The sequence below is a fragment of the Vitis riparia genome, unplaced genomic scaffold (assembly GCF_004353265.1).
Source record: "Vitis riparia cultivar Riparia Gloire de Montpellier isolate 1030 unplaced genomic scaffold, EGFV_Vit.rip_1.0 scaffold525_pilon_pilon, whole genome shotgun sequence".
Lineage (NCBI taxonomy): Eukaryota > Viridiplantae > Streptophyta > Magnoliopsida > Vitales > Vitaceae > Vitis > Vitis riparia.
In genome coordinates, this window is record NW_023269695.1 from 25609 (window position 1) to 97697 (window position 72089).

Below are 72089 nucleotides of genomic sequence, written 5' to 3' on the forward strand. Positions count from 1 at the left end.
ATGATAGAGTATGTATATTTTACGATATCATCTCCTATTGGATAAAACATGTATATCCTAATATATTATTTCTTATGATATATATATATATATATAATAGTTTAGTAAAATATTCCTATATAATTGTAATTAATCAAATAAATTATTTCAATATAATATGCAATTATTATTATATTGCAATTTTCATTCTTGTTTTGATTTTTTACTATATTTTTATTTTAAAATGGTTTAGTAAAATTTATGTCATACTTATAATTATTCTAATATAAAAATTTATCCAATTTAACAAATAAACAAAATATCATACTATGGACCCTGCATTTTTGGCACAAATGCGTTCCCACTCGATGGTGAAACTCACTTCTTATTTATTTGACGAAAAATATGATTTTTTTTTAAAATACTAGGAGTCTCCACTTATTTTAGTTTTATTTTTAAGGAAAAAAAAAAAAGAAAGAAAACCCTAAGTGTCACTCCTAAAGGAAAAAACAGGTCTGTGAAAAACTAAAGTTGGGTACGGGGGTTAGGTTACCTATTGGGAAGCTACGGTAAAAGACCATAGTACCCCTCTAAGTCCCTACAAAATGGGTCTCTACTAAATAAGGTGAGGCAAGTGTGGCAATTGACAAGGAAATCAATGGATACCAATAAAATGATCAGATAATAAAACAAATCATACATGAGAATAAGCTAAGTGGTAATGAGATCGTACCTTAGCAGCAAGTAAAAATGCGTTATCAATGAAACGGGGTTAGTGCATAATGATAGGTGCAAAATATCTCACACAAAACCAATCAAAATCAAACAATGTTAATCATGCAATTCACTTGAATCACTTTCAAAGGAAATGTTATGAATGTTGGGCCCTTACCAAAGCCCAATTTATTTTGCATGAATTAATCCCACAAATTCCATTACTTTGAAATAATGAAAATTGCCTTCATGCTTATTAAAAATCAAGGAAAACAAAAAATTATTTTAAAATCAAAGAAAATTTGTGACATTGCTTACCTGAAAGGAAATGTAGCAAGTTTATTAAAAACAGAATTCTTAGTGACTCTAAACCCTACTGAAGGAAGAAGAAAATGAAGGACTTAAAACTATTTGAAAACTAGGGTGGAATTAAAATTATTTGAAAAACTGAAATTTGAAAATTAGAGTTTTGAAAATTATTTGAAAATTAGAGTTTTGAAAATTATTTGAAAATTGAAGTTTTGAAAATTAGAATTTTGAAAATTATTTGAGAATTGAAGTTTTGAACATTGGAGCTTTGAAAATTATTTAAAAATTGGAATTTTGAAAATTATTTGAGAATTGAAGTTTTGAAAATTATTTGAAAATTGGAGTTTTGAAAATTATTTGAAAATTGGAGTTTTGAAAATTATTTGAAAATTAGAGTTTTGAAAATTGGAGTTGTGAAAATTATTTGAAAATTGGAGTTTTTTTTAAAAAAAAAAATTTGAAAATTGGATTTTTGGAAAATTATTTGAAAATTAGAGTTTTGAAAATTGAAGTTTTGAAAATTATTTGAAAATTAGAGTTTCAAAAATTGTTTGAAAATTGGAGTTTTGAAAATTATTTGAAAATTGGAGTTTTTAAAAAAAAAAAAGAAATTTGAAAATTGGATTTTTGGAAAATTATTTGAAAATTAGAGTTTTGAAAATTGAAGTTTTGAAAATTATTTGAAAATTAGAGTTTCAAAAATTGTTTGAAAATTGGAGTTTTGAAAATTATTTGAGAATGAAATTAAAAAAAAAATAACATTAAAAAATGAATCAAAATGACCGACACTTGGCCTTTTGGGGTAGTTCACTAAGGATGGGCATGCATGGCCATGTAGGGGTGGGCCCATGTAGTTGAGGAACCATCTTCGTGTATCCATTATAGCTTCCTTAGCATCCTTCATGCATCTACTCTAGACTTGTTCCTTCGTGTATCCATTATGGCTTCCTTAGCATCCTCCATGCATCTACTCCAGACTTGTTCCTTCCTGACTACTCAATTAGAATATCAAAGACCTTTTCTCACAGCCCACCAACCTTTGGCACAATACCTTATGCAAACCCCCATAGCTGTTAGATATTTCATGCACATGAACTTCATTTTTAGGATTAGCATGTTCATCAAAATCTCCACAGTTTCAATAAGATCAAAACATGCAACCCAAGGTGTAGGTTTCTGCACGAACCTATCTTCAAAAACTAGTATACTTCTCATGTAGATGGACAAAATTTCAAGCATTCCCATGGTTCCAAACCACATAGTCCGTCCCAGACGCGAGAAACGTACTCGTGTTAATTAACAATCCGTCTTCAAGTTTTGAAACGCAGCATTTTTGCCTATGGGCGTGAGCAATGGACTAAAGAATTCAAACACAATAGATATTGAATTGTTGATACCAAGGTGAGACACCATATTTATTATTGATCATGTCGAATGAGGGTACGTGAATGGGTGAGATCACCCCAAAGGCTATTTTGGTTGATTGATGGTCGTTATCCAAAGAGCATGTCATGGGGAGAAAGGAAAATGAGGATCTTGGAGGAAGTATGATGGATTATAAGCTGGAGAGGGGGCGTGAGAAGGGATTAGTGAGTATGGAAATGGGGAACAAACTGATGGTGGTGAGCATGGTGATGGGTATGGTGGGTATCAAGGTTGAGGTGATTAGTTGAATGTAGTGGGTTTGGCGTGGGGTAAGGTGTGAAGAAACAAAAATGGGGCTTGAGAGACTAGGGCCAGGTGAGGTGTTCATGGACTGCTTGAAAGCTTCCAACCAGCAGTACCTTCCGTCTCATTACTACCATTTAAATTCTTTTGCCTAGAAAATTGTGAAGTTTCATCTGATGACATCAATGGTAAACTAGTGCATGACTTAGATGTTAGTTAACCTATGTTTCAACTCTCTTTGATCCCATGTGAATGTTGAACAAGTTTCTTCTTCATTCAAATAATTACTAAAAATTCCTAGCATTTGTTTGCATGACTTAACAGAATACCAGCTTTGTATATTTGAGCTGAAGAGATATCTTTCTATTCATTATGAATGGTATATATAATATATAAAGGATAACAATATAACTAACAACCAAACTAATCAGCTTAACAACCAACTAATAACAGAAACTGGTACAACTAGTTTTGTTGTTCAACATCTACCCACAAGCTGAATGATGGATAGGAAAGTGAAAGTTTGGAACATAGAAATTGAAATTGAGAAAGAAACAAAGACTTAATAAACAAGTCTGCTGGTTATTCTTGAGAGGGTATATAACGAACTTCAAGAACACGGTGGAGAATCTTTTCTCGGATGAAATGGACATCCACCTCAATATGTTTAGTGCGTGAATGATAAATAGGATTGTGGGTAAGAGCATGCGCACCTAGGTTATCACACCAAGTTATGGGATGATGTTGTAATGGAAGTTAAAGTTCATCCAGTAAAGATTTTATCCAAATTAATTCCATAGTAACACTAGCCAGCGCCCAATACTTGGATTCAGTCCTAGACCTTGCAACAACTTGTTGTTTGCGAGAACTCCGAGTTACTAAATTGCCACCAAGAAAAACACAATAGCCGGTTGTAGATCTTCTGTCATCAACATTACACGCTCAATCCGCATCCGAGAAGCCTTCAAGTGTAAATCGAGTAGTAGGTCAGAAAGATAAACCAAGAGTGGGGGTACCACTAACATAGCGCAAGAGACATTTACAAGCACTCCAATGATGTTGTGTAGGAGCCTTAAGAAATTGGCTTAACTTATTAACCGAGAAAGATATGTCAGGCCGAGTTAAAGTTAAGTATTGGAGAGCACCGATGGTGCTGTGATACAAGGTGACATCAGGAAAAGGAGCACTGTCTTCAAGAGCAAGTTTCTGACCAAGAGCCATTGGTGTAGAGGATGATTTAGCATGAACCATGTTTTTCTTGACAAGTAAATCAGAAATATATTTGGCCTGATTGAGATAGAGATCGGAGTTATCTCTAAATGCTTCAAATCTAAGAAAGTAACTAATAGAACCAAGAGTCTTCAAAGCAAACCGAGAAGTGAGAGCCTGAATCATAGAATGAATGAGTGCATAACTGTCACTAGTTATTAGGATATCATCAACATATACTAATACCAAAACCAAATGACCATTCTTCTAAGAGCGAAATAAGAAATTATCATAAATAGAAGGCTAAAATCCCCATGAGACTAGAGCACTGCGAAGTTGAACAAACCAAGCTCAAGGAGCTTGTTTAAGCCCATAGAGTGACTTAATCAGCTTGCAGACTTGAGTAGGATGAGTAGAACTAACAAACCCTTCAGGTTGACACATATAGACATCTTCATGAAGAATGCCATTTAGAAAGGCATTATTGATATCGACATGCTGTATGTTTAAATTATAAGCGATAACAAGAGTAAAAATTATCTGAATAGTAGGAGCTTTGACAATTGGACTAAATGTGTCTGAGAAATCTACACTAGCATGTTGTTGAAATCCCTTAGCAACCAATTTGGCTTTGAATTTATCCAAAGAACCATCAGTCTTCAACTTGGTTTTAAAGATCCATTTATTTTGGACAATATGCATTCCTTCAGTTTTAAGAACCAACTGCCAAGTACCATTGCGAACAAGGGTAGAATATTTAGTCTCCATTGCTATTTTCCAGTGAGGTAATTGTAAAGCTTGTCGAACACTAGAGGGCTCTTGGAAGTGATCTAGCAAAGCAACAACAACTGTGTAAACCTTAGGTTTGTAAATGCCACTTTTAGACATTGTTTGCATAGAATGAATATTGGTAGAAGTGTGGAGGAGAGGTTGAGACATAGTAGCAATAATAGGTTGAACAACATGAGTGCAAGTTGTGGAAACTATGTTGTCAACAATAGGAACTATAGTGCTAGTAGCAGGACAGGAGGGCAATGAAGCAGAACTTGTCATAGAATTAGAAAAACTAGAGCATGCATTGTTAGATAAAGCATTAGAGATAGGCAGGGTAAGAGCCATTGGAGTATCGGTAACAACTGCAGTAAAAGTATTAGACATATTGGCAAAAGAAGAAATATGGAGTTGAGAAGATGAAGTAGGTAAATGAGTAGAAGGTGGAGAAACCGGAGGATAATAAGGTAACACATACGATGGACAACTAAACTTATGGATAAAAGACTGATGTGGAGTATTGGGTTGAGTAAACAACGTAGAGTAAGGAAAGTCATTTTCATTGAATGTGACTGACTTAGCAACATAAATTCGACCAGAAGGACTCATGCATCTATACCCTTTATGAGTAGGGCTATAACCAAGAAAAAAGACACTTGGTGGATCTGAAAGAAAACTTGTGAGAATTGTAAGGACGTAAGTAAGGATAACAACAACAGCTAAAAACTTTCAAAAATGAGTAATCAGGTTTAGAACCAAAAAAAGTTTCAAAAGGAGATTGGAAATTTGCTAGAACTTTTGTAGATAATCGGTTGATGATGAAAATAGAAGACACACAGGCATCCCACCAGAATGTCAAGGGCATAATAGCTTGGGCAAGAAGTGTGAGGCTAAGATCAATGACATGACGATGCTTTCGCTCAACTCTTCCTTGTTGTTGATGGGTTTAGGGACAAAAGTGTCGAAAAAGAATACCAGATTTTTCAAGAATAGGTTGATTACTACTCAAAAAGTGCTATTTCATAGCTTGTAATTAACTCTTTTAAACACTTTTGAGTAGTATTTATTGCCTTTTAACCCAATTAACATGTTAAGGACCCTTGCAATCAATTCTAATCAAATTGTGTTAAGTTTTGGTGTTTTGATAGCTTTTTGATCACCAAAGCAATCCGAGATTGAGGAGAGTTATTTGGAATCCATGGCAAAGCAATGGAAAGCTCATAAACATGAAGAATCGAAGCTTTGAAGTCCTTTGCCATAAGCAAATCCGGAATGCAAGGAGGGGAAGCAAAGAGAAATCTGGCATGAAGCATTCTTGATGACAGTCATGTCAGCTACTTTTAGAGCACTTTCTGAAGTCCAATTTATGTATGCTATATGTCATTTTAAAGCTTAGGAAGTAAAAAATCCAATGCTTCAAACGGTGTGCAATTTGGAGTAGAAATGAAGGAGTTACAGCCATTAGAATCCGATCACTCCAAGTTAAAGGAAGGATTTTGCACAGCATTGCGAAATCACCCTTTTGTTGCGGAATTATTTCACAGCCTTTTTGCACAGTGCTATGGATTTCCCCTGAAGTTTCACGATGCGATGGAAGCCAAACACCGCAAGATGAAAGCCAACTTTGCAGCGCTGCGAAATCAGCTGGTTGCTGCGAAGTGATTTCGCAGCCCTTTTTGTTCATTTGCGAAATTTCGCAGACCTCATTTTCACCTGCGAAATGGTCCTTAGCGCTTCCCGATATTTGTAACCGACACTTGGAGATATTTTTCTTCATATTTTTGTTGTCTAAATCCCCAAATTCTCCTTGTAACCCACCAATTATAGGATTCCTTAGTTATTAAGTTTGGAAAAGGGGTGAATAACCTCAGATATTTTGTTTTGTAATTTTCTTTATATATATCTCTCGAGAGCTTGTTCTTGAAGAGGGTGGTTACGAAGCATCCTTTGTACAGTTTTGGGAAGGAAGTAAAATACAGAGCACTTGCTCTGCTTTTCATATATATTTTTGTTTTCTCATTCTTTTTCTTTCTAGCCAATCAAACTCTGAGGATTTTTCCTCAGAGGATGAGAGGCTAGGCTCTTCGTCTCTTGGAGCTAAGGTAACCGGGTAAGTTTCCACATGCATAAATTGGAAGTTTTGTTGTTTTAGTTTTTAATGAAAAGAAAGTGTGTCCCGTGAATGGTTTCTATATTTTTAGTTAACTTAAAACGCCTTGGAGTCACCTGGGCCAACACTTGGTAAGGCAAGTGATCTCTATCCATGGAGATGCACTAGTTTACCCTTGCGAGCCTCTGGGAGGTGACTTGAAGGTAGGATTTTCTAGAATAGCCAACACTTGGTAAGCTTTTGGACTCCAAGGAGACATCCATTAGTTATCTCTTGCGAGCTTGTGAAGGGAAATCCAAGGTTAAAGATCACCTTGAATGGCAAGTGCTAGGTGAGAGGTATGAGCCATTGCAAGATGCATCAGTGAGAGGGATTTAGTGTTTGAACCCATTAAAGGGAAGCATCTGTACAACACCGGTTAGAGAATTAACTATATGTTAATTCTCTAATGCGAGGAAAAGAAACAAGTGATTGGAACTCCCTTTTTGTACAAGGAATCTGAGCCTAGTGATCTGAAACTCCAAGAAACACTTTTCTTTATAAGTAAAATCAGTTACTATTTTTGGTTAGTTTAAAACCAAACCTTTTTCATTCAAACATCTTTATGTTTTCTTTTAAAGCTAACCTTGAAATGAAAAGGCACCAATTCAACTTTGAATTAATATCATTTGTGAAGTGAAAACCCATCCCAGTGAACGATCCTAGAGCCACTATGCTATAGTAGCTTTGTCTTTGCTACCCTAGTATATGGTGTAATAGGTTATAAATTTTGTTGATTACTCCCTCAATCAAGGAGCACCAGCTGGACACGAATCAGCTGAGACACCAATTAGGCATGAATCATAGGTAATAAGAGCCGAAATTCCCCTCCCCAATCTGTTTGCAAGGCTAAAATCTTAGAAGAAAGTTGTTTTTCAACAAAAACTTGGAATTTAAGAAATATAGAAGGTACCTTAGACTTGTGTTTCATAGGATATATCAAACAAAAATGACTAAAATCATCTATAAACAGTAAGTAAAATCGATAACCTTCAATGGAAATATTAGGAGAAGGACCCCACACATTTGAGTGTATCAATTGAAGAGGTTTATTAGTTTTGATGGCAATAGAAGGAAAAGATTCTTGATGAATTTTGCCTAGTTTACAAGCATCACAAAACATCTGATGAGAAGATAGTAAGATTGACATAGAATAAGCTCATCATCATATATTGGTGATCCAAACAACAATTCTTGGTTTCTAGACGGTGGAGCTACACATCATATTACAACTGACAGCTCTAATTTGGCCAGCAAGAATAATTACAATGACAAAGAGAAATTAGTTATCAGTAATGGTTCTAAACTTCATATTAGTCATAGATTCTTCCTACAGTTTGAGTGTATGGTCTTGAAGGATTTTTAACTGGTGATCGTGTCCGTCCACCTGCCATGGTAGCTGATGCAAAGGATCCTTAAGTGTTTGTTGAAAATCCTGATTTCCTCTATTGGACTCGTTAGGATCAATTTCTTGTTAGCTGTTTAATTGGATCCATTTCTGAGGCAATGCTTGGACATGTTATACGGTGTACTTCCACAACAGAGATTTGGAGCACACTTCATGAGGTATTTGGAATTCAATCTAAGGCAAGAATTCTTCAGTTGCGTCAACAATTACAACTTAAGAAAGGTGTTACACCTGTTGATGAATATGCCTTAAAAAAACGTACATTAGCAGATTGTTTAATTGCTGCTGGTAAACCAATATCTGATGATGAGGTTATTCTTTACATTTTATCTGGTCTTGGTCTAGAATATGAGTCTGTTGTGGTGAATATAACCTCTAAAGATCATATAACACTTCAACGTGTTATGTTCATGTTACAAAATCATGAACAAAGAATTTAAAGTTGTGAATCTACTACACATGTGGATGTTAATGGCGCTAGTGCTCACTATGCTGCCAAGGAGAACTCCTTCAACTCTGGTTATAATAGAGGCAATGGCAATTACCGTGGACAGCCTCATGGTTCACGAGGTGGAGGAGGAGAAGGAAATCAGTCCAAGAACAAACCGATCTATCAGGTCTGCAGGAAACCTGGACACATAACATTAACATGCTATCATTGGTTTGACCTTAGTTATCAAGGTCAAGAAGCTGCTGCCAATGCTAATTCAGCTTTGATACCAACTTAACAGAATAACAACTTTGTATATTTGAGCTGAAGAGATATCTTTCTATTCATTATGAATGGTATATATAATATACAAAGGATAACAATATAACTAACAACCAAACTAATCAGCTTAACAACCAGCTAATAACAGAAGCTAGTACAACTAGTTTTGTTGTTCAACGACATGATATTTGGTAGTCAATCCCATCAATAAGCATAAACGTGACATAGTCTCCTACATAATACTCAGAGTGTTCAGGAGCATGGAGAGATTTAGCAACCCAAGCATTGCATTCATCATGTTGGGACCTTCTAAAAATTTTAGATTTGATGCCAAACCAGATTCTAAGGAGCATTAGGCTTCTCTAGTTCCAAGATTCAGTGTTTGTGTTAGCATGCTTCATAGTGACAAAGATTGAACTGGGTTTTAGGGGGGGGGGAGGGGCACAATCCTCTACTCTGAGGGTATCCGAAAATTTTCTTCTCTATGAAGAATGGTGTATATGGGATTCTCCTAGAAACATCACAACCAAGATGGCCAACCCAGTTGAAATACTCATCACCCCAAACACGCCAAAAAAAATATAGAAATAGAGAGGATAGCAAAGACCAAAACAGAGCATAAATAACTAAACCAAAGACCATTTAACCTTGCTCCACCTTATGGTTTGTCAATGAGCTAGCAAACTGATCGGGGGTAGCCAAAATGGACTCTAAATATAAATAAAAAACATGGTTATAGACTGTTAGCCCAAGGATTCTCCTAATCGAGTTTTGATGATAACAAACCACGGTTAAGTAACTAATTGGTTTAATGTTTAAGAATCTTAGGTATAAACTTGAAAATTCATCAAAGGACCAAATGGATACAAGATCGAGATGCTTGGACGACTTGAGATCATAGGAAACTAATGTAAGATGAATGCATGAATGCACTTAGGATTTTCATACGTTTTCATGAATCTTAGAAAACTCGGTTTATTCTTTAAAATGTTGATTTCATTAAAACCCGAGTTTTTACTAATTTACCTTAGGCAAAATATTTCATAATTGACTTAATAATTTACCTAAAGACCTTGCCTAAGTGTTAGAAAAGAAAGGAATAAAAAAATAGGTTTTTCAGGGCCAAAAAAGCTCAACCGGTCGAGGCTATGGCCAAGCGGTCAACCGGTTGAGGAATCGGTCGACCGGTTGAGGTCGTCCGGCCGAGGACCGGTCAAGGAAGGTTAAAAACCTTCTCTCTCTCCCAATAGCCTTCTTTTCCCTATCGAGGTGATTCCTTTATCGGTCGAAGTCCGGTCAAGTACCGGTCGAGGTCCGATTGAGGCAATGGTAAACTGTCATGCATTAAATGCTCCAACGGCTAGTGAACCGGTCAACCCCTAGCTCGACCGGACGAGGTTGCCTTTTGCTGATTTTGACTCCCGAGCTTAGAAACCTATAAATTGAGAGCTCCACTTCATTTATTGACAAGAGAACAATTGCATTCAAAGCCTACCTACCTGTTCTTGATCAAAAAGCTCTCATTTTCTTTCATTGTGCATTAAATCACCACTTGCATATCCTTTAGTGCACTCTTGTTTATCATCCTAGCCTTGTCTTGTATTTGAGCCATCTTTAAGCTAGGTTGAGTGATTATATCTTGTAACAATCCGAGTGTTAAAGCCTTCAAGAGGGTCGAATCTTGAAGAGGTTGTGTAAGAGCCCATTGGAGCCGGAATCCAAGTGTAAGAAGATTGGAAGCTTGGTTGAAGCTTCAAGTTAGTGGAACCCTCACTCGGTTAGGAGGTTGAGGAGAGTGGACGTAGGCAAGGAAGTGCCGAACCACTATAAACCCGAGTTTGAATTCTCTCAACTCTGTCTCTTTACTTTGCTTATCTTTTGTTTAATTTTGTTATGATTGGAAAGATTTTAAAAACCCAATTCACCCCCCATTTTGGGTGTTTTTCTTAACTAAACATAGCCTTTGTTTTCTCAATTGGTATCAGAGCTAGACCTCTTCTTTTAAGACTTAATCGTCTAAGAGGAAATGACTATTCGATCAAGCTCATCCCAAGCTGAAATTTTTTCAAAACATAGAGCTCCATTCTTTATGGGAACCAACTATCCCTATTGGAAAACTAGAATGACTTGGTATTTGCAATCTACTGATTTAGATGTATGGGATGTCATTGAAGATGGCCCAACTTTTCCCACTAAACTAGTGGATGGTGTTTTGGTTTTAAAACCGAAACAAGAATGGAATGAGCTTGATAGAAGAAACTTTTAATTAAATGCTAAAGCCGTTTTTACTTTGCAATGTGCTATGGATAGAAATGAATATAATAGAATATGTCAATGCAAATCGGCTAAAGAAATTTGGAGGTTGCTTGAAATAACTCATGAAAGAACTAATCAAGTGAAAGAGTCAAAAATCAATTTACTTGTTCATAATTATGAATTGTTTTCAATGAAAGAAACTGAGACTATTTTTGAGATGATTACTAGGTTCACCGACATTGTCAATGGTCTTGAAGCTTTGGGAAAAACCTACAAGGAATCTGAGGAGGTGATGAAGATATTGAGGTCTCTCCCATCAAAGTGGCATACCAAGGTCACCGCAATTCAAGAAGCAAAAGACTTGACTAAGCTACCTATAGAAGAGCTCATAGGGTCATTAATGACATATGATATCAATTTGACAAAGAAGCTATAAGAGGGTGAAGACAAAAAGAAGAAGAGCATAGCCCTTAAAGCTACAACCAAGGAAGAAGAAGATGTTGAAGAAGAAAAGCCAAGTGATGAAGATGATGATCTAGCCCTCATCACAAGAAAGCTCAATAAATTCATGAGAGGTGAAAGGTTTAGAGGAAGGAAATTCACCTCTAGAAGGGATCCTTCTAAAAAGGAATCTTCATCCCATGGTGACAAGGAGAAATGGGAAGAGAAAAGAGAATTGACATGCTTCAAGTGAAAAAAACCGAGACACATCAAATATGATTGTCCTCTCTACAAGAGTGAAGCCAAGAGAAGAATGAAGAAGGCAATGATGGCCACTTAGAGTGAAAGTGAAGAATCCTCCGAAGAAGAAAATGAGAAGGAAGTGGCAAACATGTGCTTCATGGCAATAGATGATCTTGATGAGGTAAACTCTAACTTTAGTGATGAAGATATGCATGATGTTTTTGAAGAATTATATGAAGATTTTGAAAAACTTAGTTTGAAAAATAATTCTCTTAAAAAGAAAATTCAAGATCTTGAAAAGGAACTTGAAGAAGTGAAAGAAAAGTTTTCAATTGATGAATTATCTAAAACTCATCTTGAAAAGGAAAATGAGATTTTGAGGAGTGAAAATGAGATTTTGAAAAAGAAAAATGAATGGTTAACCTCCTCTCTTTCAATTTTCTCTTGTGGACAAAAATCTTTTGAAATGATCTTAGCTAGCCAAAAATGTGTCTTTGACAAACAAGGGCTAGGATTCAAATCATCAAAAAATCAAAAGTATTTTAAAAACTACTTTATAAAAGAATCCGAAAGTGCAAGTCCTTCCACCACTTGCAATTTTTGTGGAAGAGGATGGCACATGAGTAGTACATGTCCCTTAAGAAATGGTACTCAAAAGATTTCTAATGCTAAAGCTAAAAAGGTTTGGGTTGAGAAATCCAAGGTCACTAACCCTCAAGGACCCAAAAAGATATGGGTACCTAAATCAACTTGAATTTTATTTTGTAGGGATCAATGAAGGATAAGTGGTTCTTGGATAGTGGATGCTCAAGGCACATGACCGGGGATGAATCCAAGTTTGCTTTCCTTACAAAAAGAAAGGGAGGATACGTTACCTTTGGAGACAATTCAAAAGGAAGGATCATTGGTCAAGGCAACATTGGTAATGGCACATCCTCTCTTATTGAAAGTGTTTTATTAATTGATGGTTTAAAACATAATCTTTTGAGCATAAGTCAACTTTGTGACAAAGGTTTTAAAGTGATTTTTGAAGCATCTCATTGCATCATCAAAGATATTAAAAATGATAAAACCATCTTCATGGGCCATAGATGTGATAATGTTTATGCAATAAATATTTCAAAATATGATGACCATGATAGATGCTTTTCAAGCATGCATGATCAAAGTTGGTTGTGGCATAGGAGGTTGGGACATGCTAACATGGACCTCATTTCCCAACTCAACAAAGATGAACTCGTTAGAGGCCTTCCCAAAATAAATTTTCAAAAAGACAAAGTTTGTGAAGCTTGTCAAATGGGAAAGCAAATCAAAAACTCTTTTAAAAACAAAAATTTCATTTCAACAACTAGACCTCTTGAATTGTTGCATATGGATTTATTTGGTCCCTCTAGGACACCAAGCCTTGGAGAAAAATCTTATGTTTTTGTTATTGTGGATGACTTCTCTAAATACATTTGGGTCTTATTTTTAAGTCAAAAGAATGAAGCCTTTTATGAGTTTTCAAAGTTTTGCAACAAGGTTCAAAATGAAAAAGGTTTTACAATTACTTGTATAAGAAGTGATCATGGGAGAGAATTTGAAAATATTGATTTCGAAGACTATTGCAATGAGCATGGTATTAACCACAACTTTTCGGCTTCTAGAACTCCTCAACAAAATGGGGTAGTTGAAAGAAAAAATAGAACTCTTCAAGAAATGGCTAGAACCATGCTAAATGAAAACAATTTACCAAAATACTTTTGGGCCGAAGCCGTTAACACTTCTTGTTATGTTTTAAATAGAATTTTATTAAGGCCCATTCTTAAGAAAACTCCCTATGAGCTTTGGAAAAACAAGAAACCCAACATTAGCTATTTCAAAGTCTTTAGGTGCAAATGCTTTATATTAAACACCAAAGACAATCTTGGAAAATTTGATGCGAAATCGGATGTTGGAATTTTTCTTGGTTACTCAACTTCAAGTAAAGCTTTTAGAGTTTTTAACAAAAGTACCATGGTAGTTGAGGAGTCCATCCATGTTATTTTTTATGAAACTAACAATTCTCTCCAAGAAAGAGAGAGCTTTGATGATGATTTAGGCTTGGAGACCTCCATGGGAAAATTACAAATTGAAGGTAGAAGGCAACAAGAAGAAGTTGTAGAGGATTCCAAGAAAGAGGAATCACCTTTGGCACTACCTCATCCTCAACAAGTGTAAGGTGAATCAAGCCAAGACCTCCCTAAAGATTGGAAGTTTGTCATCAACCACCCACAAGATCAAATTATAGGTAATCCATCTAGTGGGGTAAGAACTAGATCATCCCTTAGAAATATTTGCAATAATCTTGCTTTTATCTCTCAAATTGAACCTAAAAATATAAAAGATGCTCTAGTTGATGAAAATTGGATGATTGCCATGCAAGAAGAGTTAAACCAATTTGAATGAAGTGAAGTATGGGAATTAGTGCCAAGACCTCAAAATCAAAGTGTTATTGGAACTAGATGGGTCTCTAGAAAAGAGACATGCAAGTTTTAAGCTTCTAATAATTTCTTCTTCTTGGTTATGTGCTTCATATATATAAGCAAATTTGTCTAGAAACCCCTCCCTTATCCAAAGTTCTATAAGATTTCCATTCCAAATTTCATGGTCTTCAGGGAATAGAGAACAATATAAGAAACATGATTTGACGGTATCATTGTCTAAGTGATCGTAACTGAATTTCAAAATTAGAAAGACCTGATCTCCCATACCTGAAAACTTCGCTGGATAACTCTTCAACACTTGTATTGCTTGCTCCCATTCTCAAGGAGTTTTCCTGCTAGCCATTGATAGCCCGATGATGATGAGGGCAAGTGGCAATCCTTTGCATTCTTCAACAACAATCTTAGCAAGTCTTTTTATATTTGGATGTGAATTCAGGACATTCTCACCAACCTTGTTACGGAACAGAGAAAATGCTTCATCCTCTTATGAGCTTCCATTTCATTGCATACTTGTTCAGATCGGGTAGTGAGTACTACTTTGGACTTAGTTTGATCATTCAAATCAGGGATCCCCACCTCAAAGAGATTGAGTCGCTCCCACATATCATCAAGCAATATCCCAAAGTTTTTGGCCTTCAACAACTTGAATATTTCTGCAGCCTTCTCCTCCTTGCTATCATAGAAAAAGGATGAGTTGGAAGACAAGTGACGAACTGAAAAGAGAAGAGATGGTGAGTTGTCGTAATGGATCTGATGAATAGCAGTTGTTTCAACAACACGCCAAAAAGAGAAGAAGCAGAAAAACAAAAAAAACAAAAAACAAAATGTGAGGGCCACTTGAAAGACCTTTTTTGTAACATTTGGCAATTGTGGACAATACAGCCTATAATATTAGGGGTCTTACAGTTTGCCTTCATAATTGAAGCGCCTATTTTCAATTCTCATTCTGACCTAATGGCTAATGCTCAGCTCATGTAGGTGGTCTCTGAATACAAATGGGTTTTATATTATGAGGATCGATATTTCTTTTAAACGAATGATGAATATTAAAATTCATATATTTTTCTTTGTGTATCTTAATGACTAATATGTTTTTTGATACATTATCCTGCAAGAGACCATTAAACCTAACACTCCTGATAATCTTAAGTCCTTAGTCATAATCTAAACGACCCTCCCAAATCCAATATTTCAAGAGATTTTTATTTTCAATATCATAATCCAATATTGAAATAGATGATATCAATAGGATTAAAATGTTAAAAAATATTTATTTTGAAATTGTTAAAAATAAAAAGCTTTTTATTTTCACTACAAGGAAAAAGATATATGGTAACATTTATAATGAGTCACTATAAATATAGGGTGTCGCTACAACATAGTGTCACCTTATCCACTAACACCATAGGAGGGTACCAATTGGTGACGTATTTGGAAGCGACACCAAAGTAGATAAATGGTGACACATTCAGAAGCGACACTATATATTTTTAGTGATGCTTAATTTGATATAGAGTTGTATGAGATATATAAGGTGTCATATTAAAGGCATCACCTTTGAGTTATGGTGTCACGTTAAATGAATCACCTTTGAATTATGATGTCACCTCATTGTAAATTATTATGGAAGATATGGTTGTTTTTGGTTGATTAGCCTGTAGATTTTTGTAATGCTTATTAATAAATAAGATCAACTTGTACATATTTTGTCCATAAATATAATAATCATATCACATTTAACTTATATTTTGTAATGTTTATGGATTAACCTATAATACATTAAATCATCCAGTAATATTTGTATATCAAATGTTCACAAAACGATAGTACATCAAACCCACCAAAACTAAAAAAGAAAAGTGAATGCACATTAAAACATGATTTATAATAATCATATGCATAAAAGTGGTATGTTTTAAAAGAAAGAGTTATTTTTACAAGAAAACAATAAAGGCATTTTCTTCAGTGAGGTAAGAAAAATGATGAAAGGTTGAATTTTCAAAATTGGGTTTTCAATTATCCTTTTAATCAAATAACATGTAGAAAAATTGAAAAAAAAAAAAGCAAGGTAAACCATAAATGGTTGCACCATCGTTAAATACCAAAGTGAGAAAAATAAAAATAAAAAAGTAACTTTTTTTAATAAAAATAAAAAGGTAACATGTAAAAAAAATTATTTTTCTTAGTATTGTTTCCTATATTATTAATGAAGTATAATAAAATATAAAAATTAATTAGGATGTCAAAACACATAAACAAATTGAGAAAATAAAGACTAATCTTAATAGAGAAAACACACTCTCCAATTCCTTATAGGTTTTTTCCAAAGCTTCAAGGTCATTGATAATGTCGGTGAACCTAGTAATCATCTTAACAATAGTTTCATTATTTTTCAAAAAAAAAAATTCATAACTATGAACAAGTAAATTGATTTTTGACTATTTAACTTGATTTGTTCCTTCATGAGTACAAGTAATTTCCAAATTTCTTTTGCCTATTTGCATTGACAAATTCTATTATATTCATTTTTATCCATAACACATTGCAAAGTATAAACGACCTTAGCATTTAATTGAAATTTTTTTCTATCACACTTATCCCATTCTTGTTTAGGTTTTGGAATCATGACTTCATCAATTAGTTTTGAAGGAAAAGTTGGGCTATCTTCAATGACATCCCATAAGTCTAAGTTGATTGATTGTAAAAACCAAGTCATTTTAGTTTTCCAACAGGGATAATTAGTTCCCATAAAAAATTGAGGTTTATTGGTTGTAAAACTTTCAATGTGAGATGAGTTAAATGGATTAGTTATTTCCTCTTAGATGGTTAAATCTTAAACAAGAGGCCTATGTCACGGACTTAGTTGTTTCCTAAGCTCATGCGGCACTTAGACAAGTCCAAACACTTGATCTTGCTAAGTTAGTTTGACTCCCAATGATTAGCTTGTTAAGGTAAGATGTTCATGACTCGGAAGCTTTAGAGGGCATAGTAGACGACTCTTAAAGAATAGAAGCTTTATTGCTTTCAAAGGAAGCTATACAATGCTTGGAAGCTCACTTGCTTGGTTGGTTAGGTTCTTGGATGGTGTCTTGGCCAAATGAGGCTCTTACCTATTTATAGGCACCAATGGAACACTCTGGAACCTTGGAGGGTTCCTTACAAATCAAGAAGATTCTAGAACACCTTACATAATTCTATGTACAAAAATATTCGAGAGATTTCTAGAATTCTCTAGAAAGCCTTTGACTCCTCTAATGCCTTCCACCATAGTGTAGAGATGTGTGGACATCTCTAGGTATCTCTAGAACATTCCACACTCTTCCCACCAATGACTTAGTGTAGATGACTTTAGGAGTCTCCAGAAGCTTCCTGGGCTCTATATAAACCCAGGAGAGGCTCATTTGAAGCATTTTGTGACACCTAGCTCTAATACCACTTGTAAGACCTCAGGAGCTACCAACTCTCTTAAAAGTAATTGTTATTAGGAAAGACATATACTCTAACCTTATAGTGCATTCACCTAAATGTCCACGATATTCGAATCTCAAGAGTGTCGCGGGGGTGGGGGAATTAGGAGAGTTGATAGCACGATCCTACACAAATTAATGTCAATCATATAGGAAAAACAAAAAATAAACAAATGCACAAGGATAATGCCTTGTTTGGCAACGTTTTTTAAAACAAGTTTTTGTTTTCCAAAACAAAAAAAAACCTGAAAATCGTTCGACAATAAAAAACTATTTTATGTTTTCTATTAAAACAAAGTATTTTTCATTTTCTGTTAACAGAAAACATGGTATTTTCAAATAACATTTTTTAATTATTTTATATGTTGTTTTTACTTGTTTTCTAAGGGTTGTTTTAAAAGTAATTATACCAACATTTAGAATGATTAAAAATAAAATACTACACATAACAATTATTTTTAAAACAAGTTAAAAGTATTAAAAATAGATTAAAAATATTTTAGGTTTCAAACAAACAGACTTTTATTTTATAAAATAGTTTTAAAAAATTATTCTCAAAAATTGTTTTAAAAAATAATTACCAAAAAAGTCTAAGTTTTTATCAATAATAAAAAATGAAAACAAAAATAAAGATAAGTGCATTAGAAAAATAATAATAAATAGTAAAAAATCATATTAAAAAACAAATTATTAATATTTTTATTCAAAAAACGATTCTAATAAATTATTTCTATTTAATCTTGACTTAAAAGAAAAAGGGTAGTCTTACCTTATGAAACTATTTAATTTTATTATATTTCATGAAAATTAACTAACTTTAATTAATAAAAATATTTTCTCCTACCTATGGACAAGGACAAAAAAATGGGGCCAGGTCAGTAGAAAATATGATGAGAAATGTTGAATATCTCGAGGATTTTTTCGTCCGTATCTTCTGAATTTTCTGTTTCTCCACGCCTAGCACTGCCCTTCACGCGGTTTCCAACCCACGGTCCACACTCCATTGTGGCCATGCTCCACACGTTTTGACCAGGACGTCAACTGGTCTTTTTTTGAAAATTAGAGAATGTGGGGGGCCGGCTGTTGGGTTTGATCCCAGGCACATGCATTTGAGTTTGGAACGACGGACATGGGCAGTGGCACTTGGGCAATGCAATCTAAAAGGCAAAAATGTACTTTTATACACACATTTAAATAAAAAAAAGAAAAAAAGAAACTAAAAGTCTTTAAAAATAATTTCAATTTAGTGTACATCCAAGTCAAAGTAATATTTGTGATTATAAAAAAAATAACCTTTGATGGAAAAGTAGGTAAAATCTTAATTATTATTAAATAATATATATTATATTTGGATTTTTGGGATTCTTATTTGAAATATTTGATTAAAAGAAATGAAATAATTTCTAAATTGTGAATTTAACTATTCTCATGTTTTCTCTGATGTCCTACACAAATTAATATCAATCATATAGGAAAAATAAAAAAATAAGCAAATGCACAAGGATAATGGCCTATGTTGGTAATGCTTTTTAAAACAATTTTCTATTCTTCAAAACAAAAAAACCTAGAAAACTCGTTCGACAATCAAAAACTATTTTTTGTTTTCTATTAAAACATAGTATTTTTTATTTTTTGTTAATAGAAAACATGGTATTTTCAGAGAACATATTTTAACTGTTTTATATGTTGTTTTTACTTGTTGTTTTCTAAGGATTGTTTTAAAAATAATTATATCAACATTTAGAATTATTAAAAATAAAACTCTACACATAATAATTATTTTTAAAATAGGTTAAAAGTATTAAAAACAGATCAAAAATATTTTAAATTTCCAAACAAACAGACTTTTATTTTACATAATATTATAATATAATTTTTAAAAATTATTCTCAAAAACCGTTTTAAAAAACAATTACCAAACAAGCCTAAGTTTTTATCAATAATAAAAAAAAATGAAAACAAAAAAAAGGATAAGTGCATTAGAAAAATAATAATAAAATAGTAAAAATTCATATTAAAACACAAATTATTAATATTTTTTATTCAAAAAACGTTTCTAATGAACTATTTCCATTTAATCTTGACTTAAAAAAAAAGGTAGTCTTACCTTATGAAACTATTTAATTTTATTATATTTCATGAAAATAAATTTACTTTAATTAATAAAAATATTTTCTCCTACCCTATGGCAAGGACAAAAAATGGGGCAAGGTCAGTAGAAAATATGATGAGAAATGTTGAATATCTCGAGGATTTTTTCGTTCGTAATTTCTGAATTTTCTGTTTATCCTCGTATCAGCACGCTCCACGCCTGGCACTGCCCTTCACGCGGCTTCCAACCCACGCTCCACGCTCCATTGTGGCCATGCTCCACACGTTTTGACCAGGACGTCAACCGGCCTTTATTTGACAATCAAAGGATATGAGGCCGGCTGTTAGCTTTGATCCCAAGCACATGCATTTGAGTTTGGAACGATGGACATGGGCAGTGGCACTTGGGCAATGCAACCTATGATTTAAATTTCAGTATATAATTTTCATATAATAATATTATGCTTATGTACAAAATAAAGTATAAAAAGAAAATTTTAGTAAATTAATTATTTTCTTTTTATAATCTATTTAACGATGGAAAAAATCTAAAAGGGAAAAATGTACTTTTATACACACATTTAAAAAATTAAAAAAAAAAAAAACTAGAAGTCTTTAAAAATAATTTCAATTTAGTGTACATCCAAGTCAAAGTAATAGTTGTGATTATAAAAAAATTACTTTTGATGGAAAAGTAGGTAAAATCTTTATTATTATTAAATAATATATATTTTATTTGGATTTTTGGGGCTCTAATTTGAAATATTTGATTAAAATAAATAAAATAGTTTCTAAATTGTGAATCTAATCCTTCAAATTTTTTTTTAAAAGTAACCTATTTTTGACATAAATCTTTTCTACCATTTCAAATATGTACATATAGGTTTTAAAAGAGTGTTATTTTTACAAAAATACTAATAATAATAATGACATTTTTGTTCAAATGAGGCCAAAAAAAGGGGTGGGTGGTCAAATTTCAAAAATTGAGATTTCAAAAACTCTTTTAATCAAATAACTCATCTTATTTTATGGTTTTTTTTTTTTTTTTTTTTCCAAATGTGTATGAAAACACACTTTTCCTAATATAAAAATTGTCATGATATTATATATATATATATTGATTAAAAATAAGAGAAATATAAAGTTTAAAATATTTTTAAATAAAAAATCATATTTTTCTTTATTTTATTTTATTAAAAAATCATATAAAGTTTTTGAGTTTTGTTTATTACAACTGAAACATCACAAATTATGTCCTTCATATATTTATTATAAAAAACAAATTTAAGGTGTATTATTTCTTATTTTATAATTTTTAAAGTTTTTTTTAATATTTATATGAGTTTTGATCAATTTTCTTTTTACTTAACCGATATATCATGATATATCCATAAAATCCAATTATTTATATTTCCTTAAAAACTAATATTTTTATCCTTGCATATGAACTCTTATCCAATATATGCTCAATTTTTGAAAAAATTGAAAGAAAATGAAAAAAAAAAAAAAAAAAAGATGAAAGGAAAATGAAAAGTAGATCTAAAATTAATAAATGATTTTTATATGCTTTTTGGACTCACTTCACTCTTTTTTCCTTTTTTATATAAAATTTAAATAATTTAAAATTTTATAAAATTTAATTTTTTTTTAATTATATGTACTTGATCATAACAAACCAAGCATAAGAAAAAAAAAAATTAAAGCACATTTTATTTAACAGAAAAATCCAAAAATTAAAATTGTCATTAATTGAATAAATGAGATTAAAGACTTGACTCACAACTTCTTTGGAAAAAATCAAAATTAATGAAAAGAATAAATAAAAAAAAATGCAAGAAAATGGTATTCGCACACTTGTAAAAGGATGGGCTCTGGTTGTTGAATGGCAGATGAAGGAAAATAAAAGAAAATTGAGACGGAAAGAAGTTGCAAGTGTCATATATTGTTGGTGCGAGCTGTTGACTCCTGTGAACCACTCAATCTAGGGGAGTTTGAGGATATGGACAGCAGTGGCAGCCCCACAATTGGAAAAGGATATTCTAAGGGAACCTTCATTCTTCCTTCTAGCCTTCAACCCAAAAAAGGTTCCTTGCCAAGGAGAACAACGTACAACCAATTGGCATCCACAGACCCTTTCTTTTCTTTGGAAGCCTTCTTGTAACTTGTCCAGAATTAGTCCAGAAATGGCTTCTATCAGCACCCTAGAAGCATCATTTCCTACTTCTTCTAACTTCTGTAAAAACTATTATCTATTTTGCTTTGTCTTTAAAACTATTTCTACAAAATAACAATCAAACAATGTTATAATTTTTTGTTTTGGAAATAGGAAATTATTTTAAATCATAGGGCCAAACAGTCTATGATTTTTAATATTTTGTAAAAATAAGGGTGTTTGAAAAGTTTTTTTAAACAACTTTTCAAAAAATAAAAAACCAAAAACTTTTTTGGGTAAATTCTTTTCAAGGATAATTTTTTAATTTTGATTTTATAAAAAAATTATAAATTTAATTTATATAATATTAGTTAAATTTCATTCAAGTCTTAACCATGGTAACTCCAAGAGAGAAAAGAATTGATTTTTAAAAAAAAAAAGAAAAAAGAAAAACCTTCCAAATTTTCCAAATATTCCAAAATTCAAGTGTTGTGATCCTGAAATAAGGAAAGATTTTAGAAGTTATTGACAATTTCAAACTTTCAATTAGACTTGCAATAAAACTTCTCTTTATCAAAAAATGTCTTCAACATTTTAGTGCATTCACATATTCCTTTCAACTAATTGAATGCTATTGTCTACCTAATAATAACGACTTAGATTTTAATGTATTCATGTATTCTTTTTAACTTGACCTCCATTGTCTACTTAATAATAGAGGTCATTTTCTAAAAGTTTTCTAACTTCTTTTCTTACAATTTTGAAATTTTTACACTAGTTATAATTTTTTTAAACAAATAATGACTTTGTAATCATGTATAAGTACATTAATTTCAATAATTAAAGGAAGAAGAAAGGGTTTGTGGGTGGGGGTATGTTGGTTGGGTGGAGCTTACCTATAAGAAAGTATTAAATACATCTATACTACCACATTAGTATGTTAATATAATATAACATCCATTCATATTTATCAAATGAAAACCTAAATAAGGAAGGAAAGAAAGTTATTTGGATTCGAAGATAATTACTAAAAGCTTTAAATTATTAGAAAAATGAATTATAAAAATTATTTTTTAATAAAATAACTTAATTATCATTTTATTTATTTTCAATTAATTAATTCTCAATAAGATCCAAAATATTAATAAATTATTATACCACATTAATAAGCATTATAATACCACATGCTTAGAACAACAAATGCATTGTCAAGTAATTTTCAATTTCACAATTTTATCAATCTTTTTCTTTTTTTTTTTCTTTTTTAAAAAAGGAAGGAAAACAGAACTTAGCTTTGTCAAGGGGCCCATGTGCGTCCCATCATCCTCGACTCGGTGCCCATCGCCTTTTTCCTGGTTCTCCTCATCAATTTCCCAATATCTGCAAACAAAAGGCATTCCTTTTCTGCTTTGAATTTGTCATTCCTCTTTCTTACCTTCTCCTTGAGTTTTTCATACATCAATGGGAAACGTGTTCTCAGTCTCAATCTCTACCAATGACATCGCTGGTTGTTGTGATTGCTCTGCTGCTCGAGCAAATTACATATGCAAGCTTGCAGAAAATCGGGTTACTTTGAGAACAGAGCTTCAAAAATTAAGGGAGCTGAAGAACGATGTGAATAGGAAGGTGGATGTGGCTGAGAGACAACAAATGAAGCGTTTGGATCAAGTACAAGGCTGGCTTTTGATTCATGCCTAATTGGTGTCTCAGCTGATTCGTGTCCAGCTGGTGCTCATTGATTGAGGGATTAATCAACAAAATTTATAACCTATTACACCATATACTAGGGTAGCAAAGACAAAGCTACTATAGCATAGTGGCTTTAGGATCGTTCACTGGGATGAGTTTTCACTTCATAAATGATATTAATTCAAAGCTGAATTGGTGCCTTTTCATTTCAAGGTTAGCTTTAAAAGAAAACATAAAGACGTTTGAATGAAAAAGGTTTGGTTTTAAGCTAACCAAAAGTAGTAGTAACTGATTTTACTTAGAAAAGTGTTTCTTGGAGTTTAGATCACTAGGCTCAGATTCCTCATACAAAAAGGGAGTTCCGGTCACTTGTTCCTTTTCCTCGCATTAGAGAATTAACATATAGTTCCTTCTCTAACCGGTGTTATACAGATGCTTCCCATTAATGGGTTCAAACACTAAATCCCTCTCACTGATGCAACTTGCAATGGCTCGTGCCTCTCACCTAGCACTTGCCATTCAAGGTGATCTTTAACCTTGGATTACCCGTCAAAAGCTCGCAAGAGGTAACTAATGGATGTCTCCTAAGAGTCCAAAAGCTTACCAAGTGTTGGCAATTCTAGAAAATCCTACCTTCAAGTCACCTCCCAGAGGCTCGCAAGGGGTAAACTAGTGAATCTCCATGGATGGAGATCACTTGCCTTACCAAGTGTTGGCCCAGGTGATTTAAAGGTGTTTTAAGTTAACTAAAAAGATAAAAACCATCAACGGGTCACACTTTCTCTTCATTAAAAACTAAAACAACAAAACTTCCAATTCATGCATGTGGAAACTTACCCGGTTACCTTAGCTCCAAGAGACAAAGAGCCTAGCCTCTCATCCTCTGAGAAAACATCTCAGAGAATGTTTGGCTAGCAAGAAAATGAAAATGAAAGAGAAAATAAGAATATAAAGAAGAAACAGAGTAAGTGCTCTGTATTTTTCTTCCTTCCCAAAACTGTACAAAGGATTCAACACCTCTAACCCCCTCAGAACAGGCTCCTCGGGCTCTCTTTATACCACAATTACACTTACAGCTATTACATAGATATTTTTGCCAAATTCCTAACTTAAAAACTAAGGAATTCTATCACTGGTGGTTTACAAGGAGAATTTGGGCATTTAGGCAACAAAAATCTAATGAAAAATATCTCCTGGTGTCGGTTACAAATATCGGGAAGCACTAAGGACCACTTCGCAGGTGAGAAGTGAGGTCTGCGAGATTTCGCAGGTGCACAAGAAGGGCTGCGAAATTTCTTCATAGCAACCAGCTGATTCAACACCTTTGCAAAGTGGACTTCCATCTTGGCGTGTTTGGCTTCCATCGTGGCGTGAAGCTTCAGGGGAACTCCATAGCACTGTGCAAAAGTGTTGCGAAATATCTCGCAACAAAAGGCTGATTCCGCAGCACTTTTCTAAATCCTTCTCAGCTTGGAGCAGTCACCTTCCAAAGGCTGTAACTTTCTCATTTCAGCTCCAAATTGCACACGGTTTGAAGCATTGGATTGTTGACTTCCTAATCTTTCAAATGACATATTATATGCATAATTTGGACATCAGGAAGTGCTCCAAAAGTGGCTGCAGTGACTGTCATCAAGAATGCTTCATGGCTGGCTTCTCTTTGCTTCCCCTTGCATTCCAGACTTTGCTTATGGAAAAAGAGCTTCAAGGCTTTGGTTCTTCATTCCTCTAAGCTTCCCATTGCTTTCCAAGGATTCCATAAAACTCTCCTCAATCTCATAATGCTTTGGTGATCAAAATACTAACAAAAACACCAAAACTTACACATTTTGATTAGAATTGATTGAAAGGGGCCTTAACATGCTAATTGGGTTAAAAGGCTCTAACTACTACTCAAAAGTGTTTAAAAGGATTAATTAAAAGCTATCAAATAGCACTTTTTGAGTAGTAATCAGCTTTCCAGGGTGGAAGCCATGGAAATTGAAGTCGGTCAACTGATTGGAGATGGTGCGGAGACCATTGAGGATAAACGATTACGTGGTTGTTGCCATCCCAAGCATTGCATCTCCAGCTACACGTTGGGAAAAAAAGTGGCCAGGAAGCTACAAGATATGGCTACTCTAATGAGCGAAGGACGTAATTTTGAGGTGGTGGCTGATATTGTACCTCCAGCTCCTGTGGAGGAAATACCCGGCCGACTCACTGTGGGCTTGGAATCAACATTTGACAAAGTTTGGAGGAGTCTCGAAGAAGAACATGTAGGGATGATCGGCTTATATGGGTTGGGGGGCGTTGGGAAGACCACCCTCCTGACACAAATCAACAATCATTTCCTTAAAACATCCCACAATTTTGATGTCGTAATTTGGGTAGCGGTTTCAAAAACTCCAAATCTACGGCGGGTTCAAAACGAGATTTGGGAGAAGGTGGGATTCTGTGATGATAAATGGAATAGCAAAAGCCGCCATGAGAAAGCCAAAGACATCTGGAGAGCCTTGAGCAAAAAGAGGTTTGTGATGTTGTTGGATGACATGTGGGAGCAAATGGATCTGTTAGAAGTGGGAATTCCACCTCCTGACCAACAAAATAAGTCCAAGCTGATATTCACCACTCGATCTCAGGACTTGTGCGGGCAAATGGGAGCTCACAAGAAGATCCAAGTGAAATCTTTGACATGGAAGGATTCGTGGGATCTGTTTCAAAAATATGTGGGAAAGGACGCCCTTAATTCTGAACCAGAAATATCTGAGCTCGCTGAAATGGTTGCAAAAGAGTGTTGCGGTTTGCCACTGGCGATAATTACCATAGGGCGAGCCATGGCTTCTAAAGTGACACCCCAAGATTGGAAGCATGCAATTAGAGTACTACAAACATGTGCTTCAAATTTTCCAGGTATGGGGCACCGAGTGTACCCACTTTTGAAATACAGCTATGATAGTTTGCCCTCCAAAATAGTTCAATCTTGCTTCTTATATTGTTCTTTATTCCCAGAAGATTTTTTCATAGTTAAGGAACTTTTGATATATCAATGGATTTGTGAGGGATTTTTAGATGAATTTGATGACATGGATGGAGCCAGAAATCAGGGATTTAATATTATCAGTACTCTCGTTCATGCATGTCTACTTGAGGAACCTTCAGATACTAGATTGGTAAAATTTCATGATGTTGTACGTGATATGGCCTTGTGGATAACCAGTGAAATGGGGGAGATGAAGGGCAAGTTTTTGGTACAAACAATTGCCGGTTTGACCCAAGCACCTGACTTTGTCAAATGGACGACGACAGAAAGGATTTCACTGATGGACAACCGAATTGAGAAGTTAACAGGATCACCCACATGTCCCAATCTCTCGGTACTTCTTCTAGATTTGAATAGTGATTTGCAGATGATAAGCAACGGTTTTTTCCAATTTATGCCCAATCTAAGAGTGTTGAGCTTATCAAACACCAAAATAGTTGAGTTACCATCAGATATTTCTAATTTGGTTTCATTGCAATATCTTGATTTATATGGTACAGAGATAAAAAAGTTGCCAATTGAGATGAAGAATCTCGTACAATTGAAGATTTTGATATTTTGTACATCTAAACTCTCTTCAATTCCTCGAGGACTAATATCAAGTCTTTTAATGCTGCAAGTGATTGGCATGTACAATTGTGGACTTTATGATCAAGTAGCTGAAGGAGGCGTTGAATCATATGGTAATGAGACCTTGGTAGAGGAATTGGAGAGTGTGAAATACTTGACAGATTTAAGTGTCACCATAGCAAGTGCCTCTGTGTTTAAGAGATTTTTAAGTTCCAGAAAGTTACCGAGTTGCACTCGAGCAATCTGCCTCAAGGTGTTCAAAGGTTCAAGCTCACTCAACCTATCATCTCTCGAAAATATGAAGCATCTCTATGGGCTTACGATGAAAGATTTGGATAGTTTGAGAGAGATTAAGTTTGATTGGGCAGGGAAAGGAAAGGAAACAGTGGGGTATAGCAGTCTCAACCCGAAGGTCAAATGCTTCCATGGCCTTTGCGAAGTGGTCATCAATAGATGCCAGATGTTGAAGAATTTGACATGGCTTATTTTTGCCCCAAACCTCCTATATCTTAAAATAGGACAATGTGATGAAATGGAAGAAGTGATAGGTAAAGGTGCAGAGGATGGAGGAAATCTGAGCCCATTCGCAAAACTCATACGACTGGAGTTAAATGGTTTACCCCAACTGAAGAATGTGTACCGGAATCCCTTGCCCTTTCTCTACCTTGACAGAATTGAAGTGGTTGGGTGTCCAAAGCTGAAGAAGCTGCCACTCAACTCCAACAGTGCCAATCAAGGTAGAGTTGTGATGGTAGGAAAGCAAGAGTGGTGGAATGAGTTAGAATGGGAGGATGAAGCTACTCTAACTACTTTTCTTCCCAGTTTCAATGCAATTGGAATGTGTATAAGAACAAGGAGCTTAGGTATGATTCCAATTAAAATCAACCAAATATAATTGGAATGTGTATTTTTCTTTAATTCATTCTATAATTAGATGCCTATCGTTGGCAGGATTTGAAGGAATGGCAAATGTTTGGTGTTTGTTGTGGATTTAAATTCCATTTTTTCAAGACTTTTTTTTTTGGCTGATTAATATTTATGGAATTGATTGAGATTGTAGTTTCAAGTTTTTGCCATGCTTAATCTTGGTACAAGGGTAATCTCTAGTTTTGCCTTATACTTCTCTCTAGAAATTTATTTTTATGTTTTTGACATGTTTACTTGAAGTTCCAAATCCAATTACGATGAGAAAATAAAAAATGATCCTATGCTTTGGCATCAATTAAATCTATGCTTTGCAAAATTATCAGGTTGATTACAAAAAAATGCTACACTCAATTTAAGTCTCAGTTATGCTTTTGATTTTTTGGCTTTCCATTTCACTCCACTTTTGCTATTGAAATTAGTGGGGAAAAAGTAAAAAATAAATGTATAATTTAGCGTCAAAGTGGATATTATAATTAAGTTTTGTATAATTATAATTGAACATCACAAATTATGTCCTTCATATATTTATTATAAAAAGAATTTTAATATGAGTATTAGTTCTTCTTTTATAATTTTTAAACTTTTTTTTAATATTTATATGAGTTTTAATCAATTTTCTTTTTATTTAATTGATATATCATGATATATTCATAAAATCCAATCATTTATATTTCCTTAAAAACTAATATTTTTATCCTTGCGTATGAACTCTTATCCGATATATGCTCAATTTTTGAAAAATTTGAAAGAAAACGCAACAAAAAATAAAAGAAAAGAAAAGATGAAAGAAAAATGGAAAATAGATTATTAATAACTGATTTTTATATATTTTTTAGACTCACTTCACTCTTTTTTCTTTTTTATATAAAATTTAAATAATTTTAAATTTTAAATTTTTTTTAATTATATGTACTTGATCATGACAAACCCAATAATTAAAATTGTCATTAATTGAACAAATGAGATTAAAGACTTGACACCCAACTTCATTGGAAAAATTCAAAATTAATGAAAAGAATAAATTAAAAAAAATGCAAGAAAAATGGTATTCGCGCACTTGTATAAAAGGATGAGTTCTGGTTGTTGAATGGCAGATGGAGGAAAATAAAAGAAAATTGAGACGGGAAGGAGTTGCAAGTGTCATTTATTGTTGGTGCGAGCTGTTGACTCCTGTGAACCACTCAATCTAAGGGAGTTTGAGGATATGGACAGCAGTGGCAGCCCCACATTTGGAAAAGGATATTCTAAGAGAACCTTCATTCTTCCTTCTAGCCTTCAACCCAAAAAAGATTGCTTGCCAAGGAGAAGAACAACCAATTGGCATCCAAAGACCCTTTCTTTTCTTTTGAAGCCTTCATGTAACTTGTCCTAGAAGCATCATTTCCTACTTCTTCTAACTTCTTTAAAAACTATTATCTATTTCGCTTTATTTTTAAAAACTATTTCTGCAAAATAACAATCAAACAATGTTATAATTTTTTGTTTTGGAAATAAGAAATTATTTTAAATCATAAGGCCAAACAGTCTATGCATTTTTAATACTTTATAAAAATAAGGATGTGAAAAGTTTTTTTAAACAACTTTTCAAAAAATAAAAAACCAAAAACTTTTTTGGGTAAATTTTTTTCAAGGATAATTTTTAAATTTTGGTTTTATAAAAAATTATAAATTTAATTTATATAATATTAGTTAAATTTCATTCAAGTCTCAACCATGGTAACTCCAAGAGAGAAAAGAATTGGTTTTAAAAAAAATTTTAAAAAAAAATGAAAAACCTTCCAAATATTCCAAATATTCCAAAATTCAAGTGTTGTGATCCCAAAATAACGAAAGATTTTACAAGTTATTGACAATTTCAAACTTTTAATTAGACTTGAAATAAAACTTCTCTCTTCATAAAAAATGTCTTCAACATTTTAGTGCATTCACGTATCCCTTTCAACTTGAATACTATTGACTACCTAATAATGAATGCTTAGATTTAATGTATTCTTATATTCTTTTCAACTTGACAGCCATTGTCTACCTAGTAATAGAGGTCATTTTTTAAAAGTTTTTTAACTTCTTTTATTACAATTAATTGTCTAGATATTTCAACTTGAGGGCCGTCAAGTATATTCTACTTAACAATACTTGTATTACCTATGAGAAGGTATTAAATACATTTATTCTACCACATTAGTATGTCAATAATGACCTTCTTAATTTATGGTGCGTATCCATTTAATCCTATTTAGAAGAATTAATAGGCTATTGTAATTTCAAAATTCAAGTGTTGTGATCCCAAAAGAAGGAAGATTTTACAAGTTATTGACAATTTCAAACTTTCAATTAGAGTTGCAATAAAACTTCTCTCTTTATCAAAAATGTCTTCAACATTTTAGTGCATTCACATATCCCTTTCAACTTGAATACTACTATCTACCTAACAATGAAGGTTTAGGGCTTGTTTGATTGCTGTTTTTTAAAACTGTTCTGGAAAACAATTTTTGAGAACAATTTTTAAGAATAGTTTTTTGTGTTTTAAAAAAAAATACATATATATTTGGGAACTAAATTCTGGAAAACAGCTTTTGTTCTCAAAAAAAAAAAAAACATGTTTTGTTAAGTTAATAAAAAAGTTTTTTAGAATAAATAAAACAAAAAACATGTTTGAAATTTATTGTTGGTGCGACTCCTATGAACCACTCAATCTAGGGGAGTTTTTATAATCTATAACACCCTGGATGATCAATTAAAATGGATGAAATCTTTCCTACTTTGAAAAATTAACCCTTCACCTTTTTTCAACCTAAAAAATACCAATTTTTAACAAAAATATTCTCATCTTTTCCTTACAAAAGTAACCATTTCTTTTAAAACACACATGAAAATAATGAAAATGTTGAAATGTATTTCTATAAAAAATGAGTTATTCTTCAAGTTCGAAAATTGGAAATATTAGTTTTACAAATTTGAAAAGTTTTCATCATTTTTAATCAATTAATCCTATGTATTTTTCATTTTCTTGGGAAAATAATTGAACTTTGTGTTCATTTTTGACAAAATGAAAATTGGAGAACCATTTACAACCTTATTTAAATAATATAGATTTTGAAAAAAAAAATTAAAAAAATTAAAATTAATTAAAATTCTAATATTCACAAGCATTTCCACTATGTTGCAGCATGGGTTTTGGTTAGGGGTTTGATTAGATATGAAAATGAAGGAACCCACATTTTCTTCCATGCTTTTGTCCTCTTTGGCACCCACTTCTAGAACTTCCATTGAACATCATAATGAAGAAGAAAATTGTGGGTTTATGTTGAGGGATTTCAAATGTGTAGGCCACTGAGGCCAAAGGACAAAAAAGGGCTGGGGTCCTTGAGATTGAGAAGCCAGCTCATTACTTTTGAAGAGCCAATCACCTCCCCCACCAACCCACCTTTTGACATTTGGGCTTTGACCCATTCCCCACTTATCCATAATGACAAAAATCAAAGCTTTATTTTAGTGTATTCACATATCCCTTTCAACTTGAATACTACTGTCTACCTAATAATAAAGGCTTAGATTTTAATGTATTCATGTATTCTTTTCAACTTGATCGTCAATGTCTACCTAATAATAGAGACCATTTTCTAAAAGTTTTCTTGCTTCTTTTATTACAATTAGTCGTCTAGATATTTTAGATTCAGGGTCAAGTATATACTACTTAATAATACTTGTATTACCTATGAGAAGGTATTAAATACATCCATGCTACCACATTAGTATGTTAATATAGTATAACTATTCATTCATATTTATCAAATCAAAACCTAAATAAGGAAGGAAAGAAAGTTATTTGGATTCAAAGATAATTAATAAAAGCTTTAAATTATTAGAAAAATGAATTATAAAAATTATTTTTTAATAAAATAACTTAATTATCATTTTATTTATTTTCAATTAATTAATTCTCAATAAGATCCAAAATATTGATAAATTATTATACCACATTAGTAAGCATTATAATACCATATCAACGAGCTTAGAACAACAAAGATACTCAATATATTCTATTAATAATCAAATGCATTGTCAAGTAATTTTCAATTTCACCATTTTATCAATTTTTTTCTTTAGGTTTTAGGTGATTATGGATCTGTACATAATTCTTATATTTTAATTTTAAAATTTCAAAACTCACGGTGATATACCATTGACTGATTCACTTTAATAATTTTTTTTTTCAAAAAATAAAATAAAATAAAAAAGGAAAGAAAACCGCAGAGAACTTAGCTTTGCCAAGGGACCATGTGTGCCCCATCACCCTCGACTTGGTGCCCATCACCTTTTTCCTTTGTTTCTCATCATCACTTTCCCAATATCTGCAAATAAAAGGCATTCCTTTTCTGCTTCGAATTTGTCATTCCTCTTTCTTACCTTCTCCTTGGAGTTTTTCATACATCAATGGGAAACGTGTTCTCAGTCTCAATCTCTACCAAGGACATCGCTGGTTGTTGTGATTGCACTGCTGCTCGAGCAAATTACATATGCAAGCTTGCAGAAAATCGGGTTACTTTGAGAACAGAGCTTCAAAAATTAAGGGAGCTGAAGAACGATGTGAATAGGAAGGTGGATGTGGCTGAGAGACAACAAATGAAGCGTCTGGATCAAGTACAAGGCTGGCTTTCCAGGGTGGAAGCCATGGAAATTGAAGTCCGTCAACTGATTGGAGATGGAGTGGAGACCATTGAGGAGAAACGATTACATGGTTGTTGCCATCCCAAGCATTGCATCTCCAGCTACACGTTGGGAAAAAAAGTGGCCAGGAAGCTACAAGATATGGCTACTCTAATGAGCGAAGGACGTAATTTTGAGGTGGTGGCTGATATTGTACCTCCAGCTCCTGTGGAGGAAATACCCGGCCGACCCACTGTGGGCTTGGAATCAACATTTGACAAAGTTTGGAGGAGTCTCGAAGAAGAACATGTAGGGATGATCGGCTTATATGGGTTGGGGGGCGTTGGGAAGACCACCCTCTTGACACAAATCAACAATCATTTCCTTAAAACATCCCACAATTTTGATGTCGTAATTTGGGTAGTGGTTTCAAAAACTCCAAATCTAGGGCGGGTTCAAAACGAGATTTGGGAGAAGGTGGGATTCTGTGATGATAAATGGAAAAGCAAAAGCCGCCATGAGAAAGCCAAAGACATCTGGAGAGCCTTGAGCAAAAAGAGGTTTGCGATGTTGTTGGATGACATGTGGGAGCAAATGGATCTGTTAGAAGTGGGAATTCCACCTCCTGACCAACAAAATAAGTCCAAGCTGATATTCACCACTCGATCTCAGGACTTGTGCGGGCAAATGGGAGCTCACAAGAAGATCCAAGTGAAATCTTTGGCATGGAAGGATTCGTGGGATCTGTTTCAAAAATATGTGGGAAAGGATGCCCTTAATTCTGATCCAGAAATATCTGAGCTGGCTGAAATGGTTGCAAAAGAGTGTTGCGGTTTGCCACTGGCGATAATTACCGTAGGGCGAGCCATGGCTTCTAAAGTGACACCCCAAGATTGGAAGCATGCAATTAGAGTACTACAAACATGTGCTTCAAATTTTCCAGGTATGGGGCACCGAGTGTACCCACTTTTGAAATACAACTATGATAGTTTGCCCTCCAAAATAGTTCAATCTTGCTTCTTATATTGTTCTTTATTCCCAGAAGATTTTTCCATAATTAAGGAACTTTTGATATATCAATGGATTTGTGAGGGATTTTTAGATGAATTTGATGACACGGATGGAGCCAGAAATCAGGGATTTAATATTATCAGTACTCTCGTTCATGCATGTCTACTTGAGGAATCTTCAGATACTAAATTGGTAAAATTTCATGATGTTGTTCGTGATATGGCCTTGTGGATAACCAGTGAAATGGGGGAGATGAAGGGCAAGTTTTTGGTACAAACAAGTGTTGGTTTGACCCAAGCACCTGACTTTGTCAAATGGACGACGACAGAAAGGATTTCACTGATGGACAACCGAATTGAGAAGTTAACAGGATCACCCACATGTCCCAATCTCTCGACACTTCGTCTAGATTTGAATAGTGATTTGCAGATGATAAGCAATGGTTTTTTCCAATTTATGCCCAATCTAAGAGTGTTGAGCTTATCAAACACCAAAATAGTTGAGTTACCATCAGATATTTCTAATTTGGTTTCATTGCAATATCTTGATTTATCTGGTACAGAGATAAAGAAGTTGCCAATTGAGATGAAGAATCTCGTACAATTGAAGATTTTGATGTTGTGTTCATCTAAAGTCTCTTCAATTCCACGAGGACTAATATCAAGTCTTTTAATGTTGCAAGCCGTTGGCATGTACAATTGTGGACTTTATGATCAAGTAGCTGAAGGAAGCGTTGAATCATATGGTATGGAGTCCTTGGTAGAGGAATTGGAGAGTTTGAAATACTTGAGGCATTTAACTGTCACCATAGCAAGTGCCTCTGTGTTTAAGAGATTTTTAAGTTCCAGAAAGTTACCGAGTTGCACTCTAGGAATCTGCCTCAAGATGTTCAAAGGTTCAAGCTCACTCAACCTATCATCTCTCGAAAATATGAAGCATCTCTATGGGCTTACGATGGAAGATTTGGATAGTTTGAGAGAGATTAAGTTTGATTGGGCAGGGAAGGAAAGGAAACAGTGGGGTATAGCAGTCTCAACCCGAAGGTCGAATGCTTCCATGGCCTTGGCGAAGTGGCCATCAATAGATGCAAGATGTTGAAGAATTTGACATGGCTTATTTTTGCCCCAAACCTCCTATATCTTACAATAGGACAATGTGATGAAATGGAAGAAGTGATAGGTAAAGGTGCGGATGAAGGAAATCTGAGCCCATTCACAAAACTCATACGACTGGAGTTAAATGGTTTACCCCAACTGAAGAATGTGTACCGGAATCCCTTGCCCTTTCTTTACCTTGACAGAATTGAAGTAGTTGGGTGTCCAAAGCTGAAGAGGCTGCCACTCAACTCCAACAGTGCCAATCAAGGTAGAGTTGTGATGGTAGGAAAGCAAGAGTGGTGGAATGAGTTAGAATGGGAGGATGAAGCTACTCTAACTACTTTCCTTCCCAGTTTCAATGCAATATAAGAACAAGGGGCTTAGGTATAATTGGAATGTGTATTATTCTTTAATTCATTCTATAATTAGATGCCAATCGTTTGCAGGATTTGAAGGAATGCCAAATGTTTTTAATTCCATTTTTTCAGGACTTTCTTTTTCTTTCTTTTTTTGGCTGATTAATATTTATGGAATTGATTGAGATTATAGTTTCAAGTTTTTGCCATGCTTAATCTTGGTACAAGGGTAATCTTGACATGTTTACTTGAAGTTCCAAATCCAATTACGACAAAGAAAATAAAATGATCTATGCTTTTGCAAAATTATCAGGTTGATTACAAAAAAGTGTTACACTCACTTAAAGTCTCAATTATGCTTTTGGTTTTTTGGCTTTCTATTTCACTCCACTTTTGCCATCTCAAGTTTGAAATTAGAGGGGAAAAAACAAAAAATAAATGTATAATTTAGCGTCAAATTGGATATGTTTCCTAATTTTTTTCTTTTTAATTTAAAAAGCTAATAATTTTTAAAAACTATTTGAAAGAACTGAGATATTAAAAAGTTTTAATTTCTCAAAATTTAAATTTTTAAACATTCAACCTAAACCTTTTGGATACACTTTATAGTTTTTGTTTTCAAAATAGAAACTTCTACATAAAAATGCAAAAACTCTCATATAAAACTTACCTTATCCCTTTAAAAATTATTTTTTAAAATTTTTTAAATTTGAGGTAATAAAGAAATTTTAATATCTTAATTTTTTAAATCAATTTTAAAAGACCATTACAATCTTAATGCAAGTCTTTAAAGTTTTTATATTTTATATAAAAGATAATACTATTTTCTTTTTATTTTGCAAAATAGAAAACACAAAATATATTCAAATGAACACAACGTATGTACTTTTTGTACAAGATTCTCTAATATTTATATAGAAATTAATTATGCTACTTTCTACTTTTGAAAAATAAAATAAAATCAAGAAAAGTTTATCCAAACAAAATCTTAATAATGCAAAATATTATAGAAACCAAGGAAAAATAAATCCATAAGAAAAGTTTATTATTTAATTAGGAACACTAACATGTTTAAGGAATTATTTAATTAATAAACGGCCCACATTTCCCTTGATGGAGTCTTCTTAGCAAAATAGCCTAAGAAATTATGCAATGAGCCCAATGGCCCGGCCCAACAGCCAATTAATTTGTAAGGGATAGGAAGAGGTTTATAAATCTATTTATGCTTCTCTCACTCCTAATGTGGGATCTCAACTTTTTTTGTTGCAAAGAGAGCTTGAACCATAGACCTCAAGGTTCCTAATACATTATTATCCACTTTGCTACAACCATAGTTACGTTTAAATTTAACAAGGAAAAACTATATAGGTTATTTTAAAAAATAATTATAAATATAAATACAAATATATATATATATATATATATTAAGGGTCTCCAAAAAGCCCACGGCCCACGGCCTGGCCCAACGGGCTAAAGCCCGACCCGAGCCCATTTCTAGATGGGCTGGGCCATGGGCCCCACTTTAGGCTCGGCCTGGCCTGGCGGGCTGGCCCGCCTGTAAGCCCGCCACTTAAAAAATATATATATATATAAAAAATATTCAAGAAATAGAAAAGGCTACATTAATAAAAATATTCATTGCTAACTATTTTATTCATTGAATGTATACATTACATTTGAAAATGTGGGAAAAGTTTACATTACTACAAAATAAATACATCCCAACTAGGTTGGCACCTACTTATTTGTCAATCATTTGTACTTTTCAACCACAAAAATAAAAATAAAAATATGACATACATTTAATAAAATATTTTAATCATTATCTCTTGGCGATGATGGCGAACTATCGCAAATCCATGAAGATCTTGATGATTTTAGTTTTTCCATATCGACAAGCATATTTTCTTCTTGAATAGAATCAAATATCCTTTTATCTGCTATTGCCCAGTCTTTCACACATATATTTGCTTCAATAGAATCCGGCACTAAGCTGCATCGTTTATCACTAACTACTCTTCCACCTGCACTAAAAGCAGCTTCTGATGCAATTGTACTCACAGGAACTGTTAGTACATCACGAGCAATGATAGAAAGCATAGGATATTTGTGTTGTTGTGATTTCCACCATATTAAAATATCAAAATCTTCATCATCTTCAAATGAAATTAAATCAATATTAAGATATCTATCTAAATCAATTGTGTTGTTTGGAGAACTATTTGTTGCCTTCTTTCGACTTTTTAACATTTCTAGAGCTCCTTTATAAAAAGATGAAGAGCTTGTAGATGTAGGTGGTAATTTAATAGAACTAATATCATCACCATATTTTTCTTTATAATAGTTATATAAATTATATAATAATGAATTTACTTCATTTTTAATTTCTTCAATATTTATTTGGTCATTAAAATAAATAATTGTTAACCATTCATCCAAAGCTTCAAATTTCAATCTAGGGTCCACAATTAAACCAAGATAAAAAAAATTAAAGGTATTTCTCCCCAATATTTTCTAAATTTTTCTATCATTGCAAATATTGCATCATTAAATATATCCAAATTTAAATATTTTTGAAGTACAATAAAAATATTAGTTATTTGCATGACAACTCGGTTTGAAGATGGATAATATACACCACAAAAATTTTTTGTTGAAGTATCAAATACTTCAAAAAGATCTCTTAAAAGATCTGCAATATGCCAATCATAATAATTTAATACATCAATATCTGCTTCACAATCATTGCTAATTAATTGTATTTCATATAGTTCTACTACTTTTCTATATTTTATAATAGTTTGTAAAAGTTTATAAGTGGAATTCCATCTAGTGGGCATATCCAAATTTATATTTCTTTTTTTCATATTTAACATTTTGCAACAATAAAAAAATAATTCATGTTTTGCTTGAGAACTATTAAGACCCGCAGCAATGCCTCTAATTTTTTATAATGTATCATCAACGTGTTTTAATCCATCTTTTACAATTAAATTTAAAATATGTGCACAACAACGCACATGAAATATTTTACATTGATCTTCTTTTATCTGCCAATATCGTTTTAATCTAGATACTGCTGCATCATTATTAGAAGCATTATCTAATGTTATTGTAAATATTTTATCACGAATGCCAAAATTTATAATTTCATCATTTATTAAAGATGCTATATTTTTACCATTATGTGGAGCATTTATTATTTTAAATGAAATAATTCTTTTATTTAATTTTCATTCATTATCAATATAATGAGCAGTTATACATAAAAAAACCATTGTGAGTTAAAGATGTCCAAATATCAAATTTTTCCTTCAAAATTTGCAAAAAAAAATTTTAAATTTTCTTTTTGTGTTCCAAAATTTTTTATAAGAATTCTTTTAACTGTATTTCCAGAGCAACCTTGAAACTGAGGATTAACAGCTTGTTGCATTGTTCCCGTATAATCATGAGTTTCCATGAAATTGAAAGGTTGTTTTGCTCTTATTATATAACCAATCATTTCTTCACGACAATAAGATTCATCATAAGAAAATGTTTTTAAATTTCCACTTTCATTTTTACCTAATTGCATATAATTTCTAATATCTACATTATTTTTAGTTTTACAATTTTCATGATGCCTTTTTAAATGACTTGTACCTGCATTTGAGCCACCACTAAGAAGTTTGTTACAAATTTTACATTTTGATTTTATTTCTTTTTTATTATTTTCTAAATTTATTTCTATTCTATCAAAAAAATTTCATATATTTGAAGTAAATTTTTTGCTATCACATGCATTAGATGAAGAACAAGAACCACTTGTCATAATTATAATTATTGATAAAATATTATGCTAAAAATAATAAATATAAAATTAAAATGTAACAAATAAATAAAAGAAAAGGTGAAGTATGTTACTAAATTGGAGAACCAAAGTAGAAATTCCTTCAAATTTGAACTCTTTGAACCACCAATGCTTGTTTTTCACCACCAATAATATTGAATAATTTGAGACAAAATGCAATAATTAGAAATATTGTGGAATGGGAGAGAGCTTAAGAGTTGAGAGAATAGAAAAAAATTGAGGGTATTTAATATTTATAAGGATTTAAATATTAGGATTTAATTTTTTTTTTTTTAAATGTCAAGACCGTTCAACGGTCATATATTTGATATTTATGAATTATGAGTGGCATGTTCAATGGTCATGTGACCGTTGAACAGCCAACTCACTTTTATTTTTTTTCAAAAATCATACAACATTTCTAATATATATATAACTAATGCAAAATAGTTACACAAAAGAGGGTCAGCTCAGTTGGTGGCTAGCTCCCCTTCCCTTCAAAACTCAAAAGTATTTTAATTTTTACCCAAAGCCCACCCAGCTTGCCCAGCCAAGGCCCGCCCAGCCCGCCCAACTTGAGGGCCCACGAGCTGGGCCAAGGGCCTTAGATTTACCAAGGGCCCAGCCCGACCGGCCCGTTGACTAGTCAACGGGCTCAATGGCCCGCCCCGGGCTGGGCCATGGGCCTTACTCCTCTGGGCCAGCTGGCCCGGCCCGGCCCGTTGGAGACCCTTTATATATATATATATATATATATATATAATACAATTTTTTTTTTCATTTTCAATATGTTTAATATTTAAATATGATTTTTACCATTTATTTTCATATTTAAATATTGCATATATTTTGTTTAATAAATTAAAAATGTTAATACATTTATATAAAAATGAATAAATAATATTACAAATATTAATAATTTTTAATTATATGTATTTAAAATTATTTTAAATTTAAATAAAATATAAATTATATATTTATGACATCATTGATTCAACCACTGATCCGACAAGTGAACCGTGTATCAATAACTTTTTCGGTTTAATATCTGGTCCGATTCTGAAAATATTGACATTAACATGTTTCAAGAAAAAAAAAACTTAAAAGAGAAATTCTCCACTAAAGTTTGATGATAAGATCATTTTGTTCATCTTTTATCATCATTGACAAGTATAAATATCATTTGAAAAATTATGTTGATATCTTTGACAAGTATAAATGTCCTCAGAAAAATTATGTTGGTATTAGCTTGTACATCGAGGATGTTTCAATATTGTCAATTAAAGAAACCACAAGGTCAGGCTTTTTGCTATTTCTATCCAAATAGCATATAAGTTTAAGTCATAAAAAAAAAAAAAAGCTAAAAAAGAAAGGCAAAAAAAATGAAAAAAGCAACAACAACCAATCACAATGGGTAGCAATATCAATAAATAAAGGGCTTTGAGAACTAGACGCTATACTTCTTTCCATGCAACCATGAAATATATGTTTATTTTTCTTTGAGCAACAAAATAATGGAAGTTGTCAACATGATAACATAGGTTTGATTATAAGTAGTTAACTCTCCTTTAAATTTTTCATTCTTCTTCCTATCATCCTTGGAATCTATTACATACTAATAGAAAATGCATGCTCAGACCCAATCTCAACTAACAAAATCATTGGACACTATCGTTACTACAGTATTGTCCAAGAAAATTATATATCAAAGCTTGAAGAAAACCAATAAGATTTGAGAAGTACTATTTCATGTGCTTGCTAAGTCATACATGTGGAAGTCAAGTTATATGAAAAAAGATCAAGTCTTGCTTGTTTTGTTTGAATGGTTCTTTTGTTTTAAAGATGTTATTTTTGTTGTTAAAGGTGAGAATGTGTAACTCATTGCCTTTATTTCTTTGCTAGATTGTTCCTTATTTGTAAGGAACCTAATATTAGAATTATGGATATTTAAGTGTTTATCTCAATGGAATAAGATGTGAACTTTATATCTTATCAATTTTTTAGTTGTATTAGAAGGGGTTAGCAAATTTCTTTATATCTTTTAATTTTCTTATCTTTTTCTTAAGCCACTTATGAGCATATCAAGTATACTAAAAAAATTAAGCAAGTAGAGGAATGGTTTAAAAAGGAAGATAGATCTAGTTGGATCTTAGAGGGTCTAGGGTTTAGGCTTTTGTTAGTAACATTTCTACCATAATCTTTTATAAAACACAATTAATGTTTAAATATAAAATAAAAGAATTGTTTTTTATAGTATCTTTTGTCATATGTTATTACACATTATGATAACACAATTAATGTTTGAATATGAATTAAAAGAATTAAAATTGGTTAAAATGTTTGGGCTTAATATTGGGCCTCCATTATGAATTGGTTTTCCTAATTTGCCTAAGCCCTGTTGTCTAGGATAAGGTTGAAAAAATGCAAAATAAAATATTTGGATCAAGACAAACATTCAAACATCCTTGTAGACATTTAAATGTTGATACTTTCAAATTAGTTTCCTTCTTTTTTTCTAACTCAAAAATCTCATTTTTGAAATGTTTTAAAATTAAGAAACACTCTATAATTGTTTGTTAAGGTTTTTCTAATATAAAATAGTTTGTTTTATTGAAATTTTGTGAACTCCCAAAAACTCTAGAGAATGTAATCATTCTTAAAGTTTGTAACTCTATCTTTTGAACTTTTTAAGATATTTCTTGAAAAAACCTCTTGTCATAATAAAGGTTAAAGACTCATACAACAAAACTTCAATAAGGGCCTCAAGAGATCTACTAAAGAGGACAGAGAATATTGCGTCAAGAATTTGGAAAAGGAATGTAAATACTATTGGTATAAGACCCTATAGAATATATATATATATATATATATATATACTATTTTCTCATATTTAGTAGGTTATTTAACTATTGAGAGACCACACCCACAATTTTTTACATTTAGGCCACAGGTTGGCTTTTCCATATTATATTCTGTGTTTATTATGTGATTGGGAATCTATGGGATTCATTAAATTTTACTTAATATCAAGATTATCTAATGGTTGAGAGACCACCCACGGTTTTTAACATTTAACTTGTTAGTTGGTTTTTCCATATTACATCTTGTGTATTTCTATGGGATTCTTCAAATTTTACTCAATATTGATATTATTGATAGAGAAAACTAAATTTAGGGTTGATTACTTCAACTATCAATTAATCCCTTCAAGGTGATTTTATATATTAAGACATAACAATTCTTTCATTATTATTCATATGAAAGGATGAATCATGCAAAATATATGTCTCAAAAAATAAATAGTAGCTATGACTCAAAATATAATAATTCCCTCATTTTATATAATACATAAATTAATAGCTACGTTCATGTTTGAACAAAAGTTCTAAGGTATGAACATTAAATATTTAAAACGAAAAATGATAGGAAATGATGGTTTTCTCCTAAACTTAGCTGCTTTGCCCCAATTTATGTTTTGTCATGGACAACTTTACAAAGAGGAAACTCCAATTCATTTTGGGTTAGTTACCATAAAGGTAATAAATATTACACCCAATTATTAAGAAAAAAATATACTAATTTCATAACCACAGACCTTGTATATATATATATGACACCTTAAAAAAGTGCAATTTTTATAAATAAAACTCTAAAAATGATAATATATTTATTTTTTAGGCCATCTAATTATTTGGAAGAATGACCAATACTAAAACTAAAAATTTCTAGCTTTGTCCTAATTATAATTGATGGAATTTATGAAAAAAAAAAAAAAAAACAAGGCAAAACTAAGAAGACAATAGTGTTGGATTAAAAGAAAAAAAAAAACTTATGATAAATTACAAAAATCACCCACATACTTTCACTTATACATCAATTTAGTCTTTTAAACTTTATATATCTAATATTGATCATAAATTATATCCAAATGTCAAATTGGGCCTTTTGCTAACAAGCAAATAAATATTGGTATGAGTTTTTATATCATATATTTGAATATTTTCAATTTATCTATGTACTTTTCGTTTTTTTAACAAAAAATCTTAATCAAAGGGCCTAATGTTAGCGTATAATTTATGATTGATATTACTTAAAGAATAAAAATTAGAGACTAAAATGAGATAGAGGTAAAAATTGAAAAATGATTTTTGTAATTTTCTCTTAAAATATGGATGAAGCATCTAAAACTTAGGATCCTATTTGTAATATAACTTCCTTTAGTTATAAGTGATGCATATTATGGCTTCAATGTGCTTCCTAAGTCATACACATGGAAGCCAAGTTATGTGCAAGAAGACCCCGTCTTGTTTGTTTTGTTTCAATGTTCCTTTTGTTTTGAAGTATTTATTTTTATTGTTAAAGGTGAGAATGTGTAAGTGATTGGTTTTATTTCTTTGGTGGTTTGTTTCTTATTTGTAAGGGAAATTAGTTATAGAATTATCTATATTTAAGTCTTTATCTCGATGGAATAAGATGTGAAATTGATATCTTATCAATTTTTGAGTTGTATAATTAGGAGGAGTTGATCCCTCAAAGTGTAAGTGAATTTCTTTTTATCTTTTAATTTTTGTACCTTTTTCTTGAGCCACTTATGAGTGTATCATGTAAACTCCAAAAATTAAGCAAGTTGAGGAATGATTTAAAAAGAAAGATGGATGTAGTTTGATCTTAGAGGGTCTAAGGTTTAGGCTTTTGTCAATAATGTTTCTACCAAAAAGCTTTTATGATAACCCAGTTAATATTTAAATATGAAATAAAAAATGGTTTCTGATAATATTTTTTATCATGTATTATTACACATTAAAAAAATGCAAACATATATATATATATATATAGAACTTTAAGCTTTATTTGGATACACTTTTGTTTGGTTTTTTAGTAAGAATTTTTTATATATAAAGAATAAACTTTTCTATAAAAGGTATAAACTTATCTTATGGCCTTAATAATTACTTTAAAAAAAAAAATTAAATTTGAGATAGTAAAATTTTTTTAATACCTTAATATTTTTTAATCAATTTTTAAGAACTATTTTATTTTCAATGTAACTTTTCAAGAACAAGAAGCATATCCAAACAGCCCCCTAAGTTGCTTTCAAGCATTTGTAAATGCTCTAAATACTCTCAAGGTTATTTTTAAATACCCTCTTACCACAAAAGTCTTTAAACATATGAAACATGTAAGCCATTAAATCAAGAAGTATATTGTTCAATTAAAAGAATTAAAATTCGTTAAAATGTTTGGGCTTAATGTTAGGCCTCCGTTAGGAATTGGTTTTCCTAATTTGCCTAAGCCTCATTGTCTAGGACAAGGTATGAAAAACACAAAATAAAAAATTTGGATCAAGACTACATTGAAACATCCTTGTGGGCATTTAAATGTTAGGACTTTTAAATTAGTTTCTATACCATTTTTAAGGAAATAAAGACTAATTTACTCTTATTTCTAAAAAGAAAAGAAATTTTTTTAATATAGTAACTAAATAAATAAGAGATGTAGTAACTAAATCAATAAATATATAATAACTAAATAAATTAATAACTTTTAACATCCGAAACAAAAGAAAATTGCATGATTTAGCATATTAAGTAGTTCAATTATGAGTACCTTCATTTGATTATCACTGTAAGGAGCATCTCATAAGGAGGTGACAACTGAAACTTTCACACCCCCATTTCTATTAACAGCTGATACATGACTCAGCCCTTTGAAAGACATAATGGACAAATGTTAAATCAAAAAACAGTCACAAAACCTATTACTTAAAAAAGGCATCACTATACAAATCTGAAGCCTAGAAGCTATCGAAGATAATGCAAACAAAGTCTCATATAGAAAGAACCGTAGCTCTTGGATTCTGCCCAAACAATAAATTTCTCTTTAATTCAAAATTCTGAATTTTGGAATAGTCGTTGCACTTGCCAGTGGGTTTCTACGTGGCTTTGCTCTGTCATTGCTATTATTAATAGACTGTGGGCTGGCCTTCTATGGTTTTCTGAATTTACATGCATACCCCCACTGTCACAATTAAGAATTGTTATTGATATACAATCGATGAAGGCGTTATTCTTTCCTCCTGCAAAAGCTTTCAAAACTTGTAACACTCCTCTGGTATTTTATCATGAAATTGATCAAAAGAAATTGATGAGATTGAGGGAGTTAAACCCAACCCTTAAGAAAATATGCAAAATATCCTAAAGTTCTATATTATGTGGTGGATTATCATCTAGCGACCCCTTATATCTTAACCAACATTGTTCAAGATCGTCACGATATTTTTGACAAATATTTTCTATTAAATTCTTTGAGGAAATTGACTGATGTTGATTGAATTATGAAGGTACAAGATTAGCATAAGGGTTCATCAGATGACTTATGATATATCAACAAAAATTTAAATAATGCAACCAAATCTAAAAATTATACCTACATTAACCTATAGCAAATAGTTAATTATTTTGATTATAAACAACTAAACAATGTTGATCCTTAGCAACAACACTTATTTCTTGACTGTTAATGTCTATTATAATATTACTAAAGCCTAAAATACATAGCAATTTTGGCCAAGAAAAATCAGAGATAGGATGACTACGGTAGTGAAAGTTAATGTTTGTCTTTAATTAAAACATTAATATTTAACTATTATTAGTTTAACTTAAGTGAAATACTATTATTAATTTGAAAGATAAACTTGTTTTTCTTTTTATTTTTATCATTGCAGTTTTTAAGATTCAAACAAGATGGAGTCAATAATGACCTCCTTAATTTATGGTGTGTATCCATTTAATCCCATTTTATTAAATTATTTTTTAATAAAATAACTTAATCATCATTTTATTTATTTTGAATTAATTAATTCTCAATAAGATCTAAAATATCAATAAATTATTATACCACATTAGTAAGCATTATAATACCACATCAACGAACTTAGAACAACAAAGATATTCAATGTATTCTATTATTAATCATATGCATTGTCAAGTAATTTTCAATTTCACCATTTTATCAATTTTTTTTCCAGGTTTTAAGTGATCATGGATGTGTACATAATTCTTATATTCTATCAAAAACTCTTGAGTGGACAATAAATTATAATTACCATTGACTGATTCACTCAATATAGTTAATAAAAAATTTAGTTATTTAAAAAAGAAAACTCACGGTGATATACCATTGACTGATTCACTTCAATAATTTTTTTCAAAAAAAAAAAAAAAAAAGGAATGAAAACCGCAGAGAACTTAGCTTTGCCAAGGGGCCCATGTGTGCCATCACCCTCGACTTGGTGCCCATCACCTTTCCCAATATCTGCAAATAAAAGGCATTCCTTTTCTGCTTTGAATTTGTCATTCCTCTTTCTTACCTTCTCCTTGGAGTTTTTCATACATCAAAGTATTTTCCATTTTTTGTTAACCGAAAACATAATATTTTCAAATAACATCTTTTAATTATTTTATATGTTATTTTTACTTATTTTCTAAGGACTGTTTTAAAAATAATTATAGTAACATTTAGAATGATTAAAAATAAAATACTACATATAACAATTATTTTTAAAACAAGTTAAAAGTATTAAAAATATTTTAGGTTTCAAACAAACAGACTTTTATTTTATAAAATATTAGAAAATAGTTTTAAAAAATTATTCTCAAAAATTGTTTTAAAAAATAATTACCAAAAAAGTCTAAGTTTTTATCAATAATAAAAAATGAAAACAAAAATAAAGATAAGTGCATTAGAAAAATAATAATAAAATAGTAAAAATTCATATTAAAAAAAAAATTATTAAAATTTTTATTCAAAAAACGTTTCTTATAAATTATTTCTATTTAATCTTGACTTAAAAAAAGAAAAAGAAAGGTAGTCTTACCTTATGAAACTATTTAACTTTATTACATTCATGAAAATTAACTAACTTTAATTAATAAAAATATTTTCTCCTACCTTACAAGGACAAAAAATGAGGCCAGGTCACTAGAAAATATGATGAGAAATGTTGAATATCTCGAGGATTTTTTCGTCCGTATTTTCTGAATTTTCTGTTTATCCTCGTATCAGCACGCTCCACGCCTAGCACTGCCCTTCACGCGGCTTCCAACCCACGGTCCACGCTCCATTGTGGCCATGCTCCACACGTTTTGACCAGGACGTCAACTGGTCTTTTTTTGAAAATTAGAGGATGTGGGGGGCCGGCTGTTGGGTTTGATCCCAGGCTCATGCACTTGAGTTTGGAACGACGGACATGGGCAGTGGCACTTGGGCAATGCAATCTAAAAGGGAAAAATGTACTTATATACACACATTTAAAAAAAAGAAACAGAAACTAGAAGTCTTTAAAATTAATTTCAATTTAGTGTACATCCAAGTCAAAGTAATATTTATGATTATAAAAAAATAACCTTTGATGGAAAAGTAGGTAAAATCTTAATTATTATTAAATGATATGTATTATATTTGGATTTTTGGGATTCTTATTTGAAATATTTGATTAAAAAAAATGAAATAATTTTTAAATTGTGAGTTTAACTATTCCCATATTTTTTCTTTAAAAAAAATAACCTATTTTTGACATAAATTCCTTCTACCATTTCAAGTATTTACATATATGTTTTTAAAAAATATTATTTTTATAAAAAATAAATGAGTATATTTTTGTCCAAATAAGACCAAAAAAGGGGTGAGATGTTAAATTTCAAAAATTGGGATTTTAAAAACCCTTTTAATCAAATAACTCATCTTATTTTATTATTATTTTTTTCAAATGTGTATGAAAACACACTTTTCATAATATAAAAATTATCATGATATTTTATATATATATATATATATATTGATTAAAAATAAGAGAAATATAAAGTTTAAATATTTTTAATTAAAAAATCATATTTTTATTTATTTTATTTTATTAAATTATCCCAATTACATAGATCAATATAAATAAGTTCTTAAGTTTTGTATATTATAATTGAACATCACAAATTATGTCCTTCATATATTTATTATAAAAAGAATTTTAATATGAGTATTTTTTTCTTCTTTTATAATTTCTAAACTTTTTTTTTTAATATTTATATGACTTTTAATCAATTTTCTTTTTATTTAATTGATATATCATGATATATTCATAAAATCCAATCATTTATATTTCCTTAAAAACAAATATTTTTATCCTTGCATATGAACTCTTATCCAATATATGCTCAATTTTTGAAAATTTTGAAAGAAAATGCAACAAAAAATAAAAGAAAAGAAAAGATGAAAGAAAAATGGAAAATAGATTTAAAATTAATAAATGATTTTTATATATTTTTTAGACTCACTTCACTCTTTTTTCTTTTTTATATAAAATTTAAATAATTTTAAATTTTAGATTTTTTTTAATTATATGTACTTGATCATGACAAACCCAATAATTAAAATTGTCATTAATTGAACAAATGAGATTAAAGACTTGACACGCAACTTCATTGGAAAAATTCAAAATTAATGAAAAGAATAAATTAAAAAAAATGCAAGAAAAATTGTATTCGCGCACTTGTATAAAAGGATGAGTTCTGGTTGTTGAATGGCAGATGGAGGAAAATAAAAGAAAATTGAGACGGGAAGGAGTTGCAAGTGTCATTTATTGTTGGTGCGAGCTGTTGACTCCTGTGAACCACTCAATCTAAGGGAGTTTGAGGATATGGACAGCAGTGGCAGCCCCACAATTGGAAAAGGATATTCTAAGAGAACCTTCATTCTTCCTTCTAGCCTCCAACCCAAAAAAGATTGCTTGCCAAGGAGAAGAACAACCAATTGACATCCAAAGACCCTTTCTTTTCTTTGGAAGCCTTCATGTAACTTGTCCTAGAAGCATCATTTCCTACTTCTTCTAACTTCTCCAAAAACTATTATCTATTTTGCTTTATTTTTAAAAACTATTTCTGCAAAATAACAATCAAACCATGTTATAATTTTTTGTTTTGGAAATAAGAAATTATTTTAAATCATAGGGCCAAACAGTCTATGCATTTTTCATACTTTATAAAAATAAGGATGTGAAAAGTTTTTTTAAACAACTTTTCAAAAAATAAAAAACCAAAAACTTTTTTGGGTAATTTTTTTCAAGGATAATTTTTAAAATTTGATTTTATAAAAAATTATAAATTTAATTTATATAATATTAGTTAAATTTCATTCAAGTCTCAACCATGGTAACTCCAAGAGAGAAAAGAATTGGTTTTAAAAAAATGAAAAACCTTCCAAATATTCCAAAATTCAAGTGTTGTGATCCCAAAATAACGAAAGATTTTACAAGTTATTGACAATTTCAAACTTTTAATTAGACTTGAAATAAAACTTCTCTCTTCATCAAAAATGTCTTCAACATTTTAGTGCATTCACGTATCCCTTTCAACTTGAATACTATTGACTACCTAATAATGAAGGCTTAGATTTAATGTATTCTTATATTCTTTTCAACTTGACAGCCATTGTCTACCTAGTAATAGAGGTCATTTTTTAAAAGTTTTTTAACTTCTTTTATTACAATTAATTGTCTAGATATTTCAACTTGAGGGCCGTCAAGTATATTCTACTTAACAATACTTGTATTACCTATGAGAAGGTATTAAATACATTTATTCTACCACATTAGTATGTCAATAATGACCTTCTTAATTTATGGTGCGTATCCATTTAATCCTATTTAGAAGAATTAATAGGCTATTGTAATTTCAAAATTCAAGTGTTGTGATCCCAAAAGAAGGAAGATTTTACAAGTTATTGACAATTTCAAACTTTCAATTAGAGTTGCAATAAAACTTCTCTCTTTATCAAAAATGTCTTCAACATTTTAGTGCATTCACATATCCCTTTCAACTTGACTACTACTATCTACCTAATAATGAAGGTTTAGGGCTTGTTTGATTGCTGTTTTTTAAAACTGTTCTGGAAAACAATTTTTGAGAACAATTTTTAAGAATAGTTTTTTGTGTTTTAAAAAAAAATACATATATATTTGGGAACTGAATTCTAGAAAACAGCTTTTGTTCTCAAAAAAAAAAAAAAAAACATGTTTTGTTAAGTTAATAAAAAAGTTTTTTAGAATAAATAAAACAAAAAACATGTTTGAAATTTATTGTTGGTGCGACTCCTATGAACCACTCAATCTAGGGGAGTTTTTATAATCTATAACACCCTGGATGATCAATTAAAATGGATGAAATCTTTCCTACTTTGAAAAATTAACCCTTCACCTTTTTTCAACCTAAAAAATACCAATTTTTAACAAAAATATTCTCATCTTTTCCTTACAAAAGTAACCATTTCTTTTAAAACACACATGTAAATAATGAAAATGTTGAAATGTATTTCTATAAAAAAATGAGTTATTCTTCAAGTTCGAAAATTGGAAATATTAGTTTTACAAATTTGAAAAGTTTTCATCATTTTTAATCAATTAATCCTATGTATTTTTCATTTTCTTGGGAAAATAATTGAACTTTGTGTTCATTTTTGACAAAATGAAAATTGGAGAACCATTTACAACCTTATTTAAATAATATAGATTTTGAAAAAAAAAATTAAAAAAATTAAAATTAATTAAAATTCTAATATTCACAAGCATTTCCACTATGTTGCAGCAGGGGTTTTGGTTAGGGGTTTGATTAGATATGAAAATGAAGGAACCCACATTTACTTCCATGCTTTTGTCCTCTTTGGCACCCACTTCTAAAACTTCCATTGAACATCATAACGAAGAAGAAAATTGTGGGTTTATGTTGAGGGATTTCAAATGTGTAGGCCACTGAGGCCAAAGGACAAAAAAGGGTTGGGGTCCTTAAGATTGAGAAGCCAGCTCATTACTTTTGAAGAGCCAATCACCTCCCCCACCAACCCACCTTTTGACATTTGGGCTTTGACCCATTCCCCACTTATCCATAATGACAAAAATCAAAGCTTTATTTTAGTGCATTCACATATCCCTTTCAACTTGAATATTACTGTTTACCTAATAATAAAGACTTAGATTTTAATGTATTCATGCATTCTTTTTAACTTGATCGTCAATATCTACCTAATAATAGAGACCATTTTCTAAAAGTTTTCTCGCTTCTTTTATTATAATTAGTCATCTAGATATTTTAGCTTTAGGGTCAAGTATATACTACTTAATAATACTTGTATTACCTACAAGAAGGTATTAAATACATTCATGTTACCACATTAGTATGTTAATATAGTATAACTATCCATTCATATTTATCAAATCAAAACCTAAATAAAGAAGGAAAGAAAGTTATTTGGATTCAAAGATAATTAATAAAAGCTTTAAATTATTAGAAAAATGAATTATAAAAATTATTTTTTAATAAAATAACTTAATTATCATTTTATTTATTTTCAATTAATTAATTCTCAATAAGATCCAAAATATTGATAAATTATTATACCACATTAGTAAGCATTATAATACCATATCAACGAGCTTAGAACAACAAAGATACTCAATATATTCTATTAATAATCAAATGCATTGTCAAGTAATTTTCAATTTCACCATTTTATCAATTTTTTTCTTTAGGTTTTAGGTGATTATGGAAGTCTTTAAAATTAATTTCAATTTAGTGTACATCCAAGTCAAAGTAATATTTATGATTATAAAAAAATAACCTTTGATGGAAAAGTAGGTAAAATCTTAATTATTATTAAATAATATATATTATATTTGGATTTTTGGGATTCTTATTTGAAATATTTGATTAAAAGAAATGAAATAATTTTTAAATTGTGAATTTAACTATTCCCATATTTTTTCTTTAAAAAAAATTACATATTTTTGACATAAATTCCTTCTACCATTTCAAGTATTTACATATAGGTTTTTAAAAAATGTTATTTTTATAAAAAAATAAATGAGTATATTTTTGTCCAAATAAGACCAAAAAAAAAGGGTGAGATGTTAAATTTCAAAAATTGGGATTTTTAAAACCCTCTTAATCAAATAACTCATTTTATTTTATTATTATTATTTTCAAATGTGTATGAAAACACACTTTTCATAATATAAAAATTATCATGATATTATATATATATATATATATATATATATATATATATATATTAGTTAAAAATAAGAGAAATATAAAGTTGAAATATTTTTAATTAAAAAATCATATTTTTATTTATTTTATTTTATTAAATTATCCCAATTACATAGATCAATATAAATAAGTTTTTAAGTTTTGTATATTATAATTGAACATCACAAATTATGTCCTTCATATATTTCTTATAAAAAGAATTTTAATATTTATTATTTAATTGATATATCTTGATATATTCATAAAATCCAATCATTTATATTTCCTTAAAAACTAATATTTTTATCCTTGCATGTGAACTCTTATCCAATATATGCTCAATTTTTGAAAATTTTGAAAGAAAACGCAACAAAAAATAAAAGAAAAGAAAAGATGAAAGAAAAATGAAAAATAGATTATTAATAACTGATGTTTATATATTTTTTAGACTCACTTCACTCTTTTTTCTTTTTTATATAAAATTTAAATAATTTTAAATTTTAAATTTTTTTTAATTATATGTACTTGATCATGACAAACCCAATAATTAAAATTGTCATTAATTGAACAAATGAACACGCAACTTCATTGGAAAAATTCAAAATTAATGAAAAGAATAAATTTTTAAAAATGCAAGAAAAATGGTATTCGCACACTTGTTAGTGCGAGCTGTTGACTCCTGTGAACCACTCAATCTAAGGGAGTTTGAGGATATGGACAGCAGTGGCAGCCCCACAATTGGAAAAGGATATTCTAAGAGAACCTTCATTCTTCCTTCTAGCCTTCAACCCAAAAAAATTGCTTGCCAAGAAGAAGAACAACCAATTGGCATCCAAAGACCCTTTCTTTTCTTTTGAAGCCTTCATGTAACTTGTCCTAGAAGCATCATTTCCTACTTCTTCTAACTTCTCTAAAAACTATTATATATTTTGCTTTATTTTTAAAAATTATTTCTGCAAAATAACAATCAAACAATATTGTTATAAGTTTTTGTTTTGGAAATAGGAAATTATTTTAAATCATAGGGCCAAACCAAAAACTTTTCAAAAAATGAAAAACCAAAAACTTTTTTGGGTAAATTTTTTTCAAGGATAATTTTTTAATTTTGATTTTATGAAAAAATTATAAATTTAATTTATATAATATTAGTTAAATTTCATTCAAGTCTTAATCATGGTAACTCCAAGAGAGAAAATAATTGGTTTTGAAAAAATAAAAAGAAAAACCTTCCAAATATTCCAAATATTCCAAAATTCAAGTGTTGTGATCCCAAAATAAAGAAAGATTTTATAAGTTATTTACAATTTCAAACTTTCAATTAGACTTGCAACAAAACTTCTCTCTTTTTCAAAGAATGTCTTCAAAATTTTAGTGCATTCACATATCCCTTTCAACTTGAATACCACTGTCTACCTAATAATAAAGGCTTAGATTTTAGTGTATTCATGTATTTTTTTCAACTTGACCACCATTGTCTACCTAATAATAGACGTCATTTTCTAAAAGTTTTCTAACTTATTTTATTACAATTAATTGTGTAGATATTTCAGATTGAGGGTCAAGTATATTCTACTTGACAATACTTGTATTACCTATGAGAAGGTATTAAATACATTTATTCTACCACATTAGTATGTTAATAATGACCTTCTTAATTTATGGTGGGTATCCATTTAATCCTATTTAGAAGAATTAATGGGCTATTGTAATTTCAAAATTCAAGTGTTGTGATCCCAAAATAAGGAAATATTTTACAAGTTATTGACAATTTCAAACTTTCAATTAGAGTTGCAATAAAACTTCTCTCTTTATCAAAATTGTCTTCAACATTTTAGTGCATTCACATATCCTTTTCAACTTAAATACTTCTGTCTACTTAATAATAAAGGCTTAGATTTTAGTGTATTCATGTATTCTTTTCAACTTGATCATCAATGTCTACCTAATAATAGAGACCATTTTCTAAAAGTTTTCTCGCTTCTTTTATTACAATTAGTCATCTAGATATTTTAGCTTCAGGGTCAAGTATATACTACTTAATAATACTTGTATTACCTATGAGAAGGTATTAAATACATCCATGCTACCACATTAGTATGTTAATATAGTATAACTATCCATTCATATTTATCAAATCAAAACCTAAATAAGGAAGGAAAGAAAGTTATTTGGATTCAAAGATAATTAATAAAAGCTTTAAATTATTAGAAAAATGAATTATAAAAATTATTTTTTAATAAAATAACTTAATTATCATTTTATTTATTTTTAATTAATTAATTCTCAATAAGATCCAAAATATTGATAAATTATTATACCACATTAGTAAGCATTATAATACCATATCAACAAACTTAGAACAACAAAGATACTCAATATATTCTATTAATAATCAAATGCATTGTCAAGTAATTTTCAATTTCACCATTTTATCAATTTTTTTTCTTCAGGTTTTAGGTGATTATGGATGTGTACATAATTCTTATATTTTCATTTTAAAATTTCAAAACTCACGGTGATATACCATTGACTGATTCACTTTAATAATTTTTTTTTTCAAAAAAAAAACAAAAGAAAAAAAAAAAAGGAAAGTAAACCGCAGAGAACTTAGCTTTGCCAAGGGACCATGTGTGCCCCATCACCCTCGACTTGGTGCCCATCACCTTTTTCCTTTGTTTCTCCTCATCACTTTCCCAATATCTGCAAATAAAAGGCATTCATTTTCTGCTTCGAATTTGTCATTCCTCTTTCTTACCTTCTCCTTGGAGTTTTTCATACATCAATGGGAAACGTGTTCTCAGTCTCAATCTCTACCAACGACATCGCTGGTTGTTGTGATTGCACTGCTGCTCGAGCAAATTACATATGCAAGCTTGCAGAAAATCGGGTTACTTTGAGAACAGAGCTTCAAAAATTAAGGGAGCTGAAGAACGATGTGAATAGGAAGGTGGATGTGGCTGAGAGACAACAAATGAAGCGTCTAGATCAAGTACAAGGCTGGCTTTCCAGGGTGGAAGCCATGGAAACTGAAGTCGGTCAACTGATTGGAGATGGAGCGGAGACCGTTGAGGAGAAACGATTACGTGGTTGTTGCCATCCCAAGCATTGCATCTCCAGCTACACGTTGGGAAAAAAAGTGGCCAGGAAGCTACAAGATATGGCTACTCTAATGAACGAAGGACGTAATTTTGAGGTGGTGGTTGATATTGTACCTCCAGCTCCTGTGGAGGAAATACCCGGCCGACCCACTGTAGGCTTGGAATCAACATTTGACAAAGTTTGGAGGAGTCTCGAAGAAGAACATGTAGGGATGATCGGCTTATATGGGTTGGGGGGCGTTGGGAAGACCACCCTCTTGACACAAATCAACAATCATTTCCTTAAAACATCCCACAATTTTGATGTCGTAATTTGGGTAGTGGTTTCAAAAACTCCAAATCTAGGGCGGGTTCAAAACGAGATTTGGGAGAAGGTGGGATTCTGTGATGATAAATGGAAAAGCAAAAGCCGCCATGAGAAAACCAAAGACATCTGGAGAGCCTTGAGCAAAAAGAGGTTTGTGATGTTGTTGGATGACATGTGGGAGCAAATGGATCTGTTAGAAGTGGGAATTCCACCTCCTGACCAACAAAATAAGTCCAAGCTGATATTCACCACTCGATCTCAGGACTTGTGCGGGCAAATGGGAGCTCACAAGAAGATCCAAGTGAAATCTTTGGCATGGAAGGATTCGTGGGATCTGTTTCAAAAATATGTGGGAACGGACGCCCTTAATTCTGATCCAGAAATACCTGAGCTGGCTGAAATGGTTGCAAAAGAGTGTTGTGGTTTGCCACTGGCGATAATTACCATAGGGCGAGCCATGGCTTCTAAAGTGACACCCCAAGATTGGAAGCATGCAATTAGAGTATTACAAACATGTGCTTCAAATTTTCCAGGTATGGGGCACCGAGTGTACTCACTTTTGAAATACAGCTATGATAGTTTGCCCTCCAAAATAGTTCAATCTTGCTTCTTATATTGTTCTTTATTCCCAGAAGATTTTTTCATGGTTAAGGGACTTTTGATATATCAATGGATTTGTGAGGGATTTTTAGATGAATTTGATGACACGGATGGAGCCAGAAATCAGGGATTCAATATTATCAGTACCCTCGTTCATGCATGTCTACTTGAGGAATCTTCAAATACTAGATTTGTAAAATTTCATGATGTTGTACGTGATATGGCTTTGTGGATAACCAGTGAAATGGGGGAGATGAAGGGCAAGTTTTTGGTACAAACCAGTGCTGGTTTGACCCAAGCACCTGACTTTGTCAAATGGACGACGACAGAAAGGATTTCACTGATGGACAACCGAATTGAGAAGTTAACAGGATCACCCACATGTCCTAATCTCTCGACACTTCGTCTAGATTTGAATAGTGATTTGCAGATGATAAGCAATGGTTTTTTCCAATTTATGCCCAATCTAAGAGTGTTGAGCTTATCAAACACCAAAATAGTTGAGTTACCATCAGATATTTGTAATTTGGTTTCATTGCAATATCTTGATTTATTTGGTACTGGGATAAAGAAGTTGCCGATTGAGATAAAGAATCTCGTACAATTGAAGATTTTGATATTGTGTTCATCTAAAGTCTCTTCAATTCCACGAGGACTAATATCAAGTCTTTTAATGTTGCAAGCCGTTGGCATGTACAATTGTGGACTTTATGATCAAGTAGCTGAAGGAGGCGTTGAATCATATGGTATGGAGTCCTTGGTAGAGGAATTGGAGAGTTTGAAATACTTGACGCATTTACGTGTCACCATAGCAAGTGCCTCTGTGTTTAAGAGATTTTTAAGTTCCAGAAAGTTACCGAGTTGCACTGTAGCAATCTGCCTCAAGATGTTCAAAGGTTCAAGCTCACTCAACCTATCATCTCTCGAAAATATGAAGCATCTCTATGGGCTTATGATGGAAGATTTGGATAGCTTGAGAGAGATTAAGTTTGATTGGGCAGGGAAAGGAAAGGAAACAGTGGGGTATAGCAGTCTCAACCCGAAGGTCAAATGCTTCCATGGCCTTTGCGAAGTGGTCATCAATAGATGCCAGATGTTGAAGAATTTGACATGGCTTATTTTTGCCCCAAACCTCCTATATCTTACAATAAGACAATGTGATGAAATGGAAGAAGTGATAGGTAAAGGTGCAGAGGATGGAGGAAATCTGAGTCTATTCGCAAAACTCATACGACTAGAGTTAAATGGTTTACCCCAACTGAAGAATGTGTACCGGAATCCCTTGCCCTTTCTTTACCTTGACAGAATTGAAGTAGTTGGGTGTCCAAAGCTGAAGAAGCTGCCACTCAACTCCAACAGTGCCAATCAAGGTAGAGTTGTGATGGTAGGAAAGCAAGAGTGGTGGAATGAGTTAGAATGGGAGGATGAAGCTACTCTAACTACTTTCCTTCCCAGTTTCAAAGCAATATAAGAACAAGGGGCTTAGGTATGATTCCAATTAAAATCAACCAAATATGATTGGAATGTATATTATTCTTTAATTCATTCTATAATTAGATGCCTATCGTTTGTAGGATTTGAAGGAATGGCAAATGCTTGGTGTTTGTTGTGGATTTAAATTCCATTTTTTCAGGACTTTATTTTTTTTTTGGCTGATTAATATTTATGGAATTGATTGAGATTATAGTTTCAAGTTTTTACCATGCTTAATCTTGGTACAAGGGTAATCTCTAGTTTTGCCTTATACTTCTCTCTAGAAATTTATTTTTATTTTTTTGACATGTTTACTTGAAGTTCCAAATCCAATTATGATGAGAAAATAAAAAATGATCCTATGCTTTGGTATCAATTAAATCTATGCTTTGCAAAATTATCAAGTTGATTACAAAAAAAAATAAAAATATTACACTCAATTTAAGTCTCAGTTATGCTTTTGGTTTTTTGGCTTTCGATTTCACTCCACTTTTGCTATCTCAAGTTTGAAATTAGAGGGGAAAAAGCAAAAAATAAATGTATAATTTAGCATCAAAGTGGATATGTTTCCTATTTTTTGCCTTTTTAATTTAAAAGATAATAATTTTTACAAACTATTTGAAAGAACTGAGATATTAAATTTCTCAAATTTAAAATTTTTAAACATACAAATGCAAAAAAAATTTTGCCTTTGGATGCACTTTCTAGTTTTGTTTTCAAAATAGAAACTTCTACATAAAAATGCAAAAACTCTCATATAAAACTTATGCAATGAGCCTATGCAAACAGCCACCTCTTTTTCTTATGCAATGAGCCTATGGCCATTAAACCGACGTTGGACTAGTGACGTGGAGCAGGGTGAACTCCACCACCTCTTTTTCTTTTTGGCAAAACAGCCCACATTTCCCTTGGCCTAGTGTCTACTCGTATGACTGAGTCTTCTTGGCAAAATGGGCCAAGAAATTATGCAATGAGCCCTATGGCCCAACCCAATAGCCAATTAACTTGCAAGGATGGGAAGAGGTTTATAAATTATTTATGCTTCCTCTCACTTCTAATGTGGGATCAACGTGAAGAAATTTAAAAAACTCAGAAGAGCTTGAACCATGTACCTCAAGGTTCCCAATACAATATTATCCACTCTGCTACAACCATGCTTACATTGAAATTTAACAAGGAAAAGCTATATAGCTTATTTTAAAAAATAATACAATTTTTTTAATTATATGTATTTAAAATTATTTTTAATTTTAATAAAATAAGATTTAAAAAGCTAATAATTTTTAAAAAATATTTGAAAAAACTAAGATATTAAAAAGCTTTAATTTCTCAAATTTAAAATTTTTAAACATATAACCTAAACCTTTGGATACACTTTCTAGTTTTTGTTTTCAAAATAGAAACTTCTACATAAAAATGTGAAAACTCTCATATAAAACTTACCTTATCCCTTTAAAAATTATTTTAATTTTTTTTAAAAAATTTGAGGTAATAAAGAGATTTTAATATCTTAATTTTTTAAATCAATTTTAAAAGACCATTACAATCTTAATGCAAGTCTTTAAAGTCTTTATATTTTATATAAAAGATAATACTATTTTTTATTTTTAAAAATAGAAAACACAAAATATATTCAAAAGGACACACAGTATGTACTTTTTGTACAAGATTCTCTAATTTTTATATAGAAATTATGCTACTTTCTATTTTTGAAAAAAAAAATCGAGAAGAGTATCCAAACAAAACCTTAATAATGCAAAATATTACAAAAACCAAGGAAAAATAAATCCATAAAAAAAGTTTATTATTGAATTAGGAAAACTAACATGTTTAAGGAATTATTTAATTAATAACATTAACCAATGTTTTAAATCCGGACCGGTCCGTTTCGGTCCGATTGCCACTCAGAGGGCATTCTGGCTCGTTTCCCCTCTTTGGACCTTCTACTAAGTAGATCGGCCTCGAACCGGTGACCAGGACAAAACTGCATGTGTCAACTCCACCACCTCTTTTTATTTTTGGCAAAACGGCCCACATTTCCCTTGGCCTAGTGTCTACTCCTATGATGGAGTCTTCTTAGCAAAATAGACTAAAAAGTTATGCAATGAGCCCTATGGCCCAACCTAACAGCCAATTAATTTGTAAAAGATGGAAAGAGTTTTATAAATCTATTCAAGCTTCCTCTCACTCCCGATCTGGGATCAATGTGAAGAAATTTAAGGAAAACCTCAACTGTTTTTGTTGCAAGAAGGAGAGCTTGAACCATAGACCTCAAGATTCCCAATACAATATTATCCACTTTGCTACAACCATCCTTTTGCTGAAATTTAACAAGGAAAAACTATATAGGTTATTTTAAAAAATAATTATAATTATAAATATAAATAAAAATATATATATAAATATATATATATATATATATATATATATAATATATATATATATATATATATATATATATATAGAAAATTACATAATATAATTTTTTTTTCAATATGTTTAATATTTAAATATTGTATATATTTTGTTTAATAAATTAAAATGTTAATACATCTAATAAAAATGAATAAATAATATTACAAATATTATTAATTTTTAATTATCTGTATTTAAAATTATTTTTAATTTAAATAAAATATAAATTATATATTTATGACATCATCGGTTCGACCACCGGTTTGACCAGTGAACCGTGTACCGATAACTTTTCTAGTTCAACATCCGGTCCAGTACTAAAAACATTGACATTAACTTGTTTCAAGAAAAAAAAAAAACTTAAAAGAGAAATTCTCTACTGAAGTTTGATGATAAGATCATTTTGTTCATATTTTATCATCATTGACAAGTATAAATATCCTTTGAAAAATTATGTTGATATCTTTGACAAGTATAAATGTCCTTAGAAAAATTATGTTGGTATTAGCTTGTACATCGAGGATGTTTCAATATTGTCAATTAAAGAAACCACAAGGTCAAACTTTTTGCTATTACTATCCAAATAGCATATAAGTTTGAGTCATAAAAAAAAGAGGGAAGGGGGGCACGAGCGCTAAAAAAGAAAGGAAAAAAGAGAGCAAAAAACAACAACAACAACAACAACAACCAATCACAATGGGTAGCAATATCAACAAATGAAGGGCTTTGAGAACTAATCGCTATACTTCTTTCCAGGCAACCATGAAATATATGTTTGTTTTTCTTTGAGCAACAAAATAATGGAAGTTGTCAACATAACATAGGTTTGATTAGTAGTTAACTTTCCTTTAAATTTTTCATTCTTCTTCCTATCATCCTTGGAATCTCTCACATACTAATAGAAAATGCATGCTCAGACCCAATCTCAACTAGCGACATCATTGGACACTATCGTTACTACACTATTGTCCAAGAAAATTATATAAGCTTGAAGAAAACAAATAAGATTTGAGAAGTACTGTTGCATGTGCTTGCTAAGTCATACATGTGGAAGTCAAGTTATATGCAAAAAGACCAAGTCTTCTTGTTCTGTTTGAATGGTTTTTTGTTTTGAAGATGTTATTTTTGTTGTTAAAGGTGAGAATGTGTAAGTCATTGCCTTTATTTCTTTGCTAGATTGTTCCTTATTTGTAAGAAACTTAATATTAGAATTATGGATATTTAAGTGTTTATCTCAATGGAATAAGATGTGAACTTTATATCTTATCAATTTTTTAGTTGTATTCTCAAGCGTTAGCAAGTTTCTTTATATCTTTTAATTTTCTTATCTTTTTCTTAACCCACTTATGAGCATATCAAGTATACTAAAAAAATTAAGCAAGTAGAGGAATGATTTAAAAAGGAAGATAGATCTAGTTGGATCTTAGAGGGTCTAGGGTTTAAGCTTTTGTTAGTAACATTTCTACCAGAATCTTTTATAAAACACAATTAATGTTTAAATATAAAATAAAAGAATTGTTTTTTATAGTATCTTTTGTCATGTGTTATTACACATTATGATAACACAATTAATGTTTGAATACGAATTAAAAGAATTAAAATTGGTTAAAATTTTTGGGCTTAATATTGGGCCTCCATTATGAATTGATTTTCCTAATTTGCCTAAGCCTTGTTGTCTAGGATAAGGATGAAAAAAATACAAAATAAAATATTTGGATCAAGACGAACATTCAAACATCCTTGTAGACATTTAAATGTTGGGACTTTCAAATTAGTTTCCTTCTTTTTTTCTAACTCAAAAATCTCAATTTTGAAATGTTTTAAAATTAAGAAACTTTTTATAATTGTTTGTTAAGGTTTTTCTAATATAAAATAGTTTGTTCTATTGAAATTTTGTGAACTCCCAAAAACTCTAGAGAATATAATCATGCTTAAAGTTTGTAATTCCATCTTTTGAATTGTGGACCTCGCATTTCGGCTCATGCGTTTTCCACTCGATGGCGAGCTCAATTTTTATTTGAAAAATGATTTTTATTGACTAAGCAAATGACTTGGAGTCGCCACTTATTTTTGTTTTATTTTTAAAGGGTAAACAAAATAAGAAAGAAAACCCTAAGTGTGACTCCTTATTTTGGAAAAGGTGGTCTATGAAAAACCGGATCGGGTTCGGGGGTTAGGTTACTTATCGGGAAGGTACGGTAAAAAAAACCGTAGCACCCCTCTAAATCCCTAAAGTCGGCTCTCTACTAATAAAATGAGGCAAGCATGGCAATTGATTAGCAAATCGGTGAATATCAAATGAAAATTACAAGAAAATAACCGAACGAATATGAGAGGCAAAGAACGTACCTGAGTGATGACCTGATTTATTTCATAAGAAGCTAAGGTCAGTGAATAAACATAGGATGATTATGTGCATATCATGGAACAAAATAAATCAATCATGTATGGCAATCAAATCAATCAATCAATCAATCATAAAATCCCATATGTCGGGCGCCCACCAAAGCCTATTTTATTTTTGCATGAATCAATTTCAATAACCCCGTTATTCGGAATTACGAAATTAAATTCATGCTTATATGAAAATGTAAAAAATTAAGAAAATATTAAAAATCAAGGAGAATTTATAAAAAATGTTTGCTGAAAATAAATACAACAACCAATTTTCTTTTTTAAAAAAAATATTTAAAGTCAAGAAATGAAGAAAGAAAAAGAAAATAATAATAATAATAAATAAATAAATAAATAAAAATAAAAATAACAATAAAAATAAATTAAAAGATGCATGACAAGTGAAAAATGATAAGAATTGATTTATAAAAAATGGATATATTTAAGATAAAGAAAGAAAATTTGAAGAATTCAAAACATTTGAAAAAACAGATTTTTTGAGAGAATCTATTTTTGAAAATAATACATGGGAATATGGAGGTGAGACACGTGGGTTTCAGGAGTGGCCCACCAAAGGTGGCCATGCATGCCATACTAGAAAGAGAGAATGGGTCCTAAAGGTGCCACAGATACATCCCATTGGATACCCATAGTCTAGGAGGATCGCCACCATCCCCCCTTTCAGTGTCCCAACACTGCACAACTGGGTTCTTCAACCCTTTTATCTGATCCAAAGTGAGGACCCTCGCTCCACAAAGCTTAACTCTTTCAAATTCATAAGCTCGAAATGGTGTTTGATCAATTGATGAATCAACAGCCACAATTTCTTTTCCTTTTCTTTATACTATAGCAGCTCTGGAATCCCCTGAGTTAGCAACATATATAGTCCAACCATGAACCAATACTATTATTACAGTTGTGCCGCTCATGCTATCATCCAAACTATCAGCATGTAACTATGAATTTGACGTCAAGAATGCGACATGGCATCTGTTACTTTATTTCCTTGGAAAAGGGCATCCAAACCTGGAAGGACTCCATCATAGTCTTTTGCCATTGACGAAAATCTCCATGTGGTTTAAAGTTGCTGGTGGTTGGCTGGTTTAGCTCGAAACAATTTGTATCACTTCCGGCAGAAGCTTCTTCATCACCTGCATCTTGAGGTGCACTCACAACATCATGTAGAGGGACTGATTCTAGAGAATTCCGGCATAGATATCTCTCCTTCATTGGTTCTCTTGGCAACATATTGCTATTATCTTAGAAGTATGCATTTGTTTAGCTTGAAGGAATGTCTCTATCTCCAGTATTGGGTTATTTTCTACAGAACCCAGTTGAGCTTCTACTAGCTTTGTCTGCATCCGTTCATCAAGCCATGATTCAAAAAGATGGAGAATCAAACGATCGTGATCAGCCCTCACTACAAGGAAAATGTCAAAAGATGACGTTTTTTAAACGTCAAGATAGATATAAGATGACGCCTTTCAAAAGCATCATATTTTAGATTGTCATCTTATAAATTGCCATTTGTTGACGCTTTTTAGAAGCACCATATTATTTTCAGCTCAACAATGACACTCATAGTGAGTGTCATAATTTTAAACCTTGGCGCTTTTTAAGTGTCATCATATGTTTATAATTTCATTCATGTCAATATTGACACTCGATAAAGTGTCATTGTATAGGTAGAAACAATATTGACACTCGTAATAAGTGTCATTGTACAGGTAGGAACAACATTGACACTCGTAATAAGTGTCATTATATGGTGTTCAACGTTGACGCTTAAAAAAACGTCATTTTCTTGGATCCTCAACATTGATGCTTATGAAAAGCATCATTTTATTAGTATCCTTAACCTTAACACTTACGAAAAGCGTCATCTTCTGCCTTTATCTAATTACCATGATACTTTTAAAAAGCATCATATTCTCTCATTTGAAATTGTAATATGCCAGAAAAGGAAATTAATGTCCTAATTATGCCCTGTTTTATAAGTTTCCACAAACAATTAATTCAACAATAAAAAATTAATTTTAAAAACTGCATAGACAAAAAGTAGCAATACTAGTAAAATTTACCTATTAACATCATACATAAGTAATTATGAATTTCTTTAGCATTAAATTAAGTTAAAGTTGTCTAATAAACTAGAAATTTTACAACTTCTTCAACATTGAGTTGTTCATGGTCCTTTGCTGCATCTAGTTCTACATCATTTTTCTTCAAAGTGCATAAAGATGGTTGCAACTCACTTTCTAGATGCTCAATCTGCAAAAATAATTGAAAGGGTTACATATTAGTATTGACAAATAGTTAATAAAAAACAACTTTGTAAGTGAAATGTGTCTATGCTAATTTTTAAAATTTCCAATATATATATATATATATATATATATCTTTCATTGCAGTACATTTCAAAATATTGGAAAAAGTCAAGAAACCCCAATAATATTGTTATGCCAAATTTCGAAATACTTTTGAAACTCTTATTCTAATTTTAAGAAAACCAACAACAAACTATTACTGGTGCTTTCCCAAACGCAATATTTAATTTTATTTAACTTGGGCTAAATGCAATAATTAATTTTGTCCAACTCTTGTTATCATTCATGTTCTAACCAAGAGTGAATGATGCCTTGCAGCCACGGTTATCAAAATATGTTGTTAGTATATCAAACTTGGGCTGAATGCAATAATTGATTTTGTATAGCTCATGTTATAATTCATGTTGTAAAACTAATAATAACTCAAACATGTTACCGCAAAATTCTTTGGTCAAAATTTTGAACTGCTTCGGGGTGTCCTTCATGTCACTAATCATTTTCGAGTCTGAATAAGCAAAAGCAGTAGTGATGTACTGAAGAGAATGACCTATGCCTTTCTGTACAACCTAAAGAATATATAATAAACAATTTAGCAACAAATTAGATTCTTAAAAGTTTGTTTAACATATTATATTCAAACTACTTATTAATTTCAAAGAAGATTGGTAGCCAAGGGCAATACAATAATTAAGATAAATAAAGTAGGAATGCTACTGAAGAGAAATTAATTTTAGCTATAACATTATTATTAAATTAATTTTTCAATCTGACATGTAATGAATCCATGAAGAATTATACATGGCTAACACTTTATTGATTAAAAGAATAAAATAACATCAAAGATAACAAAAAAAAAAGGTCATATGGACAAAATGGTTCTTTTATAAAAGTCATTAATAGGTTAAAAGTAAAATGACCTTGGTTACACTATAATGTCAAAATGACTAGTTCATTTCCTACAATTGTATTCAAGTTAAGGGGCTAGTATTCAAGTTGATATCCTACTCAGACAAGGAAGCTCTAGAGGCCTTATTTAGGGAGAAAAAAGTGTTATTTTTCCCATAGGCTAATTTGTAAGAAGTCTTAATTTAACTTCCTATTTATTTTATTTTATTTTTTATGCCAAAAAAAATAGAAGTACATGATATTATAAACTTTAAGCCCATTAGCTTAGTAGGAGGCCTTTACAAGTTTAGATTGAAGAAATTTATAAAGCAAGTGATCTCAAATACCCAAAAAGCTTTTGTAGAGGATAGACATATTCCTAATACATACACACACATGTAATAAGGCTAAAGACTTCACAAAAATGAGCTTCAAAATGCAAGAATTTTTGTACCAATGCAATACTAAGATTTCAATAAATCCAACTAACAAGAATGTGTAGAGGAAAGGATGAAAGGTTGTGACACCCACCATGTCTACTAAGCTTCATCCATCAATTTGCCAATTACACATCAATCGAAATGGAGCAACCATTGGATGATCAACATTCAAAAAACTGCCAACTAGGAGTACCAAGATATTTAAAAAATTATGACTAAGAATAAATCCATTATATATAGAAATAACATTCACAAAATATTCAATAGATCTTTAAAATAATAGGAAGTTATATTAGACTATAGGTCACAAGGGGTACCTTCAAGCATGAGTAATGATTAATTGAGTCATTAGCATAATCCAATCTGAGCGAACTTCATTAATCTCCATTTCACTGAATGATTTTCTTCCATCAAACTGAATTGGAGTAACATAAACCATTCATTAAGTTTAATTGACCACTCAAATTCCATAGTAAAATGACCAACCAAATGAATTGAATTGAGTACAAACCTTTGCTGTTAGTTAGTTTGGATTAGCAATGATTTCCTTCATGTATCTCATCATGTAATACCCACATTCCACACTACCCGGTTGTCTTGGGCACTATGATAAAAGTATCAACAATTACAACAAACAATAGAATGATATTCTTACTTCTTTAATATCTAGCCAATGATCATATTAATAACCATCAATTTCCTAATTTTGTGTAACAAAGTAAGTGGTCAAACAATATATTTTAATCTAAATGAATAAATACTTACAACCACTTTGACCCAAGTTGGCTCCCTCTTTGATGTTTTCTATTTTTCTGGTGGGTTGATTCTAATTGCCCTATAAAAAAAAAAATAATGTTCTTCAACCCCTATGCATTGTATTAAAATATGAGAAGATACACACTTACATGTTAACTATCTCCTTAAGATCATCACATGGTTGAGAAGCCATTGGATCAAGGTAATATACGATCATTCTCTTCATCTCTAGTGCCACTAAGACCTAGTGGAAACTAAATAAAAATGAAAAAAAAAAAAAAAACAGACGTGTTAACATATTATCCATAAATTAATACATCACAAACTAACTTACATACACCATATTGACATTTGGGGTAAAAGGTTACTCTGGATTGTATGGAATAAACATATATTCAGCATGCTTTGTATTCCTTAGTCGATCTACAATAACTCTTGACCTGTTTTCCTTGCTTCCCTCTCTCATTCCAGCTTTCGAAACCAATACTGGGTTGACAAAAACATATCGTTCAACTTGCTTTGCATCAATCAACTTTCTATGCAAGTGCTTAGTTAAACCTCACATAACAAATTATCAACAATCAATATAGGTCATTAGTAAATAATTTTTTACCTCAAAAGAGTGTGAAGAGTAATTCAAAAATTATAAAATCCCTCACCAGATGTAGTATAAGATACAATTGGATGATACTTCTTTTGATGATATAATCATGTCCATATCTTCTTTCATTAGGAAGGTCTTGAAACTCTCACCAAAAACATCATTTGGGAAGTCTATAGGTTGTGCTCTCGAGGTTGCAAGCATAAGGCCAACCAATGCCTCAAAATTCTTGACATCTTGTGGTTTTTCACTTTTGGATTTCACTTCAACTTCATTTACTGTTTCTTTCTTTCCTTTCTTAGATGCCTGTATAATTAAGAACCATGGTACAAATCAAATTAAGTAGTTAATTGAATATATATATATATATATATATATGGGGTTATAATAAAGCTTGGTAATTAAATTTACTTACGAAGACGGGAGTATGGATGCTGACCAAATGAGCTGGCCACAAAACTTGGTAACCAATTGCAGCCCCAACAGTAGTAGTTTGTCCAGGAATAGGAATGGGAAGTGGTGCACTTGCATTATAAGGAACATCAACAACTACTAGATAGTTGGGACCACATTCAAGTATAATTGTTCCGCCACCCACTTTATTTTCCTTTGTCCCCATGGCCAGCTCACATTTTCTAACCTATAAAATCAAGTTATATTATTAGATATGAGCCATTATTTCCCTATTCCATACCTTCAACTCTACATCTTCAAATTAACACTAGTGAAGATTAAAAGCCATCTACAAGGTACATGCAAAAATTTGAAATATGAAGTAAGTGAAATAACATCGAAAATTTTGAAATGATACATGCCAATTATTATGTGGTTATATAAAGAATAGTTATTCTTAAAATAAAAGATGCTAGTAATGCATAATAAATCAAAATAATTATCAAATTATTAAACAGTTTCGTAATATACGAAATAAAAATCCCATAGGATCCAATTATGTAGCCAACATAATTATATTATCTTTTTTGTGAAAGCAGAAAATGGTAAAATAATATTTTGAGGACTGCTTGATTTTCTTATATTGCAACACATAAAAAAAATGACCATGTATGCTACCACCAACAAGTGAATTCAATTTAAACAACAAAATTTACATAAATTATGTCTCCTATTAGACCAAACTCTATCACCAAATTAACTTTAATTAGATAAATACCTTGCTTTGGGGTTCTATTGGCATTGGTGGGGTTGCATCTTCAACTCTACGGATTGGCTTCTCTACTACTTCTGGTAGGAAAAGTTGTTTTTGTTTCATGTTTGAACTACTAACATCTGAATGGGGAGTGACAACTCCTACTTGAGAGAGTTTTGCTAGCACTTCTGCTTGAAATCTTCTCTGTTCTTCTTGAGATGTTGCTATAAAATCCTTAACAGCACTATCTGTAGCAGTATTAAAATACTGACGAGGTGTGTGATGCTTCCCTTTAGCCCTAACTCGACCACTATACTCAGGAGTACCCAATGCTTCTACAAGTATATCATTACTCCTATTGATAGTTCTACCATTCTCTTCAGACTCTTTCAATAGCGTGTCCTTAAAAACAAATGTTTATTATGAAGTTCAATTACAAATTTGTTATCATAAATAAGCTATTATAAATAAATGAAATTAAGGTTTGAAAATGTCTACTTACTATTTTCTCAATCATTGGTATGGCCACTTCATCAAAGGTGCCATCATTTTTTTCCCTTGCTTTTTTCCACAATATGCTTCGATCAATAGTTTCAGTTAACCCACTTGCAACCATCTTTTAAAGTGGACAATGTATAATGTAATGAGCATATAACCCTAGTATGTATTATGAATAAAAAAAAAATCAGAAACTATAAATTAGTATAAGTGTACCATCTCTTCTTCAAGACCAGCATATCCTTTCCTACTTAGATGGTGATTATAAATGTGTTTTTTTCTTATTTCTTTTTTAACTTCTTGACAATCCTATAAATTTAAAAATGTATAATTAATAAATGTAAATAAGAGGTATGCAAAGAGTTGTAATTTTACCTTAAAGTTCTTAGACAATCTATCTTTGACAAACATTGTCTATTCTTCATCCTGAATAAAAGTATATTTAATTGGTGGTCTTTTGAGGAGCTCTGGTTGGTCTTTGAAAGGAAGAATATACTTCACAGTTAGCATGCTCTTAAATGACCGAAAGCACTTTCCAATTGTTAGCATACAATTCCTCCTGCTTTTTTGATTTATTGAAAAAGAAGACTACACATTAATATCATACTTATTAGCAACTTCATATGGTTAGGAATGATAGATGTTTTGCATAAAGCTAATGTAGTTAAAAAAGGGTTACCTCAATGCAGTCCCATAACTTATCTTTCAACTCTTTAGGTACAACATGCCAAGTTTTATATGTTATTGGCACCATAGTGCATGCTAATATGCCTAAGTAGCTTGTTAGATGAATAGTTGATTCTCCTATAAAAATGTCATCAAGATTGTACTTAATCGACAACTTGATCCCCTTTGCTTCTATTTCTGATAAGCATTGACTTCCGTGTCATTCCTCTGTGCTTCCTTTTTGTGGGTTTTTCTTCTTCCTCTGCATCCATTCTTGTAAAAAAAAAAAAAAAAAGTTAGCAAAAACAAAACTAATCAAGATTAGTTAAAATAATATTAGATATAACCTTCTCATAGAAGAGTTGTAAAAATAAAAATTTCAGACAAAGCAATCCCTAGTCATTGCACAATGAAATACTACCAATGTATAATGCCACTAATAAAAAAATAACATCCAAATAGCATCAAATTAGACAACTCCAAGTGCCTATATATAAGAGGGTTAATTCTACCATGGGAATTTCCTATAACAATCAACATGAAAGGAGCACGTGGTTTGTATAGGTTCATTTGGTCCACATGAATTGTTGAAGGTTTTTGGAATACTGATTTGTGGATTAAGTTTGGACAACACAACATGCATACTCATTATAAAAATAAAAATAAAAAATAAAAAAATTCTAAATTTTAGTTTTTACATTTTCCAAAAGACCATATACCCTTTATTTTTTGTATTCACCACACATACCCTACAAAGTGTAAATTAGTAGTCATCACCTACATGCCTTGCTTTTACTAATGTTATACCTCTAGTAAGAGTAAAAATGAATTGTAAGTCATCAAAACAACAATACATAAAAGGTTACTAATTCCTACATTTCTCTAAATCAAATTAATATTCATAACCAAATTTTATTATAAATTTAATATCCATGGTAATAAATTGCAAGAATTGCAGTGGGCCTAGAGAGAGACTTTAGCAACACCATTTGATAGTTTAAAATATCCAAAACTTCACTATGAATATGTTTAAAAATTTCTTCATGATAATTTTGTTTCGAAATAAATCAACTCAATGTTCTGTAGAAAAAAAAAACATAAAGAATAGAAGTTACCTGTTTTCTGGGATCTGCAATCCATTCCACATACTTTATTCGTACATCATTATCAAAAGTTTACGATTCAACTACATAGAGGATTTGTTTTCAATCCAAATCCCCTCACAGTCACCTCGTATACATATTGCATCTGAGTCATCCATTGCATCAAATGCTTCAACTTGTGGCAATGCCCCTATAAAGGGATGGTGTTCAATAAAATTGTCCACAAGGTCATCACCTCTCTCCCGATCCAAGAAATCTTTTTGAGGAGTTGACAAAACAACTAACCATCTTGGATCATGTTGGTCTTGCACATAAAATACTTGCTTAGCTTGGGATGCCAAAATGAAAGGATTTGATTTAGGAGCAGTTTTATTAAAGTCAACTAATGTAAACCCAAGGTCATCAACTTTTATGCCATTCCTATTGTCAACCCAATCACACTTGAAAACTGGTATCCTAAACATAGTATAATCAAGGTCCCAAATCTCAGTAATAATCCCATAAAAACAAAGCTCACCAAACACTGGATTTTGATCCTTAGCACTTGCAATTTGCAATGTTGAAGCTATAATACTAACTCCACTATTTTGGGTAGCTCGTAAGTCATAACGCTCCTTGGTATGGTATTGACACCCATTAATGACATATTCATGATATTTGGAGACATAATGGCTAGGACCATGAGCTATCCACTTAAGGGTTTCGGATATGGGTTCATTGTTACCAATTGCATCTTCAATCTGTAATTATAAATAATTGTTAGTACGTGTGTTCAACATTAATAAAAACAATAGTTCATTTTTTAGGACCACTCCAATACCTTTTTTTGCAACCAATAAGTAAAAGTTCGAAGGTGTTCATCTTGAAGCCATTTTTGTCTTTTAGATTGACGAGGATTTTTCGATTTTAACCATTCCATGTGCTCTCTATGTAATGTCAAAAAGTTATTCTAAGTATAACTGGTAAAGATTAAGTGGTATTAGTTCTTACTCAATATAAGGTTGGACGATAGTTGTATTCTCTAAAACATAATGATGTGCATGCAACCACAAATTGGAATCAACTGCCACAACTTGGCCTCCAAGTATGGGTGCCCTAACTTTTTGGTCAATGTTTGCACTAATAGG

General features: G+C 31.3%; 3 protein-coding genes across 3 annotated transcripts; all 3 read left to right on the plus strand.

The window, feature by feature from the left end:
• The first annotated feature begins 25696 nt into the window (after positions 1–25696).
• LOC117909977 (probable disease resistance protein At1g61300) lies at positions 25697–28210 on the plus strand. The gene has a single exon (XM_034824021.1). The coding sequence runs from the start codon at positions 25697–25699 to the stop codon at positions 28208–28210; it is 2514 nt and encodes an 837-aa protein (XP_034679912.1).
• A 4378-nt stretch (positions 28211–32588) lies between these two features.
• LOC117909974 (disease resistance protein SUMM2-like) lies at positions 32589–35453 on the plus strand. Its single transcript, XM_034824019.1, has one exon. The coding sequence runs from the start codon at positions 32677–32679 to the stop codon at positions 34996–34998; it is 2322 nt and encodes a 773-aa protein (XP_034679910.1). The 5' UTR covers positions 32589–32676; the 3' UTR covers positions 34999–35453.
• Positions 35454–54920: 19467 nt separating this feature from the next.
• LOC117909976 (probable disease resistance protein At1g61300) lies at positions 54921–57876 on the plus strand. The gene has a single exon (XM_034824020.1). The coding sequence runs from the start codon at positions 55035–55037 to the stop codon at positions 57726–57728; it is 2694 nt and encodes an 897-aa protein (XP_034679911.1). The 5' UTR covers positions 54921–55034; the 3' UTR covers positions 57729–57876.
• The last annotated feature ends 14213 nt before the right edge of the window (positions 57877–72089 follow it).

Excerpts from the sequence above, each read along its gene's own strand:
- LOC117909977 (XM_034824021.1), top strand. The coding sequence starts at position 25,697 with ATGGAAATTGAAGTCGGTCAACTGATTGGAGATGGTGCGGAGACCATT.
- LOC117909974 (XM_034824019.1), top strand. The coding sequence starts at position 32,677 with ATGGGAAACGTGTTCTCAGTCTCAATCTCTACCAAGGACATCGCTGGT.
- LOC117909976 (XM_034824020.1), top strand. The coding sequence starts at position 55,035 with ATGGGAAACGTGTTCTCAGTCTCAATCTCTACCAACGACATCGCTGGT.